Here is a 60,948-nt window from a genome sequence, read left to right as displayed (position 1 = left end):
AGTGAAGCTGAGGCACTCACGCAGGATGGCTCGTCCCCCTACTGTCCTCGTCAGGTGCCTGAACCCGTGGGCTCAGCCCATCCCCGACCGGGAGCCCAAAGCTGCCTAGCACGGGGCTCGGTTAGTGATGCGCCCCCAAGTCTGACTTTCGCATGAACGCCGTGCTTGCTACCCGGCTGGAATGCCAGTTCCTGTGTTCGCAGAGATCGTCACAGAACCCCTACCAGGGTGCCAGGGGCAGGCACGCGTGCAACTTCCTTTCTTTCTAAAGATTTTATTTATTTGAGAGGCAGAGTTAAAGACAGACAGAGGGACAGAGAGAAAAGTCTTCCATCTGCTGGCTCACTCCCCAAACGGCCGCAATGGCCGGAGCTGGGCTGATCCAAAGCCAGGAGCTTCCTCTGGGTCTCCCACGTGGGTGCAGGGGCCCAGGCACTTGGGCATCGTCCACTGCTTTCCCAGCTGCGCTAGCAGGGAGCTGGATCGGCAGGGGAGCAGCCAGGACACGTGCCCATAAGGGCTGCAGCTGCCGCAGCAGGTGGAGGCTTAGCGGAGGGCACCACAGCCCCGCCCCCACGCATGCAACTTTGTAGCGACAGCTTCCAGAAAGATCCACGGGCACCCAAGCCCAGGCAGCCTCAGCAGGGCGGAAGGGGGCAGCGCACAGCCACGGGAGCTGCAGCCGTGTGTGCTAGCTGATGCCTCGGGGTTCCTGCTGGGAATGGCCGCTTCCTCTCCGGGGGTCCATCCTGTGGGAGCCACGTGAGCCACGTGAATTCTGTCCGTGAACCGTTTGCTGACGCAGACACGCAGCACCTTGCACTTCCAGGAACGCTGAGCTTGTCATGTGCCCCCCCCGGCGTCCCACTCCGCCCCGGGTCTGTGGGGCAGGCTGGGCAGCAGCACAGCCTGTGTGTGCATGTGCGTCTACACAGGGGCTGTGGGCTCACACCGCAGTCACCGTGGGAGCCGGACTCCAGGGAAGACAGGAAGTGACTTCCTCACAGGGGGGCGAGCAGGGAAGACAGGGAACTGACCAGCCCAGCCACGGGATGGATGCAGGGGCCCCGGGCGTCCGTTTCCACGGAAGTTACTTAATGGAGAAGGCAGGGCCGGGTCTGTCTAGACCCTTTAGGGCGGGGTGAGGTGACCGCTGGGACAAGGTGCACACTCCATCTCGTCCCGTCTCCATCCTGCTGCTCCACTTCCCATCCAGCTCCCGCTTGAGCCCTGCACTTGTGTGGGAGACCCGGCTTCAGACCGGCCCAGCTGCAGCCACTGTGGCCATCTGGGGAGTGAACCAGCAGATGGACGACCTCTGATGGGTTAACCTGGGCAGTGCAGACTGGCAGGAACACCTGGAGACCCCAGCCCCCTGCCCCCTGCCCCCTGCCCCTGGGGCTCAGCAGCGGATTGGAGTGGGAAGGCTGGAAACCAGCACGTCCGGCCTCCATCTGGGTCGTGGGCACAAAGCTGAGCTCAGGAGGAAGCGGCAGTCCAATCACCAGGTCCTAAACCACTTCTAACTGCAAGCCCAGCCGTGGCCGCTGTGGCCAGTGGCCCCAGCCTGCACCTGGGTCCAGCAGCAGGCTGAGAGGAAGGGCGGGGATGTGGGGGCTTGGCCATCCTGCGACCAGTGGATCAGTTCTCTGGCCACCCCCACTCCCACCCTGGAAGCTGCTGTGAGGCCCTGTGCCAAGCCAGGCCCCACTGCACCGTGGCAGGGCGGGCACCTGCCCCCTTCTGCACCTGCTCGGGCCACCCGCCGGGCGGGGCATTGACAGCAGTCCAGGGACTCGCTTCCCGGACCCCAGCCCCAGGACAACCTCTTGTGGCTCCGCCCCTCCCTGCCTCCACCTCCCTGGCCCACAGGCTCTGCCCCTGACCTTGTCAGGACCCGCAAGGTCCCGGCCAGGATGGTGCAGAGATCAAAGCTGAAGAAGGGGAGGGGGGAAGCCCTTGGCCAAGAACGGGGCGAGGAGGACACAGACACAGGCAAGGGCCCACCTCCCTCTGTGTCAGCGACAGGTGGAGACAGGGCAGGAGGCACAGTCATGCCGCCCCGGCTGCTGCCCGCTGTGTGCGGGTACTGGGATGTCACAGTGCACCCCAGGACCTGCCCTGGTGCTGTGCATCAGTCCCATCCCAGCCACGTCTCCAGAGCAGCCTGGCCCGGTGCAGGGAGAGGGCCATCGTCATCGTGTAGGCTGTGGCCACACGCGGGCCTCTGGCCTCACCTGCCCACATCCCTGCAACACCTTTCACGTCCCTCTCTTTTTCAAAGGGAGGCTTGCCGCGACATCAAGGCTGGGGAAACCCAACCCCGGGCCTCCCGGGGCCATGGTGCGTGGCTATCAGCCGCCAGCCGCCAGCCCAGCGTCAGACACCTTCTCCGCCTCAAGGCAGGGCCGCTGAAGATAACGGACCAAGGGGAACCCGAGTTTACTCTGCTGGACCGTGTCCTTGCCCCCTGCCGGCTGCTTCGGGAATCACGGTTGGCGGGCCTGGGGCGGGGGAGAGGGCCTGGCACCACGGTCAGGACACAGACCTGCTTTCCATCCATGGAGTGGTCCCCTGTGCCCTCCTGTGTCCACCAGCTCAACCCCACGAGCCACGAGCCCGTTACCCAGAAAACACGGGCTTTGGTGAGGTGCAGTAACTTCCCCTTCTGTTGCAGCTGTCTCCTGTGGCCGTGCAGCCCGAGCACAAATCTAGACCTCACCTGCCACTGGCTGCTAGTCCCTGCTCAGGAAGCCATCACAGGGCCCGGCGCTGTGGCCTAGCAGGTAAAGCCACCGCCTGCAGTGCTGGCTCCCATAGGGGTGCCGGTTCGAGTCCCGGCTGCTCCACCTCCATCCAGCTCTCTGCTGTGGCCTGGGGAAGTGCTTGGGCCCTGCACCCGCGTGGGAGACCCAGAGGAAGCTCCTGGCTCCTGGCTTCGGATCAGCGCAGCTCTGGCCATTGCAGCCATCTGGGGAGTGAACCAGCGGATGGAAGACCTCTCTCTCTCTCTCTTTCTCTCTCTCGGCCTCTGCTTCTCTCTCTGTGTAACTCTGACTTTCAAATAAATTAATAAATCTAAGAAAAAAAAAGCCATCACAGGGAAGCAAAAAATAAAGAGCTCAGCAGGTTTTCAACTGGAACAAGGAGATTGCTGCAACAACACACACACACACACAGAGACACACACAGACACACAGACACACGCAGATACACACAGACACACAGAGAGACACACATACAGGCACAGAGACAGAGACACACACAGATCACACACAGAAACACACACACACAGACACACACACAGGCACAGAGAGAGAGACACACAGAGACATACACAGAAACACACGCAGATACACACAGAGAGACACAGAGAGACACACAGAGACAGAGACACAGACACACAGAGACACACACACAGAAACACAGACACACATAACCACACAGATAGACACACACACACACGGGCAGAAACACAGAGACACAGACATACACACACAGGCACACGCGCGCGCACACACACACACACACACACAAAGCTCCAGTTCGCCCTTCCACAACAGACACAGGCACATCCTTCAGCAGGCAGGGAGGGGTCTCCGGCTCAGGCCTCTCCAGAGAGACACACACGCTAACACGCGTGCTCACGCGGGGCTGCCTTTACAACACCCGCCTGCAGCTCCCAGCGAGACAAAACCGAACACCGTCAAGCCGCTGAAGGCTGCCGACAGCCGGGAGCGAAGGTGTCGGCACGGCGTTCTTAGTGTTCGCTGTACGGTCTCTACACTCACACGACACCCACGCCTGTGAACCACCCGGACCAAACAGCCGGAGAGGGAGCCAGCGCGGACGCAGCCGCGTCCTCGGGGAGCCGCCCTGACCCTGCCGCCCGGCTTCCCGGCCCCTTGTCGCTGAACTCCCCGCCACACGCGTGTTCTCGCAGCTTCAGGCTGCACGCGTGGCAGGCTCTGGGGTGAACCCGCAAGTGGGAAGGGGGAGTCCACATTTTGAGTGACAAAGCCTGATCCGAAATGCTGATACCTCCACACCGGAGCAAACCGAGCTCCTCTGTTGTTTGATTTTAAAATCAGGCAGGAAAACCCGAAATCCCAGATGTGCCAACACCAACAAGACACATTTCAGATCCTGCATCCTCGGAACCAGGCCTGCTCCAGATCCCAAGAGAGGGAACCCTCAGTGACTCACGGCTTCCCCCTGGTGGTCCCCTGACCCCACACAGGCTCTGCCTGCTCCTACAAACAGCAGGGCCGACAGCAGGTGCAGCAGGAGGCCAGCCGGGACCACAACGTGGGAACCAACTTGGCATCACGGCTCTCAGAACTTCAGGTGCTGTTTGGCAGTGATCAAAGCCGGAATGTGGTCTTTTAAGCGAAGTGAAAAAGTCATGTTAAGGCCACTTGGTAACTCACTCCCGGAACATTTTTAATGAGCACTTCACAGCCAAATTCCCAAAGGAAGAGAGACCCCCAGCATTTTGGTTTTCACAGAGGCTTTCTGCATTCCAGGGCTCTCGTACCCCTCAAATGCATTTCAGGATTAACAAACGAGGCCGCTGTCGCATCCGGGGCAGAGGTCAGGTTCCCAGAGGAGCCATCGGGGTGGGCAGAGACCCCCATTAAAGTGTGCACGCATCTGAGCCAAAGGCAGTCGCTCCCCACTCACACGCCTGCGGCTGGCGGGGTGCACTCGGGGAACACGGGGAGCCGCGGCTGGCTGGGGGCACCCTGAGGAATGGCGCGGTTCCCACGGCAGAGGGAAAGCGGGCGCCCGATCTGCAATGGCTCCTTCGGAACCCGAAACACAAGGTCACCCAGATGTGGCCAGGATCACGGGAGAACTTCCGCCCGTCCGGCCCGCCGCGCTGTTAAATTCCGTTCCTGACACTGGCATCTCAGACACAGGGCAGTGTCCTGGATTCTCCCCAGGGCGCTTGTTTTGGTTCTCGGGCTATGAGTAATATTTGGCAAACGCCTCGTGCCTGCGTGCGTGCGTGCGTGCATGTGGCGATGCGCTCTACCCGCTGTCACTCACTGCTCCTCGCTTAACCGACACACTTTTGCGGCACTGGTCCACGGCGACCACTACGGCTCTGGACGCGATACGGAAGAACGTAAAAACCACGCCAGGACTGACACGTGTCCCACTTGCAAGCAGGTCCAGGACAACTTAGAAAAGTGTTCAGTGTGATATGCATAGGATATACTTAGTGTTTGCATACATGTCCCACGTCTATGGCTAATACCAAAGGCAAAGTCTTCCTACATTGTCAACGCATTTCCATTCCTACCCTTGACTTCTCCATTTAGCAAAGACCCTGTGTGTCCCACCTCCCTGCACTCAGGGCCAGCAGCAAATCAGAGAGGTGACCCGCCCATCCCATCACGGTGACAGCTCAGGGGGGCTCCTCCCTGGGGCCCCAGAGCACCTGCTGGCCCCCCCAAACCTTCCCTGGGTCTGTTCTTTGAAGCTTAGATTCGAGCACAATGTGAGCTGTCACTTGGCATCTGCCAGCTTGGTCAGTCATCCCCGGGTCAAGCGTCCTGGCTGGAGACAGACTGTCCCTTCCCTTTCAAAGACGAGGTGGTGGGGAAACCCGAGCGGGAGTCCGTCCTGCGGCCGTCCGGAGGGCGCAGCCGCCTAACGCAGCTCGTCCCCTTGCAGCCCGGCGGGCTGGCCGTTCACGGCCGCCTTGTGTCTGTGCCTGGCGAGTAGCTTCCTGTTGATCCAGGCGAGGGTGGCCCCTTTGCTCCGGGGGCCCTCCGGCTGTGGCAGGAACACGAGGTCGTTGTGCGACTGGCTCATGCCCGGGTCCTTCTGCGGGTGCCGCCGGCGGAAGAACAGCTTTGCGCCTTTTCTTAAAGCTCCCCCTGAAAGAGCCAAGCACAGGGGACGGCTGCTCAGGGGGGCGAGGACGGGAGGCAGGGACACAGCCCGAGCTTACTGCTGAAGGTTCCACTGCCGCCCGCACGAGCCACGGCTCACGCCTGCCCACCCAGGGGAACCAGGATTGGAGGGCGGAGCGTGGAGGCTGGACCGTGGCTCGGTGCCCATTCCGGGGGAAGGGACTTTGCCACCGACCTTCTGATCAAGCCAAATGGCGTCACCTTGGCCACCAGCGCCCCCTGGTCCCCGAGTTCCCTTCCTTACAAAGGGTGCAAACGCAGCACCAGGTGCCCAGAAAGGGTGGGCACACTCAGGAAGCCCACGGGCAAGCCACTCGCCCAGGAATGCCAACGATTTGTCCTGTTGGGAGGAGGACTTTTAAAAATAGCTCCAGCCCCTGCTGTGTGTACATTTCCCTACCATGAAATCGTTGCTCGCCCCATTTTCAACCTACAAACCTGGAGCTTCCTCCAGGCCGACCCGGCTGCAGAGAGACGGACAAGGGAGCCACCGAGGCAGCAAACCCGACCCTGGCCCGCAGAGATCAAGCCCAGCTCACGCCAAGAGCAGCCCACGTGCCTTTGCGCAGATTGGCCGGACACCCTGTGAACCGGGACCCACCAGGTCAGGGAGCACCCCGGCGTGGCCCGCGGCCCCCGTCACCTTCCGCAAGGAGGTGGCAACAGCTTTGATGCCCGTGAAGTGAACCTGTCAAAGCTGCGGTTTTTGAAAAGCTGTTGTCTCTCAAGATCACCCAGAGGGAGCCTCATCAGCTCTCACGAAGGCTAAGGCCGGGGCCCCGGTCCAGGGTTCCGGGGGTGGGGGGCCCTGGAAACGGGGTGAGGAGGCAGGTGCACTGGACTGTCTTCCCGGAAAGAGGCCACAGTTGGGGGTGCTGAGTAACGACCACCACTGGATGCGACTTTGGGCTCTGGCCGCTGGGGCCGTCCCTGGGGTCGCCCAGGACACAGCGCAGGGGCTCCAGGGACAGAAGGCCTGGCTGTGAGGTGTCCCAGCCGGACCAGGAGCACAGGCTGGGGGGTGAGGGAGAGGGGAGCACCGGCAGGCATTTCTTTTTCTAAGTTTTCATTTTATTTGAAAGACAGAGAGAGAGAGAAAGAGAGAGCTCCCAACCACTCATCCACTCCCCCAAATGCCCACAGCAGCCAAGGCTGAGCAGGCGGAAGCAGGAGCCCCCAGCTCAATCCAGGGTGCCCACGTGGGTGCCAGGGACCCGAGCACTCGAGCCACCACTGCTGCTTCCCACAGCGCGCGTCAGCATCGCAGGCGCCCGCCCAGGAGGCCTCTCTGACCTGCAGGAGCCTGCCCGGGGCCCTGCTTCAGGTTTACCCTGGAGTCCCAGCAGGGCACGTGGGCGGGGCTCTCACAGGTGGGATGGGGGTCTGGGACACTCTCACACCTCTCCCCCAACTTCTCCCCAGGAGGAAGCAAACAGACCGCCCCCACCTGGGACAGCCGCGGGCCAGGGGACGCACACTGGTGCAGAGGCCTCCCCTGGAGGGCCGGCTCCAGGGCCCACGTCACGTCTCCCTGCGGTGACATCACACCCGAGGTTTGAGCAGGGACAGTGCCACCGGCTGCCTGTGTCCCCCGGGAAGCTCTCAGTCCCCCATCTCAGAACACGGCCTTATTTGGAGAGTCTTGGCCATGGTTCTCGGGGTGGAGTGAGTCATTGGTATGGGCTGCCACCCAACACCACCACGGCGGACACGGTCACGGTGACACGGCGGTGCGGCCGGGGACGCCGCGTGAACACCAAGGCTGACATCACACGATGCTTCTCAGTAAGCCGGGGAACCCCAACCACGGCTGTACCTCCGGGAGCTGGCGGAGACCTGGAGCAGGTGTGCCCTCCCAGCCTCGCGGGGCCTCGCGGGGCCGGCCCTGCCCACGCCACCGGAGACTGCCAGCCTCCAGAGGATTATCCCTGCTGCTGGGACCCCAGGACACGGGAGGGGCGAGGCCCAGCAGTGCCGCACGCCTTCCTGTCCGGTCCTCACAGCCCTGGCAGCCACGCAGGGAATCCGAGGAAGCAGGAGCTGGCAGGGAGGTGGCGTGCCCAGCCCTGGGACAGCTGAACCCTGCCGCGTCTGTGCTCAGGTGCCCCCTGGACAGTCTGACGTGATGGGGTCTGGGAGACCCCGGGCAGGAACACTTCTCAGAACACCTGGGGTCGGGCAGGTGTCGGGCTAATGGTTCAGGAACTCCCTGGGTTCACGTCCCAGCTCCAGCTGTTGTGGGCGAGTCAGTGGAAGGGAGCTTTCTCTCTGCCTCTGTTTCTCTCTCAAATAAATTAAGAAAAAAAAAAAAGATCCCAGAGTCTCGCTAACCTGCAGCAGGGTTACAACCACGAGGCCAGGTTAGGCCACCGTACCCTCAGTAGAGCCACCCCTGTCCGCGGGGCCTGCGTCTGTGCACCCAACCACAGATGAGAATGTTTGTGTAACAGTGTGTCAGCACCCTCAACAGGAGACGGCACAGCTAACTACACGGCGCTGCCAGTGGCTCAGGCCCCGCAGGAATCCACGGGACACGGAGGTCAGGTGCAAGCTCCCGAGGACCTCCCAGTGAGGACCGGCACCTCGGACTGTGGAATCTGCCAGGGTCCCGGAAGGCAAGGGCCGCAGAGTGCACGTGGGAGCACAGCCCCCCTCCCCCCTGTGCACACACCCCCCTCCCCTCACCCCTCTGCGCAGACACACTTGCCTCCCCCCACCCTGCTCAGACACGGCTGCCCCTCCCCCCGCCCCTCTGGGCACCCCCACTCCCCCCACTCCTCTGTGCACAGACACGGCCCCCTGCCCACCCCACCCCGTGCACAGACACGCCCACCTGCCCCCCCTCCCCGTGCACAGATACGGCCTCCCCGCCCCCCGTGCACAGACACGCCCGCCTGCCCCCTATGCACAGACACGGCCTCCCCGCCCTCTGTGCACAGACACGGTCCCCTGCTCCCCAGCCCGCTGACAGTAACTGCTGATAACCCACATCCTTGCATCTGAAGATGGACCCCCGAGGGTTTCCACCTGCACGGGGCACCGGTAGGCTGGACACGCTGTGGCCTGCGCTGCCTAGGATCTCTGCTGGCCGCGGTTCACCCACATCGTGAGGACTCGCAGTCTGAGTGGCGCCTTCCTGCTCCGGCCTGCTCCGGCCTGCTCCGGCCTGCTCCGAGCGCTGCACACACACCGGGCGCCCACTGGGGTCAGCCTCCATTCTTCTGTGCTTGCTCAGCACCTCCAGAGCCGGTCGGCTCCTCTGCTGGTGTCACCGCGCAACGTCACCGCCGGAAACCTGAGGGCGTCCTCTGGACCCTGTGCAAATCTCCTGAAGTCACCGGTGCCATTCACGGACTTCCCTGCCTTGACGTGAGCTGCCGCGGGCTCCGTGGGGTCGGCAGCAGCTTCCTCCACAGAGGACAGAGCTGGGGGAGGCGCCAGACCTGCTGCCCTCCGGGGACAGCGCCGGGCGTGTCCTGGGCCTCCCGGCTGCCCGCGGACTCCAGCCTCGCCAGGGCCGCGCGGAGGGAGGCTGTCCTTGGGCACACGTAGCCGGCGGTTGTCCTCGGAGGAGGCTGGCGGGCAGGCACCGGCAGTTTCTGCGTCACACTGGACTCCAGCCCGCGGATCTGTCCCCTTCACTGAGAGCCCAGGTCCCGCCCACAGGGCGGGAGTGGCTGAAGCCCCCTGGGTTTTAGGAAACCTAACTCTGCCAGGCCACCCGCTCTCCCCAACAGGCAGGGGACAAGGGTCAGACCTCAGCTCCAAGCTGCTGCTTTTTTCTTAAAGATCTACTTATTTGAAAGGCAGAGGGACAGAGAGAGACAGAGACAGAGACACACTGATCTTCCACCTACTGGTTCAGGAGCTGGGCCAGGCTGAAGCCAGGAGCCAGGAGCTCCATCCGAGTCTCTCCTGTGTTGCAGGGGCCCAGAGCCTTGGGCCATCTGCTGCTGATTTCCAAGGCGCATTAGCAGGGAGCTGGATCGCAAGTGGAGCAGCCGGGACTTAAGCCGGCACTCACAGGGGATGCCAGGGTCACAGGTGGCGGTTTTACCCACTGTATCAACGCTGGCCCAGACTCAATCTGGAAAAGTCCCTGAGAAACAATTTGGGCAGAGGTTATGTGGAATTTCAAGCAAATAACCAAGACACTAACATGAGAAACAGGAAGAAGAAAAGTCTTCTTTGGTTCTAGCAAGGTTTGGAAAAAATGTGTCATAGGGCTGGAGTTGTGGCATAGCCAATAAAGCCACCACCTGCAACACCAGCGTCCCATGTGGGTGCGGGTTCAAGTCCCGGCTGCTCCTCTTCCAATCCAACTCCCTGCAAATGCACCTGGGAAAGCAGCAGAAGATGCCCGAGTCCCTGGGCCCTGCACCCACACGGGAGACCTGGAGGAAGCTCCAGGCTCCTGGCTTCAGCCTGGCCCAGCCCTGGCTGTTGCAGCCATTTGGGGAGTGAACCAGCAGATGGAAGACCTCTCCTCTCTCTCTCTGCCTGTCCTTCTCTCTCTCTGTAACTCTTTCAAATAACTAAATAAATCTTTTAAAAAAAATCACAAGAAGGCTGAAGAAGCACATGAAAGAATGAAGAAGTAGTTCTTGTAACAGCAGCTTTAGCAAGTATTTCCGAATGCACCCCCGCCGGTGTCGGCAGCGGTCAGGTGGACGGCCGAGGACAGACAGGTGGACGGCCGAGGACAGAAAGGTGGACGGGCGAGGACAGACAGGTGGACGGCCGTGGACAGACAGGTGGACGGGAGGTGACACCAGTGGCAGGAGAACACGGAAAAGCACGGTGTCTGCCCAGGAGCAGCTTCAGATCTCAGCTGGACCCACAGCCCGCAGGGCAGCAGGAGACCCCTGCCGGGGGCGGGCGGGGCTGCGGGACGCAGCAGGGGACAGGCGGCCCTCACCTGAGGGTCCAACCTGGACACAGGTGCCGTACAAGGGGGCTTCGCTCACAGGTGGAGTGGAAGTTACTTTGATGCAGAAGCGTCCTGGAAGCCACGCCCACTCTCCCACTAGGCTCTTTCCCGTGGACTTTCGGACGCCCCTGTGCACGCGCGCGGATTCAGAGTGTTTCCCACCCAAACCACCGATCTTGCAATTCTGTTTCTCCATGAGCTTTCTGAACCACCACCCGCCTTGTGATAACTTCAGCTTGAACAAGCAACAGGGAAAAGTAGCAACCTGGGAGGGCGGAACTGGAGGGGGTGAGAGGCAGGGAGGGGGTGAGTGGGGAGGGGCGGGCCCACTGCGGCCTGTGATGGGCACACGCAGAAGAGCTGCGTCACTTACTGTGCGGGCGGTTAGCTCTGGCTGGCACAGCGGTCTTCCGAGGTTAGAGGGAGCGAGCGCAGGTGCAGAGGTGAGAGGCAGAGAGACAAACGTGCGAGAGCCACATCAGGACGGAAGACAGCGAGAGCCCAGCCCCGCGCGCCGCGCTCACGGGGCCGCCGCTCGGCACAGCCTCTCTCCACGTGCCGGCTGTCACGCGTGGCTAGGCACACGCAAGGTACACGCACGGCTGCCCCACCCCCGCATGCACCGCCAGCGGTGTTCAGTACACTCGCATCACTTCCAAAATCTGAGACAAACCCCTGTCGGGCTGTGCTGGCTGCACCGTCGCAACCCGTGCCTTCCCGAGGAGCGAACACCCAGGGCAGGTGTACGCGGGCCGGCACACGCCTGGCTGGGAGGGAGGCACGGCCACACGCTGAGCGCGGTGCCAGAGCCGGGGGACCTCTCTTTCCCCAGTTCTGGAAACCATTTGGGCAGAAAACGAACGCTGTGGGGCCCAGAACCCAGAGCTGCCGGGGACTCTGGCGACGTCTCACGGAGACGCTGAGGACGGGCCGCGGCCGACGCCTGGGTCGGCAGCAGCGTCCTGTGACACGCGGGCTGGAGTGGGGGCTCGAGGCAGCCCCAGTGTACCTGCCTGACGCCCAGCCCCCCTGGAGGGTGTCCATGCAGCTGGCACACGATGGCCAGGACCCAGCGATGCTGGAAACCCAGGGAGAGAACTCTCTGGAAGGAAACCCAGAGGGCGGGCAGGGAGAAGGGGGAGGAGCCACATGGGGGGGCTGGCACCGTGGGGAGGGGGGACTGGAAGAGGGAGGAAACACACTGTGTCCATCAGGGAGGGGAGGGCCACGCACTCACGCCTCTGGCTTCCTGCCTGTCATGTGCCTGCGTGTGCGTGTGGGTGTGCGTGCGTGTGCGTGTGCAGCCCTGGCCCGAGGCGCCCTACCAGGAGCAAGGGAGCCGCCACAGAGGTTGGTGTAGGCACAGCCACCCAAGCACCCCACAGGGCAGCCGCGTGCAAAGTCCCCCAGGGCCAAGCCGCCTGGAAATCGTACGGGACATCTCCTCCTGCCTCCGTCTTCCTCTTGTAACTTTCAGCTCCTCGCCCGCCTGGCCCTGCACACGCGGTAAAGGAGTGGGTCCAGGAGGGGCAGCAAGGGAGCCCGGGCTGAGACAGGGAGCAGAGATGGACTGGGCCAGGCTGCGCTGGGGGCGTGGTCTCACTGCGGGGGACAGGGGCCCCCTGAGCCCTGTGAGGATCTCAGCAGCCACCCCCCTGCCTGGGCCCCCACTGTGACAACCAAAACATCGCCCACCTTGCCGGCTGTCCCGGCATCAAGGCAAGGGTGGCTGCGCCGGGTGTCACCAACAGCCGGCTCTGGGCACTGCTCCGCCCACTGGGGGCAGGAGCCCCAGGAATCGGGCACGCGTGGTGGGTAACGGTGGGATCCCCGCCTTGGAGGAGGTTGGGGCTCGGGGCGTCTTGGGGTCTCAATCCAGGCCAGCTCTGAGCCCCCCGCTACGTTCTTCCCGTCGCCGTCACACCAGGTGCTGTGCGGGTAAAGCCGCACCCTCAGAAATGTCCGGTTCAGCCAGGGCTCCAGCGAGCCTAACGAAATGACGGCCTCGTTCCCACACACCTATGGGCTGAGCAGCCCCGATGCAAAACCGCGACGTCCGCAGTGCTCCGAAACCCAGACTTCCTGAGTGCCGCCATGACCCCACGAGTGGGAAATCCCACGCCTGACCTCGCACTAACAACCACGGCTGACGGCAGCGCCGGCCCTGCGCACACGGTGTCTGCGACACACACACACACACACGTTTCCAGCTTAGACTCTGGGCCCCTCCCCAAGACACCGTCCCAGGCTTGTGCAAATATTCTAGAATCCGAGTCTCAGGCACTTGCGGTGGCAGGCGTTCTAGGACAGGCTCCTCCACCTGACCCTGTTGTCCCGGGGGGCGTGTGCCCTGGCAGACCCCGGGGGTCGGGGCGGCTCTGCCCTGAGCCCCATAGGGCAGCTCCAAGGCCTTGGTGACTTCTGCGCCCGCAAGGGGAGCCCAGGTGGAAGCCGGCACCCCCAGCAGAGCTGCCCAGCCGCTCCCCCACACAAGGACCCCGATGTGCCCCTCCCCGCCCCCACGAGCCCGGCAGGAGCTCACACGCTCAGGGTGAGGTGGGGACAGCATCAGAGAGATAAGGAACAGGAAACAGAAGACGGAGCGGACAGTGAGTGGGGCGGAGCCGGCGAGCGGGCGGGAGCGAGTACCTTTATGCTTCTTGGCCACGACGGGCTCGGAGACGCTCAGGGAGCTCTCAGACAGCTCGTCGGCGTCGGGCTCGCGCAGGCCGGGGCCGCTCCACGCTGCCCCCTGCGGGCACTCCTTCTCCAAGTCCCACGACCCCAGTTCACTCTCCTGGGGCTCCGCGGCAGTGGGCGCCGGGGCCGCCTCCGAGGCAGACGGGGCAGACGGGGCGGGTGGGGCGGACGGGGCGGACGGGGCAGCCGGTGCGTCCTCCCGGCGGGCACCGTCGTCCATGGCGGCTGCGTAGTCCAGCATCAGGGCAGCATCGTGGTCCTGAGACAGTGAGGTCTGCCGGGCAAAACGCACCATCAGAGGCGGAGGCGGGCAAGCAGGAGAGCCGGCAGGGCCCGAGGAGCTGGGCGGCGCTCCCGACACCGGCACCGGCACGGGCACGGGCACGGGCCACTTTGCAGCTTGGCCGCCGGTCCTCTAAGAAGGGGCGTCTGCAACAGGGGGCCGGGCGGGTCTCTGCCCAGCGGGGCTCAGTGAGGGGAGGCCCTGGGCGGGCTCGCAGGTGGGGCAGCAGGTGTCCCTCCCCCACCCGCACGCCTGGGGACGCTGGGGAACGGGGACGTGAGCTCGGGAGCTGACTATCTAGAGGTCCCTGCAGATCACGAGTGGAAATGAGCGGGAATGCACACGCCGAGTCCCGGGAAGATGTCTGTTTGTATGTGAACACACGTGGAGGGGTGCGGGGGCGGGAGGTCCCCGGGGCGGGGGGCGCTCGTGCTGCCTGGGCCCCCTGCGCAGTCACAGGTCAAATCTCCGGCTCGTGGACATGCCCACTGAATGGGGTGGCCAGAGCACGTGGCAGTGGGCTGGGGACACTGAATGCGGGGACCCACACTCCTAAAGGCTCCACTGTGAAACCTTGGAGAAAGCACCCCGGGGGGTGCCACCCACTCAGGGTCCAGGAAACCCAATCCAAACACCGCCCCCTGCTGGAGGCCACCAGACTTGCACCCAGGAACCCAACAGACACTTGAGGCCATCTGTGTGTGAGCTGGGGCCTGGGAGGCTGGGACAAGGCCACCCACACCCTGGGCACCACGGCCACACTGGTGACTCGCCTCCAGCACCTGCCAGTCCCCTCTGGCCCCCTCCCAGGGGCTGTCAGCACACCCCCCCACCTGACCTCGGGGCCCCCCAGGATCTAAGCCACCCAAACTCCTTCCTCATCCTTCCTCATCCCCTCCCGTCCCACATCCAACCCTCGCCACTGCGAGGCAGGCAGCACGTGGTCCAGCAGTCAGGAATCCACATCGCACGCTGTAGCACCTGCTTTGGTGCCTGCCAGTGCACACCGGGAGGCAGCCATGCTGGCTCGGGGGCCCGGGCTCCTGCCACCCGTGTCTGGGACCCTGACTGAGCCGGGGGTGCTGCAGGTGTCTGGGAGAGAAGTGGAGGACAGGCACGCTGTCTCCCTCGCAGACGAACGCAGAGTCTGCCAGCACCCCCGGCACAGGTGCGTATGGGAACGTCGGGTCAGCAGGGCTGGGTCAGGGACGGCGTCTCGCTCAGCCAGGCGAGACGAGGCCAGCAGCCACGGCCTGGCGGGCTGAGGACCGCGCTCAGGGCTGGGGCCGGCTCCCGCGCGCAGCCCCGGCCGGGCCGTGCCGCCCTACCTTGGAGACCCCGGATATGATGATGGTGCTTTTCTTGCGGGGCGACTTGAGCTTGAGCTTGGAGGCCTCGCTGAGCTGCCGGATGGCCACTTCCGCCACGGGGTCCAGGCCGTTCAGCACCAGCAGCTCTGCGGGAGAAGGCAGAGCTCAGCTCACTTCCCTGACATCAGGCGCGGCCCCGGGAACATTCTAGAAACCCTGCTCTATACAGGGCCGGAGAGAAAGCAGTTTGGACTTGGTGGGCCAGCTGGTGTCTGAAACAACTTCCCAACGCTGCCTCCGTGGTGTGAGAGCTACAGGGGCCTCGTGTCACCGCGGCTGGGTTCCAGTAAAACTTTATTGATGGGGCCGGCGCTGTGGCATAGCGGGGTAAAGCCACCACCTGCAGTGCCGGCATCCCATATGGGTGCCGGTTCAGTCCCAGCTGCTCCACTTCTGATCCAGCTCTCTACTATGGCCTGGGAAAGCAGTAGAAGATGCCCAAGTCCTTGGGCCCCTGCACCCACATGGGAGACCTGAAAGAAGCTCCTGGCTCCTGTTTTTGGTGTGGCCATTGTGGCCATTTGGGGAGTGAACCAGAGGATGGAAAATTTCTCTCTGTCTCTCCTCCTCTCTCTGTGACTCTGCCTCTCAGATAAATAAGAAATAAACCTTTAAAAAGTAAAATAAAATCCCCACGTGTAGGTGGGTGTTGTGCTTCAGGCTGAGCGAGTTTAATCCTGGCTCTTCCACTTCCCATCCAGCTTCCTGCAGCTCAAGCCCCTGGGGCCTGGCCACCGCGGGGAGACCCAGATGGAGCCCCGGCTGATGCAGCCAACTGGGGAGTGAACCAGCAGGTGGAGGACCTCTCTCTCTGTCTCTCGGCCTCTCTTTCTCTCTCTGTGTAACTCTGACTTGCAAATAAATAAATAAATCTATTTTTTTAAAATAAATAAAGGAAAAGAAAAGAGGGAGGAGGGGAGGGAATCGGCTTCCCAGACTGCAGGCGATGCGCGCCGGGTGGTCTGAGCAGACCGAGGGTCGGCACCAGGCAGCCCCGGCGCTACCTGTGTCTGAGGAGGAGAAGGCTTTGCTGACGGGCGCGCCGTGGCAGGGCACGGCTTGGATAGAGATGTCCTTCTCGATGACCTTCACCCTGACGGGCGTCTTCACAGGAGACTCTGGGGGAGACAGCGTGATCAGCAGGGCGGCGGGCCGGCTGTGGACCCACAGTTACCGGAGACGCGGAACGCCCCCCGCCCGTGTCTGCACCTCCAGCGAGGCGCTGGCTGAGGCAGGGGCCACGGCGGCGGAACAGGGGGCACTGCCGGCAGCCGGGGCCCCAATATTTCATAAACCTTGCAATGAGGCCGGACTCTCCCCTGCACTGTGCCAGTGGCCCATCCTGGGAAGGGAAGGTGTAGGCACTGGCGGAGATGCGATATAAATAAAAACAAGAAATCACCACTTGAAGTGAGGCTGTCTTGCAGGGGACAGAAAGGCCATGGCCGCTCATCGGCCCTCGAGGGGAGGAGGTCCACGGGAGCCGCGAGCGACTTCCCTAGGGCGCATTCCGTCCCCCCGCGGCACCAAGAGTACCCAGATGTGGCCGCAGCTCCCATCATCCCAGAGGTCGTGCCCAGCCACAGAACAAGCCCGCGTCTTGTCCGCTGCCCTCTTCCTGTGCCCCGAGCGTGTTTAGTGACAGCACAGGGGCTGGCTCTGCGGCGCAGCGGGCGAAGCCACCGCCAGGGACAGTGCCATCCCCTATGCCCGCCTGCTCCACTCCCCGCCCAGCTCCCCGTTAGTGCACCTGGGAAAGCAGCAGAAGACGGCCCAAGTGCTGGGGCCCCTGCGCCCATGCGGGAGACCTGGACGCAGCTCCTGGCTCCAGCCTCGCCTGGGCCTGGCCATTGTGGCCAGCAGATGGACTCCCTCTCCCTCTCCCTCTCCCCCACCCAGCCCAGCACAGGGAGGCAGCTGCCAACAGGGCCTGCGTGCCAGGCAGAGCTCCCGCAGGGCGCCCGTTCCCGGGGGTCTCACCCGGGCTCAGCGGGGACGCCCTCCCAGTGTCAAACCGAGGCTTGGTCTTCACAGCAGTGACGGTGGTGACCACAGTGCCACACGGCATCACCGTGCGGTCCTTCTCTATCTTGGCAGCCGGCGCGGGGGGAGGGGCTTGCCACGCCTTCGGGTCCCCGGGTTCTATGTAAAAAAACTGCAGAGAAAGCAGGGGTGGGGGTGTTATCCACGGGGGTGGGGCTTCCAGGGCCAACGCCCCAGACATGAGCTCCACCCAGGCTGTGGTCCTCTGTACTAAACCATCAATGACGGACAGCGCTGACAGTGCCAACGCTGTGTGCACGGCTGCCGCACAGCACGGGAGTCGGGCCCGGCTCAGCACAGCCCCAGCTGTTCTGTAGCCACTTCGCACGAGCAGGTGGGCAGAGGCCGAGGGCTCGGAGGGGAACCTGCAGGGCCAACGGCCGCCGTGGGACCCAGGCCCAGAGACGCCCTGCGGTCGGCAGCATCGCTCCGCGCATGAGCCGCTCACTTCTCACGGGGGCCACGGACGCGAGTGGAGACGCTCCTTCTAGCAAGGGGTTGAGCCCGGGCTGGGCTGCCGTACCTCGGCGGTGATGGAGCCCAACACGGAGCCGCGGGGGGAGGATCCGCCGGCCAGCGCGAAGCTCTGGGGTCCGGAAGGCTGCTTCTTAAACAAATCTAAAGGGACCGTGGCCACCGCCAGCAACCCTGCAGAGACAGGGGTGAGGCCGGGCTTCAGCGACTGCAGAGGGGTCTCGGGTGGGGCCCAACGGGCGGTGCTCTCAGCTTGAAAATGCCCCAGCCCCCGGGGCCCGCGCTGTGGTGCAGCCGGCTCAGCCGCAGCCTGCGACACCAGCAGCCCATGTGGTTCTAGTCCCGGCTGCTCCACTTCTGATCCAGCTCTCTGCTACGGCCTGGGAGAGCAGTGGAGGATGGCCCGAGTGCTTGGGCCCTGCACCCGCATGGAAGACCTGGAGGAAGCTCCTGGCTCCTGGCTTCTAACTGGCTTAGCTCCGGCCTTTGTGGTCATTTGGGGAGAGAACCAGCAGACGGAAGGCCTCTCTCTATAATTCTGACTTCCAAAGAAATAAATCTTTTCTAAAAAAGAAAGGAAACGCTCCCGCCGTGGGATGTGTCAGAAGCACGAGCGGTGGGAGCGCTCAGGGCAAGGGAGGCTGAGGCGTCAGGACAGCCAGGGGTCCACTGTGGCACGTGTGTGCATGCGTGTGGGTGTGTACACGTGCGTGTGTCAATGTGTGTGGGTGTGTACACAGTGTGTGTGTACAAGGTGTGTGTACCCGTGCATGTGAGTGTGTATGCGGCATGTGCATGCATGTATGTGCGTGTGTGTACGCGTGCATGTGGGTGTGTACCAGGTGTGTGCATGGGTGTGGTGTACATGCGCGTGTGTGCACAGGTGTGTGTGTGTGTGTGTGAGCACATGAAGCGAGGGCGGGACAGAGGAAGGGAGTAGCCAACCACGTGCATGACCACAAATTAGTACAGAAACGTGGGCAAATGCTCAGATTACCGAAGACCGAACAGGGCTCTAAGGGGACTTTGTGCACTTTTGCCAGTCTGACGTTGTGCGCGTTCCACCAGGCTGCACCACAGGGCCCTGGCTGCCACCGGCAGAGCGGGGTGAGCGCTAGGCTCCCCTCCCGGCCGGCTGTGGCCTGCTCTGGGTGTCCCGTGGCCCCCTCTGGACGCTCAGGGTTTGCCTCCGAGCAGCCCGGTGACCTCGGGAGTCCTGGTGACGTAACGGGTAGGACGCGTAGGGCTAGCAACAACCAAACAGCTGGATTTCCTAGCTGGATGAGGCGGGTGGGGGTCCCCCTTCTCCAGTTTGCTGTTTGAGGGGCTCTGCAAACGCCTAGCACACGTGGGAGCTGCCGGTTTACTGCAGGCACACACACTCTCTCAGCTTCCCCGGAACCACTCCGGCTGCTGCTTTCTTGTGTCTAAACCGCGGGTCCAGGCACTGGGACCGATGTTTAAGGAAAAGCCAGGGACGGGAAGTTCCGCGGGGGTCTCCAGGGGCTGGGGAGGAGCGAAGGGGAGCCAGGTTCCAGGAGGATGCAAGATTCGGAGAGGGGTGTGGCGATGGCTGCAGAAACCCAACGTAAGGACAGACAGCGGGCGGCGGGCGGTGGACAGCGGGCAGCCGACGGTGGGCAGCGGGCAGCAGGTGGTGGATAGCAGGTGGTGGGTTTGCCTTGACTGAACCATCTTCTCAAAGGAGGTCCCTGAGCCTGGGAGCACCCCAGATTCTCCTTTAAGCCCAGAGTTGCTGCCTAAAAGGTTTTAAGGTTTGGCCTTTTGGAGGGGCAGGGGACAGTGTTGCCCATCTGCTGGTTTGCTCCCCAAATGCCCACAGCAGCGGGGGTGGCCAGGGCCAGGCCAGGACTGGACGCAGGTCTCCTGTGTGAGATGCAGGAGCCCGACTCCCTGAGCTGCTGCTGCTGCCGCTCAGGTCTGCCCTGGCGGGAGGCTGGACCAGGCACCACGCCCACTCGCCGAACTGGCCTTAAAAAGCTGACGAATCAGCTGAACATTTTCCCAAAACGCATGCAGGAGTTTTCAAAAGGACCAGAGGATGCGCATTCGGGAAACGCGGCCCAGACTGCGGGACGCGCGCACCAAACGTGCACCCCTCCGTTCCATTTCCCAGAGGCTTCCCGAGTCCCCTGGAGGGCACTGTTAGCAACTTCAGTGCCCTTTGGGAAGCCTGGGGTGGTTTCGGGGAAGGGGCCTGGCCAGGAGGCGGGGCCTGGCCACCCACCTGCCACTCACCTGAGGACTGCCCGTCTTCTGAGATCTGCAGGTGCAGCTCCTTGGACTTGGCATTCAGTTCACTGCGGGAAAGGAGAAGCCGGGGCCTTGAAAAGGTACTGATTTGTTCTGATTTTTTAAATATATTGTTTTTTTTTTTTTTTTTTTTTTTTTTTTTTTTTTTAAGGAAAGGAACACAAAATTGTCGGTATTTAAAGAACGACAGACACGTAACGCACACAGCAGACTCGGCGTCGTCACAGTCAGGGACAGCGCTGTTGGCAGCCGGGACGGGGCACGCGTGCGCCCCTGGCAGCCACGGAACACGGGCAGGGCGGGCGGTGCGCTTCCTTCTGCTTAATTTTTGCTCATTGGAACGCAGGGCCACACGGAAGCCACAGCCACAAAAAGCTCACGCAAGATGTGCACACGGAAACACTGGGCGTGGGTTTCAGAACATCGTGCACCAAACTGAACCCATCTTTTCCTCCCATTTTTTCATGAATTCTGCAACGCCTCATGTAATTACACAGACAAAATAAGGAACATAACGTACCTCCCTCCTACTTGTCTCTCTCTTTTGAAAGATTTATTTGTTTATTTGAAAGGCAGAGTTAGAGAGAGAGAAGGAGAGACTGAGAGATTTTGCTTCCATCTGCTGGTTCACTCCCCAAATGGCCACAACAGCCTGGGCTGGGCCAGGAGCTTCCTCCGGGTCTCCCACGCGGGTGCAGGGGCCCAAGGACTTGGGCATCTTCTACTGCTTCCCCAGGCCCATTAGCAGAGAGCTGGACAGGAAGTGGAGCAGCCAGGACTGGAACTGGTGCCCATGGGGGATGCTGGCTTCATAGGCAGAGGCTTAACCTGCTACATCACAACGCCAGCCCCCTACTTTTCTCTTATGAAAACAGAGAAAGCGACACCATTTTTTTTTTTTTTTTTTTTTTTGGCAGGCAGAGTTAGACAGCGAGAGAGAGAGACAGAGATAAAGGTCTTCCTTTTTCTGTTGGTTCACCCCCAAAGAGGCTGCTACAGCCGGCATGTTGCGGTCAGCACGCTGCGCTGATCCGAAGCCAGGAGCCAGGTGCTTCTCTTGGTCTCCCATGCGGGTGCAGGGCCCAAGCACCTGGGCCATCCTCCGCTGCACTCCCTGGCCACAGCAGAGAGCTGGCCTGGAAGAGGGGCAACCGGGACAGAATCCGGCGCCCCGACCGGGACTAGAACCCGGTGTGCCAGTGCCGCAAGGCGGAGGATTAGCCTAGTGAGCCGCGGCGCCGGCCAATACCATTTTTAACAGGCATAATTCTGCTACTTGGCCTCATGACAATTTATTTGGCCAAGTCTTTGATCGCCAGCTCTGGCCGTATTATCAATAAGCTCAACACCACTGCCAGGCTTTGCTACCATGAAGGTGAAAAATCTTTTTGAACTGAAGTTTATTCCTTAGTTCTCGGGCTGAACGGCTTCTCACAGGTGCACAGCCGCCTGCAGAGCTTGCGTCTAGATTTCTAGCGTGCAGATCTGGCTGGGTTTGCTAAGGGAGTGTTCATCCATTCCTTAAAATGTATGTATTTATTTTACTTGAAAGTCAAAGAAACACACACACCAAGAGCGAGAGCGAGAGCGAGAGAGCGAGAATCACACATTTGCCGGTTCACTCCCTAGACGCCCACAGCAGCCTGGAGCAGGGCCAGGCCAAAACCAGGAGCCTGGCACTCAGCCTGGTCTCCCACACGGGGGCCAGGGAGCCAGGTCTCGGTCGTTAGCTGCTGCTTCTCCGAGCACACGTCAGGAGGGGCTGGTGCTGTGGCGTAGGGGGTAAAGCCGCCGCCTGAGAGCCCGCCTCCCACGTGGGCAACAGTTCGAGTCCCGGCTGCTCCACTTCCCATCCAGCTCTCTGCTGTGGCCTGGGAAAGCAGTGGAGAATGACCCAAGTGCTTGGGCCCTGCACCTGCATGGGAGACCCAGAAGAAGCTGCCGGCTCCTGGCTTTGGCCTGGCCCCACTCCAGCTGTTGCAGGCAGCCAGCAGCTGCCTGTCTGTCTCTCTGCCTTTCAAGTAACGATAAAAACAGGAAGACGGGTGGCACTCCCAGTGCTGAAGGCACCTCACTTCTAACGTGTGGACAGGGGCTAGCACGCGACTTTCATGTTCTCTCCGGGGGCAGTGGGGACGGCGCAGACTCACAAGGTGAACTCTTCTTCCCACGTGAGGTCAGTGGTGCATCTCGCGAGGCCGCTGGAGAACCTCTGCAGGGGGTCGTTCAGCTGCGCGGTGCACACAGGCTGAGCGGAGCCTACAGCGGGGCAGAGGGACACGCATCAGCCTCACACGTGGCCGCATTCACACACGGCCTGCGCGCCACCCACAGCTGCATGACATGGCCCGCCTGACCTCTGAGGCTCTTTCCTTCGCTTGCCGTCTACAAACTCTCAAAGCGCTGGCCTGCACTGCGGTTTACAGAATTTCTTCCTGGGGCCGGAGCTGTGGCGTAGCAGGTAAAGCCACCGCCTGCAGTGCCGGCATCCCACATGGGCGCCGGTTCGAGTCCCGGCTGCTCCACTTCCCATCCAGCTCTCTGCTGTGGCCTGGGAAAGCAGTGGAAGATGCCCAAGTGCTTGGGTCCCTGCACCCACGTGGGAGACCCGGAAGAAGCTCCTGGCTCCTGGCTTCAGACTGGTGTGGCTCCGGCTGTTGTGGCCATTTGGGGAGTGAACCAGCGGATGGAAGACCTCTCTCTCTCTCTCTCTCTCTCTCTCTCTCTCTCTCTCTGTAGCTCTGCCTCTCAAATAAATTAATTAAAACAATTTCTTCCTGTCCTCAATGTCAACAGCCTTGAACTGACCCCAACGGCCCTGCCTGCAGGCAGGGCTCCCGGCGGGGTGGGAGAGGGGTGGACCTTCCTCAGAGCTGGGCCCAGTTTTATTTGTTTGAGGCGGAGCGAGGGGAGAGGGAGAACTGGTTCATACCCAAATGCCTGCAAGGCCTGAGGCCGCCCTGGGTGGAGGCCGGGAGCAGAGAGCTCCCTCGGGGTCTCCCACGCGCAGCAGGGACCTGACTACCTCCCCCCACCCCGCTGCCTCCCAGGGTGCACTGCAGGGGAAGCTGAGCCGGTGTGGACACGGGTGCTCTGATACGGGCGGAGGCACCTGCTCCGGCAGGACCAGCAGCGAGCTGAGAACCGTGACTTCCAAGCCTAAACTTGAATTTGGGATGACTGCAACTCCAGGGGCACCTCCCAGAGAACCCTTTTCCCGGCTCCCACAGGACAGGCGGTTTGCGTTTGTGCCGTGTATCTCCTGGGGCTGGGCCACGTCAGTGCCGGCACATCCGCGCCGCCCTTGTGGCCGGCAACGGCAAAGCACCTGCGGCAGCGCACGGCTCAGTGGCTCTTTAAATGGCACCAAGATCATTATCGTCTCTCCGCTGTCGGCTTCAGCAGACACAGGCGCTCCACACCCGACCCCGTCAACAAAGACCTTTTTAAGAAACAGTTATTTCTGCTTCAAGACAGTGCCTCCCCCTGGAGCCCGAGGTGCCGAAGGTACCGCATGCCGCCCGGCGGCCGCCGCGTCCAAACCCCACCCCACACCCGGCCAAGTGCCCTGCACGTACCCTATTACCTGGCTTTCACAGCCATTCAGGGAGAGCCTGGGACCCAGAGGGAGGGGACAACCCAGGAGGGTGAGGAGTGGGCCTGCCCTCACAGCAGGTGTGTACCGGGCTGGGACCCCCACCCCAGCCAGCCGAGCCCCAGGAGCCCACCCGGCCACAGAGCAGCGTGGCTGACACGGCGACAGGAAGTGCACCTGCACAGCCGGCCACGGCGAGCTCTGCCGAGCACGCTGGAAGTCAGTGCAGCCTGCCTGTGCCTTGCGAAGTGGAAGGAACCCCTTCCAACGTTCCCTGAGGGATCTTTGTGAGCCACGGGCCTCTGCCACCCATCGATCTCCCCTGTGGGACCCCCACCCCTGCAGCCAGGGATGCTAATCACGAACTGAGGGCTGCACAGTGCAGAGGGCGGAGGGAGGATGAACGAAGAACCAGTAAGTGGAAGGCACTTTCCAGACTACAGAAAGAGGGCACACGACAGTCCCATCCCCTCTCCCCCTCTTCCAACCAAGGCAGGGGTCTCAGTGCAGACCCCACAGGGGTGCCCGGGCGTCGTCCCAGCCCCCGAGCCCCCAGGCCACGGGGTAGGGGTGACCCCGTCGCGGGCGGCCAGCACCCACCTGAAGCGCCAGCGTCGTTCAGCAGCGAGGCTCGGACGTTCCTCACCAGCAGCTTCAGCTCATGCGCCCTCGGCGGCTTGGGGGGGCAGGGGTCCTGGGCAGCGGCCGGAGCGCGCTGGAGGGTCTGCGGAGAGACACACAGGAGCGGCGGCCCCGGTGGCTGCTGGGCAGCGACCCCTCGCCTTGATCTGTGGCCACATCCCGCGCAGGGCTCCCCGTGTGGCTGCGCTGGGATGCAGGGCACAGTCCCAGGGGTCCACACCATCCAACCCTGCAGGCCCTAGGACAGGGAGGATGTCCTCTCCGAGCTGCAGGTGCCTCTGCCCCCACCCCTGCCCCTTGTGGGCCACTGGCCCGTGGCCACCTCCCTCCTGCAGGCCGGAGCTGACACGCACAGAAGGAGAACACAGGCAGAAGCCGACAGTGGCAGGAGCAGCCGGCCCAGCGACGCTCCCACCCCGTGCCAGAGGGGTGCCAGGACATCTCCCCCGGGCATGGGAAGGACCCACCCCGGACCCCCTGTTTTCAAACCAGGGCTGTCCAGGCAGAGACCTGGGTGCTGACTTGACCCAGAATCCTTTAGGGGGCTGCCTGGGCCCAGAGTTCTCCAGGGGCCCATTTGGAAAGCGGGGGGGGGGGGTCTGAATGCTGGGAGCTGGAGGCACCAGGAAGTGAAGCCCCGGGCGGTCCCGGTGGCCCAGCACAGGGCCTGGGGCCGCCCCGGGTCTGGGCTGGAGCTGGGACGCGTTTTCAGTGTAACTGGACTCTGGGGGCCCCGGTACCACGTCCGGCACTGCTCTGGGTGGGGCTGGGAGTGCGTCTGGACGACGTCCACGTGTAAGTCAGCGGCTGAAGGGCTGACGGAGCTGTCGCAGAGCCCTCTGGGGCACAGGGCGTCTCCCACCCAAGCCTCACGCTCGAACCCAGCTCTGGCTCAGGTGGCTCTGCAGCCTGCCGGCCTCGGACTGACCAGTATAATGGGCAGCCAGGCTATTTGCATAAACTCCACAATTAACAGTACGATTAACCCTGGCGCCAGCACTGTGGCATGATGCCTGCATCCCATATGGATGCCGGTTCAAATCCCTACTGCTCCTCTTCCGATCCAGCTCTCTGCTGTGGCCTGGGACAGCAGCAGCAGATGGTCCAAGTCCTTGGGCCCCTGCACCCGCGTGGGAGACCCGGAAAAAGCTGCTGGCTCCTGGCTTCGGATCAGCGCAGCTTCGACCACTGCGGCCATTGGGGAGTGAACCAGCAGATGGAAGACCCCTCTCTGCCTCTGTCTCTGTCACTCTGCCTCTCAAATAAGTAAAATTTTAAAAAAATGAGGAAGAAAGAAAATGCTTTCACGTCCCTGTAACTTGTTCCCAGACTGCTGGTTACCCAAAGCGGCTTCATTCCTCCTGTTGGTGAAGTTTCTACTGTTCCACCTGCTACTGATGTCTAATTTCGCAATAAATATTTTTACACAAACCCCAGAGCTAGCAAAGATGTAAAACGATCAGTTAAGCCAAGGGATGCTGAGGGCAGGCAGCCCAGGGCAGACGCTCCGCCCAAGAGTTTAGGCAGGGAGTCAGGTGACAGCCTTGTCAGACAGGCGGAGGTGGGCCAGCCGAGTGACGGCAGACAGGCGGAGGTGGGCCAGCCGAGTGACGGCAGACAGGCGGAGGTGGGCCAGCCGAGTGACACTAGACAGGCGGAGGTGGGCCAGCCGAGTGACGCCAGACGGGCGGAGGTGGGCCAGCCGAGTGACACTAGACAGGCGGAGGTGGGCCAGCCGAGTGACGGCAGACAGGCGGAGGTGGGCCAGCTGAGTGACGGCAGACAGGCGGAGGTGGGCCAGCCGAGTGACACTAGACAGGCGGAGGTGGGCCAGCCGAGTGACGCCAGACGGGCGGAGGTGGGCCAGCCGAGTGACACTAGACAGGCGGAGGTGGGCCAGCCGAGTGACGGCAGACAGGCGGAGGTGGGCCAGCCGAGTGACGGCAGACAGGCGGAGGTGGGCCAGCCGAGTGACGGCAGACAGGCGGAGGTGGGCCAGCCGAGTGACGGCAGACAGGCGGAGGTGGGCCAGCCGAGTGACGGCAGACGGGCGGAGGTGGGCCAGCCGAGTGACGCCAGCTGCCCCCGCCCTGCCTCGGCCACAGGGTGGATGCGACAGCAGGCAGGGCCAGGTCCCAGGCTCGTCCACCAGTGTTGCTCTGCGAGCTGCCGGGGCAACGTTATCCCTGGCGGGAGGGGGTCCCAGGCACTGGCTCTCAATGCACGGTGAAAAGTCAACTTTGGGCTCAGGCCAGGCAGAGCCCCAGGGCCTGCTCAGGGTGAGGCGGGGCTTGGCGAGCCGCCCAGTAGCCGCTCACGCCCGTCCCGCGGTGCTGTGGGACGCTGCTTGGACCCCGGGGCTTCAGCCCAAGACCAGGGGCGTTGCTGACCAGCCAGCGTTCACGCAGCCTCTGCTGGAGGTCAAGGGCCACTGGACACACACGAGGGCGCCCCGGGAGCTGCAGGCTGGGTCCCCTAACGGCTCGGATGCAGCCGCACCTGGCGGAGGGTTTACCTGGGCTTCCTTGGCGTCCGTAGGCTTGGCGCTCAGAGCCAGGGACGGAGAGGCAGAGCTGACCAGATGCTTCAGGATGTCCCTGAGCGGCTCCAGGACCGTGTTTGTCTCGAGCACCGGGCCCTGGTGAAACAGGACAAGTTGTCGGCTCCCCCGGGACCGAGAGCTCACGCCGTGGAGGGCAGGGCTACGGCTCTCTCACGCCTCCCAGACGAGGTAGTCCTGGGGTCAGGGCCACGCTGCTTTGTACCCTTGGGACTCCAGGAGATCTTCTGGGGAAGGGGGTGTCGATTTGCTGACTTCAGCAGTAATTCATAGCCAGCACAAAACATGTAACAGTGGGGGTGGCGCTGTGGCGTAGCTGGTAAAGCCGCCACCTGCAGTGCCAGCATCCCACATGGGCGCCAGTTCTAGTCCCGGCTGCTCCACTTCCAATCCAGCTCTCTGCTGTGGCCTGGGAAAGCGGTGGAAGATGGCCCAAGTGCTTGGGCCCCTGCACCCGCGTGGGAGACCTGGAAGAAGCCACGTGGCCCAAGCCAGTCTGGGAGGGAAAGCTGGGGGTGTGTGGAGCCTGCCAGTGCCGGGAGCGAGCTCCCGCGGAGCCTGTCCTCACGCGTGTGTCTCACGCACACCACAGGAAGAACCACGAGAGCCCGGGACCGACCTCCCCCGCGGCTCTGGGCTGCACGTCCACGGACGTCTCGGGCACATTGATGAGGGACCACGTGACCCGGATGTCCTCTCTCTTTTCTTCCAGGTGGAACTCCAGCTGTGGAAAAGAATAAGAGGGTTAGTGGAGATCAGCCCTCTCCCCAGCCTTGCTGATCACGCGTGTGCGTGTGGAAGTGCACACGTGTGCGTGGTATGCGTGCACTTACACAGGCAACCTCAGCCTCCCCCGGGCCTGTCACAGCAGCCGGCGTCCTGCCAGCTGCACCTGCCCGCCCCCACCGCAGCGCTGGCAGCCGAGAGCCGATGCCGCCACACCCTGCGGTCTCTCTTCAAACGCGGAGCGAACGGCACTTTGCATTTTTGCTTCTCAGATGACCGCCAAGGCATAGAGCAGAGAGGGCCCGGGGCGCCTCATCCCCAGCCCTGGACACAGACCCCGCCCCCCAGCCCAGGCCCACACCCCTCAAAGATGGCGCATGGAATCCAGCGGCACCCTACCATCTCCTGCCTGGGCCACTTCCACAGCCCCAGAACCAGACCCCTGTGTCTCACGGCGCCACGTCCAGTCCCGCCCATCTCGGGGCGGCAGAGCTGTGGTCCCCACGACCTGCATGCCCTCCTCCCAGGAGCCTGTGCATACGGGACCTTACCAGCCTGGGGGTCCTGCGGCGGTGGTCAGGGCGAGGACTGGGTGGGGCCCTGGGTTCTGCAGGTGGCCACAGGGCAATCGCCAGAGCCAGCCAGGGAGGTGAGACTGGGGAGTCCAGGCTGGGGCAGAGGGTGGGGGAGCGGGGCTGCCACGACCACTCATGCCAGCTCAGGCCCCACAGCCCCGAGGAGCTGACTCCCACCCACCGTCTCAGCTGTGGGATCGGCTGTCCCAGCTCCACGGTACCCGTCTGGGCCATGGGATCAGCTATCTCAGCTCCACGGCAGCTGTCTCAGCTGTGGGATCGGCTGTCCCAGCTCCACGGTACCCGTCTGGGCCGTGGGATCAGCTGTCTCGGGTCCACAGTTGCTGGTGACCCCGGCGAGGTAGCCTGACGCTGCATAGCAGGGCCTCGGTGCCTGCCTGCCCTGGTCCCACGTCACCACGGCAGCACGGGTGTAAGGAGGGAGGCCAGGGCAGGTCACTCACTACGCTACATTGTTATCGTCCTGTTATTCACTGTTAGTCTTTGGCAGTGTCTGATTGATACATTCACCTGTACCCTAGGGGCGTGTGTCTAGGCTGACCTCGGAGGTCGGGTGTGATGCTGCCCGTGGCCCGGCGTCCCCCGTGGGTCAGGGAAGTGTTCCCCGTGGAGGCAGGGACGGCTGTGTCCCTGTGACCTCCTGATCGAGGACTGCCCACAGTAAGCGTGAGAGATTGCAGTGTGTGCTTCTGTGTGACACGTGTGACGTCTGCGGGGAGGGTGCTGTCCGTCTCTGTAGCAGCAGACGGGCCTGGTCCATCCTCAGGCGGCTCCTCCTGGATACTCCCTGGGCTCCCGAGCGGCTGGCGCTCCCGGGCCTGCCTTGGGCTGCTGTGAATCCAGCCTGTGTCCCTCGCTCTGTCCCTGTACCTGGTTAGCAATTTGGGGACTGACCCAGAGCCCTGCTGCGTCCTCGGCAGGGAGGAGTCCCGTAGGCTGTTGTGATCAGGCACATGTTTTTAAAGATTGATTGATTTGAAAGGCAGAGTTACAGAGAGAGAGAGAAAGGTCTTCCATCCGTTCGTTCACTCCCCAAATGTCCACAGCTGCTGGAGCTGGGCCGATCTGGAGTCAGGAGCCAGGAGCTTCCTCCTGGTCTCCCTCGTGGGTGCAGGGCCCGAGCACGTGGGCCGTGCTCTGCTGCTTTCCCAGGTGCATCAGCTGGGAGCTGGATCGGAAGGGGAGCAGCCGGGACTTGCAGTGGCGCCCATATAGGGTGCAGGTGCGTAGGTGCTGCAGGCGGCGGCTTCACCCGCTGCGCCACAGCGCCGGCCCGCCTTTGGTCTCGACACAGAAGAGGCCGCTGCTGCTGGCGGAGCCTCGCGGTGGCCTCTGGTCCCAGGCAGGGGCCGCCCTGCTTCTCCAGCGCTCTTTGCCTGGAAGCTGCCCAGAGGTGGCCGCAGTGGGAACCCCCGTGCGTCCCTGCCGCCGCCTGCCTGGTGCAGTGGGGCACAAGCTAGTTCCCTGGGACAGCGGGGCGAAAGCGCTTTATTCCTAGAATTTCCTGGAAGGCAGCCCTGTTCTCAGCCTGCTTCTAGCAGGCAGTGAGCGTCTGGGGAACTGAGTCTGAAGTCTCGCCCTCCCCGTCGCGTGGGGCGGGGGTGGGGCAGGAGCAGGCGGAGTTGAGATTTCTGCTTTAGAAAGAGGCCCCTGAGGGGCTGGTGCTGTGGCACAGTGGGTAAAGCCACCGCCTTCTGCAGTGCCGGCGTCCCACGTGGGCACCTGTTTGAGTCCCGGCTGCTCCTCTTCCCATCCAGCTCTCTGCTGTGGCCTGGGAAAGCAGTGGAAGATGGCCCGAGTCTCTGGGCCCCTGCACTGGTGTGGGAGACCTGGAGGAAGCTCCTGGCTCCTGGCTTCAGATCAGCTCAGCTCAGGCCATTGTGGTCACCTGGGGAGTGAACCAGCAGATGGAAGACTCACTCTCTCACTCTCCCTCCCCCCCACCCGGCCCCTGCCTCTCTGTAACTCTGCCTTTCAAATATATAAATAAATCTTAAAAAAAAACAAAAACAAAAACACAGAGCCTGAGCCAGCAGGGAAGGGGGTGTATTCATTTGCTGCTGTGACAGATGATGGTCAGCGCAGGTTCCGGCAGCCCAGTCTGGAGGCCGGTGTGCGATGCCTCCACGGGGAACACTTCCCTGACCCACGGGGGACGCCGGGCCACGGGCAGCATCACACCCGACCTCCGAGGTCAGCCTAGACACACGCCCCTAGGGTACAGGTGAATGTATCAATCAGACACTGCCAAAGACTAACAGTGAATAACAGGACGATAACAATGTAGCGTAGTGAGTGACCTGCCCTGGCCTCCCTCCTTACACCCGTGCTGCCGTGGTGACGTGGGACCAGGGCAGGCAGGCGCCGAGGCCCTGCTATGCAGCGTCAGGCTACCTCGCCGGGGTCACCAGCAACTGTGGACCCGAGACAGCTGATCCCACGGCCCAGACGGGTACCGTGGAGCTGGGATAGCCGATCCCACGGCCGAGACAGCTGCCGTGGAGCTGAGATAGCTGATCCCATGGCCCAGACGGGTACCGTGGAGCTGGGACAGCTGATCCCACGGCCGAGATGGCTACCGTGGAGCTGGGACAGCCGATCCCACAGCTGAGACGGCTGCTGAGTGACTAACGGGCAGGAACGGACACAGTGTGGACACTGGACGGAGGGAGAGCAGTTTCGTCACATACTCAGAAGGGCAAGCAGTCTCAAACTCAGCCACTGTTTAGGAATTTTCCGTGCACCATTTTAGACGGCAGTTCACCTGGGATAACAAACCCCAGAAAGGGAGCCACAGGTGCGGGAACCGACTGTGCTGCTGGTCGACGTATGAGAACAAGAGGTTCTGCCAAGGTCGACGTTTTAAAAAACCAGACAGAGGCGTGCGCGGTGCGGGATCGGCACGGCGTGCGGAGCAGGCGGCCGAGGGCTGGGCCTGGCGCTGGGCTGCAGCCGCCTCCCGTCAGACGCCTCTCGGCTCACTCTGCCGACGGAGCCCCCGACTGGCTGAGGGGCCGCGAAGGCACCGAGTTCTTACGTGAATGTCCGTAGTCTGTGTGTGTGGCTGTGTATGTATGACTAGGTATGTCTGTGTGTATATGTGTCTGTGTATATGTGTGTATACGTGTCTGTGTATATGTGTGTCTCTGTGTACGTGCACATATGTGTATGTGTTTGTGTGCGTATGCATGTATATTTGTATGTGTTCTCCATGTACATGTGTATGTCTCAGTGTGTGTATGTGTGCATGTGTGTATGTGTCTCCATATATGCATATGTATGTTTATGTGTGTATGACTGTGTGAGTCTGTGTGTCTATGTGTGTGTATCTGCATGTGTGTCTGGTGTGTGTATCTACATGTGTGTCTGAGAATATGTGTGTGTATGTGTGTATGTCTGTGTGTCTGTGCAAGTCTGTATCTGGGTCTATGTGCGTGTGTCTGTGTGCACATGTGTCCATGTGTGTCTGTGTCTGTGTAAGTCTACATCCGTGTCTGTGCCTGTGCATGTACAGGGAGGGCGTTGTCCCACTCTGATTTCCGGCACAGGGCACACAAGCACGCGTGAGCGAGCCCCCCACCGCAGGTGCCCGAGAGCCGTTCCCCCCACCTGCAGATGAGCCGGGGAGAGCCGCACGTCGTAGAGCCGGCATCCTGCGCTCTGGGCGGGGGCGGGCCCTGCGCTCACCAAGAACTGCACGCTGTCGGCCACCGCGTGACAGGTCACCACCTGCAGGAGACAGGGCGAGGTTACTGAGCAGTCACAGAAGAACGCAGCCGTGCCAAAGACGGACGGCACGGCTCATCAAGGCTCTGCAAGTCGGGGACAGCGTGACGTCATGACGCAGGCATGGCTCTGACATCAGTCGGAAGGCATTTAGGAGGGGTGATCTTTACAGCTAACGCGGCCCAGAGGACATCTGCCTCCTGCCAGGGCTCCCTCACTGGAGTGGACCTCCTACAGCAAGCGGCTAGCCGACCCCGGCAGCGGGCCGAGCCAGCACAGTGGCACAAGGGTGAGGCCAGGTGCCAGGTGTGCACCGGCGGGCAGAGGGAGAGGCGCTGGTGCCGTCGGGAGGCTGAGGGTATGAGGCGGCCCGCCCCTCTCCCTAGGGAGCGGCTGACCCCACTGCGCGAGTGCCTGGAAGAGGAGGAGAACATTCTTCAATCCCCCAGTGGATTTATCGGAATCTAAAACACTAAGTGGAAAAGATTATCAAAATAATTACGTTGCCCGAGTCTGCGATTCCAGCAAGTTCAAGGCTGGGACATTCTCCCTTCGCCTTTCTCGTCTCCCGGTGCCCCTCACCGTCACCGTCACCAGCCCCGCCAGCTCCGCCCTCGGCAGCTCTCCCCAGGGCAGCACCGGCTCCCCGGCCCCCATGCCAGGTCCCCATGCCGAGCCCCCGGCAGAGGGCACTTTCCCACGTCCACGGTGGAACCCTCGACGACCCAGATCTAGAACTAGAAAAGCTGCCTCTGTCTACATCAGCCGCAAGGTGCACGGTCGCCGCCGTCACCCGGCCCCGAGCGACGGCTCCGCAGGGGTCGGCTACAGATCTGCATCACCTCCTGAGGTCACAGGCCACCGCCTGGGTAAGCCACGTCAGCCGTCATGGAGGACACTGTTCCCACGCCACGCCACGGGGAAGCCACCGCCCGTGGCAGCAGCCGCACGAAGCCAACCAGGCGCTCGCTGGAGCCCCGCGCCTGTTTTTCTGCAACCTTCCAAATTAACCGACCGGAGTCTCACTGAGAAAACGCACTTACCTGGTGCCTTGAATGGGGAGAGGGAGTTGGGTTTCCCTTTCCACTCAGCCCCACAGAAAGCCCTGCCCCTCGCCCCCACCCCGTTTGTCCGCAGAGACCGGAGCACGTGACTGACAGCCAGTAAACAAGCAAATACAAGGAAGGCCTTGAAAGAGTCATGGCCAGGACCACGCCCTGGGGCACCGGCCCAGCCCTAAGAAGCACCTGCCCCAGGGACCGCCCTTTCTTTGCCCCCCACAGGTGCATAGCTGGAAAAGCTCATCAGAGACCCCACCGGCACCTGCCTCGGCACGGACGCAGCCAGACAGGGCCTTTCCTGAGCTCGTCTGCGTGCAGGGTCGGGCACAGGGCCAGCCTGGGCCTCCAGCGCCCTGCGGACACCAAGGGCCCCATTTGGCAAATGGAACCAAATGGAAAGGAGGCTTTAAAGACAAGTAATCTGCTTTTAGCGTATTAAGGCGTTATCCACAATGGGGCTTAAACTCTCCCAACCCACGCTGCAGGTCCGCTCGTGCGCGTGAACAGCCAAGGGTCAGCATCTCCAACACGACACTCGGCAGACCCAGCGGCTCCATGTGGGCGCCCCCCAGGGTCTCCACGGCCAGGACCTGCTGGCCTGGGGCCCCGAAGCCTCCCGTGGTGTCAGCCCTGGATCTTCCAAACTTAAACACGAGCGAGGTCGCGAACCTGTGGCTACGACACGGGACTCTCTGAGGTCCCAGGAGTGCCCCAAAGCAGGGCTCCGTGGAGCCAACATCTGCCTCCTTGGGAGAAGCTCCCTTGAAAGCAACCAGCCCTCGGTCTGCTTAATGCTTGAGATTCTTTTTCTTTTGGAAGGAACTTTCGAATTCCATAAACCATCTCAAAGTCAAGGAATGGAAGGCTGAACTTGGAATTCCAGATGAACACCGCTCTTCTCCAGGCAAGTGTTTTACGGCAGGTGTGCCACACGTGGTGAGGTCTCGCAGCTGGGCTGGCCGGGGTCAGAGGGGACCCCTGGGCCCCCCCTTGGATCGAGATGGGGGGGTGTCTGATGGAGGCCCCATGAGAACCGGCAAGTGGGAGCTGAAGGTGACCAGTGCTGCCTTTATGACAACCTGCGACCCAGCAGACAGCTCCGACCTTGAAGCCCCGTTCCTCTGGGCTCGTGGGCCAACCCAAAGTCCCTGGGATCGTCTGGAGCCCGGCACCCCAGGCCGAGAAGCCCCAAGGTTGTGGGCCAACCACAGAGCCCCTGGGATAGTCTGGAGCCCCAAGGACATGGGCCAACCCAAAGCCCCTGGGAGCGTCTGGAGCCCGGCACCCCAGGCCAAGGAGCCCCAAGGTCGTGGCCCAACCACAAAGCCCCTGGGATCGTCAGGAGCCCCAAGGTCGTGGGCCAACCACAAAGCCCCTGGGATTGTCTGGAGCCCCAAGGTCATGGGCCAACCCAAAGTCCCTGGGATCGTCTGGAGCCCGGCACCCCAGGCCGAGAAGCCCCAAGGTCATGGGCCAACCCAAAGCCCCTGGGAGCGTCTGGAGCCCCAAGGTCGTGGGCCAACCACAGAGCCCCTGGGAGCGTCAGGAGCCCCAAGGTCGTGGGCCAACCACAAAGCCCCTGGGATCGTCAGGAGCCCCAAGGTCATGGGCCAACCACAGAGCCCCTGGGATCGTCAGCTCCCGCCTGCGTTCCCTCCAGCTGCGCACACAGCAGCCTCGGCTCCTCTAGACTCCTCCAGAGAACCGGAATCACCTAATTCCTGTGTCTCCGCAGGAACTGGACCACAGCTGAGACAGTGCAAGGCAGAGTGGCTGGGGCTGGCCACTTCTCACACCGGGAGACGACGGCCCAGGAAGAGCCCCTGCACGGGTCGCTCACGCTCCCTGCTCCCCCGCCCCCCGCGGCTGCTCTTGGTGCAAATGCATCGAAACTGTTCTTTCTACCCTGCAACAAATTTCTCAGTTTCAAAGCAAAACCATCAGCGCTAACTGTCCTCAGAGCAACTCCAAGGTCAACCCCACCTGCAGGACGCATCTTGGAAAGGCACTGGCCCAGCGGCCTGGGATGGAAACTGCTGGAAACAGAAGGTGCTCAAGGAGCCAGCACTGTGTGTAGCAGGTAAAGCCGCCACCTGCAACACCAGCACCTGCAGCGTTGGCATCCCGTATGGCTGCCAGTTCGAGTCCCGGCTGCTGCACTTCTGATCCAGCTCCCTGCCACTATGCCTGGAAAAGCAGCAGAGAATGGCGTAAGTGCTGGGGCCGGCGCTGTGGGGCAGCGGGTTAACGCCCTGGCCTACAGTGCCAACATTCCATGTGCGTGGCGGTTCTAGTCCCGGCTGCTCCACTTCCGATCCAGCTCTCTGCTGTGGCCTGGGAAAGCAGTAGGAGATGGCCCAAGTCCTTGGGCCCCTGCACCCGTGTGGGAGACCCGGAAGAAGCTCCTGGCTCCTGGCTCTGGGCGTTGCAGCCATCTGGGAGTGAACCAGTGGATGGAAGACCTCTCTCTCTGTCTCTCCCTCTCTGTAACTCCGTCTTTCAAATTAAAAAAAAAAAAAAGAGTAAGAGAGACAGAAGGATAAAGAGAGGGAGAGGGAGAGACAGAGAGAGAGAGAGAGAGAGAGAGAGAGAGAGAGAGAGAGAGAGAGAGTGACAACTGGCTGCAACAGTCGGGGCTGGGCCAAGCTGAAGCCGGGAGCCAGGACTTCCAACTGCGCCTCCCACGTGGGTGCGGGGCCCGAGCACTTGGGCCGCCTGCTGCTGCTTCCCGGGAGCATTAGCAGGGAGCTGGGTGCACAGCGCCGCAGGACGCACACCTGCCTGACACGGGATTTGGCTGCGGAAGGTGGCACTCACCCCTGCACCCCTGTCCTGCCACGCTCGCCCACTGGCCCTTCTCTGGAACAGCACACCGCCAGGAGCCGCGTGTGCACAGAGCTGGCTCCACGTGGCCTCCCACCCCACCCGAGCACGTGCTGTTCTCTCACCCGCCCCAGACTGAAGCTGTCACCCGGGTCTGTCCCAGGCTGGTGGGCAGTTTCCGGTGTGGAGCCAGACCCGTGCATCAAACCACTACAAACGCCCATGCCCGGCACCCCAACAACCAAAACCGGGAGCACCCCAGGGCCCTCTCACCCCGTCTCCTCCAGGCCAGAGTCCACACAAACGGGTGGCCTCGTGGGAGGCACTTTGCCCACGCAGCCCCCACACTGGGTCTCCAAGGGCGGGGCCCCACTGGGAACCCCCAGCACCTGCCCTTGGAAAGGCACCAGTTCCAAACAACGTGCCGACCTGTTCTCGTAGCATAAACACCAGGTGAATGAGGTACCTGGAATTTCAAGTCATGCAAAGCAAAGAGGAAAAAAGAAAAAGCCAGCGGCACTTCTCCTGTGCGGGGGGAACCCGAACCTGAGCAGCTGACCCGCGCGCGGCGGGGGGAGGGGGGGCGCAGGGGAGCCGGAGCAGGCGGTGCACTCAGGCAGCTCAGACGACAGACGGTGCACCTGCCGCTCCCTCCCTGCCCGCACCGGCTGCCCCTGCACACGGGATTCTGGGGAGAGCTCCGCCCAACCGTCCAAGCGCTGAACTCTGCACACGCAGAGGCTGGTCAAGGCCGCTTGGCTCTCTTCCCTCTCTTCGCTGTCTCTGTCACAGAGGGGACGCGGGCGGAGGCAGGCACACAAAAGTGCGCAAACTGCGGCTGGCAGCGTTGTTTACCGTGGGCAGCAGGCGAGGCTCAGCTGCAGCCCCCGCTCCGATCCTCTGTATCTCTGACAGTGAACCCCCCCTGTGCGCCTCAGCTTCTCCCACCCACAGTGGGTGAGACACAGCAGGGGGGTGTTGTGAGCGATGGACAAGGGCTACACACCTGACACCATCAGGAGCTCTGGTGTGGCAGGTGCCCGGCGGGGCGCCACCCCTGTCCCAGCCCCCCTTATCCCCACAGCCCCCCCAGCCATGGACCCGCCACTCAGGGACAGCAGGAAGTGCCCCAAGCCAGCCTGGATGCAAGCGGTGGTGTCCTCCTTGGCTCCCCAGCAGGGCGGGCAGCAGCCTTTATGTAAAACTTCTACGTGTGGCTGCCCGCTAGGAGCGTCATCTGCTCGTGTGGAAACAGCACCAGGAACAGAGACGGTTACAGCTGCTCCAGGGACCCCGACTCCCAGGGCAAGGGGCAGACTCGCCCCCAGCACCACCTGTGCCCTCACAAAGGCTGTGTCCAGACACTTCCGCCAGGGCGCTCCTTCTCTGCGGGCAGCCTGCACGGCACGGTCCCAGGCCCCGAGGAACTGAGCGCCAAACTTCAGGCCACACAAAAAGACCACAGCCACTCCCTGCTCAGGAAGGGCCAGCTCCCAGAAGCCCACAGCCCGGAAATGCAGGTCTCCTACTGGGCTGAACGCTCCCAGGCACATCTCTCCCAGGACACAGAAAAGAGAGCAAAGGGAGACGAGGCACTGCTCATTGCGACCAGCGACCAGCGGAGCAAGCAGAGGGCCAGTGCCTGCAGCAGGGGGGGCAGGGCACACCTTGCCAGGAGGCGTGCCCAACCAGGGGTCTGAAGAGATGCCCTGTGCCCCAGCCCCATGAGGATCCCCTAGGGAAATGCCACACCCTCCCAGGGCTTGCTGCTGGTGACAAATATTTGTCTTTTGTCCTTGGTTCCTGGCACCAGGAATCCCCCAGAGATAAGAGTGCCTTTGTATGCTAATGAGATGACAAGGTGGCCTTGGGCTGGACTTTCAGCCCCACTCCCACCTAGGAGAGCCCAGTTCAATTCAGCCGGCCAGGAGTGGATCCCTCACACCTGTGTCACGGCCTACAGGTGACCCCTGACCAACTTGCTGAGCCCATGGGGTGGCTAGTAGGGAAGGGGGGGGGGCTGTCCAGGGAGGCTGGCGCTCTCCCCTCCCCCACATCCTTCAGAATAAACTGCGCAGGGGCTGGCGCTATGGCACAGTGGGTTAAACCTCTGCCTGCAGCGCCAGGATTCCATGTGGCACCGGTTCTAGTCCCAGCTGCTCCACTTCCGATCCAGCTCTCTGCTGTGGCCTGGGAAAGCAGTAGAAGATGGCCCAAGTGCTTGGGCCCCTGCACCCGCGTGGGAGACCCAGAAGAAGCTCCTGGCTCCTGGCTTTGGATCAGCACAGTTCTGGCCGTTGCAACCATTTCAGGAGTGAACCAGCAGATGGAAGATCTCTCTCTCTCTCTCCCTGTTAGGTAGGAAGTCAGAAACTGAATCTGTGTGTGTGTGTGTGTGTGTGTGTGTGTGAAAGGCCTGAAGACCAGCACTCACTGTGGAAGCCCCGAAGCCCAGCGTCCCCCACTCCAAAGTCCTGCCTGGGCCCTGGTGACCTCCCAGGGGGTCCCAGCCCTGCCCCAGGGAAAGCTCCCAGAATTCTCTCTCCTCAGGACCAAAGGGGCTCCTGACCTTAGGATGTGGGGCACTAAAGTCTTCCCAGACGCCCTAGGGGAGCCCCCCTACTCTGCCAGGAGCCAGCGAATCTGGGGAGGAATTTGCTAATTTTCACCCAACAAACCCTTCCGCCAGGACTCCCCACCCTTTGTCCTGGAGGAGAGGGGGAGGGGTAAACAGACGCCCTTAAAAACCCAGGGAGTCCCACTGGCCAGCGTTCGGCCCTCTGCTCTCTGCTGACCGCCCGCCTGGCCAGGCGTGTTCTCTCCACTCAGCCACGTGACCTCGCTCCCCCCAGTCCCAGCGGCTGGGCGCTCTCTGTCCCTTCCGTCCTGACCGGTGCCCGTCCCCAGTAAAGCCTCATCACTCCACTCTCTGTCTCACGCCTGGATTCTTTCTTGTGTGAAGACAAGAACCCCACGGCCTCCACGGCCTTCCCTCCGGGGACATCCCTACGTGGGCTCACGTGCCAGCCACAGGCCCCTCGTCCAGGATGACAGAGACCACCGTGCACCGCGAGGGAGCTCTGGAAGGGGAGGGGTGACGCCTGGGAGACAGAGAGCCCGCGTTCCCCCATCCTTCCCTGGCCGTGCCCCCGTCAGCTACAGTTGCTTCCGTCACGAGAATTCTGCTCAAAGCCGCTACCTGGGACACCTGCGTCCCACACGAGATCCAGAGCCCCAGCTCCGCTTCCGAGCCAACTTCCCGCTATGCGCTCCCGGGCAGGCAGCCCGTGACGGCTCAGAACCCGATTCCCACCACCCAGGTGGGAGACCTGGCGCCTGGCTGGGGCTGTCGCAGGCATTTGGAGAATGACCCAGCGACGGAAGATCTGTCTCTCTCTGTCCAAGTAACTTTCAAATAAAAGTGAGAATGAACACATCAAATCTCTATGATGAAGAGAACAATTACGCACAGCAGAAAGCACGCACTAGGACGTGGACGGAGAACGGCTCGTCAGCGTGGAGCCCGCACGCGGCTCTCGGGGCCAGCTCCTGGGGCGAGGCCCTGGGGTCTCGCAGCCGCAGTGAACGCATGCATGTTAGGCAGCGGCCTGCCCAGCCACGCTGCAGGAGACACTTGGACTACGCCGCAAGATGCCTTCCCAAAACCAGCTGTGCCACGGGTGCCCAAGAATGGCAAAGGACGCGAGGACCGGGGGCGGCCGCTCCTAGTCACCGTTCCGACAGGACCCCTTGGGGGGTGACCTCGGCCCGGGCTGGTCATCGTGACACCCTCAAGACCACCGAGTCCACCCCCCCATCCCTGCAGCCAAGTGGCCGTGGGGGCAGCCGCTCAGGGGTGGGGGCCGTGCACCTGCCGGGCCCCTGCTCCATCTCAGAAGACAGCCCTGGCCATGGCCAGGACGAAGCAGAGCCAAGTGCTCCCTCCCTCCCTCACAAAACAAGACCCCGTGTGCGCCCGCCCCTGGCTTCCATGAACTCCGAGGAGCGGGTGAGCAGGACAGGAGCCGTCGCTTCCTGGCAGGACGGTGGTGGGGAGGTGCAGGGAGCGCCAGGAAAGAAAGCGGTAAATTTTGTTTCTAAAAAGCTTACATACTTCTATTTTTTAAAAAAATTTTAATGAGCGTGTACTACTTCCGTGGTTGTATTAAAACAAACACAATCGAAGCACCCACTTCCTACGGCTGGCTGCCCCGTGGCAATCTACCAAGACCCTAAACACGTTCCTAGTCTTTCGCAAGCACCTGGCCTTCCAGGAAGTGGGAGGGAAGTGGAGGTGCCGCCCGGGACAGCAGGGGCAGGCGGAAGAGAGCGTCCCCACCACGGAGCTCCTCTCTGCTCGGCACGGGTCCACGTGCGCGTGCCAGATGGACTCGCTCCCCTTGGCACAGACGGGCAGCGAAGCCACACAGAGCGTGGGCGGGAGAGGAGAGCCGGGGCAGGGCCCGGTCCGGGCAGCCCCGTTCCAGCCCCGTCCACCACAGCCATGGCCCGGATGCCAACACCCACAGCCACTCCGTCGCTAATGAGATCTTTGGGGCGGGCTAAGCACACGTGGAGGCAGGGGACCAGGTGGATTCTAAGTGGGCGGCACCGGGGAGAAATCGCTAAACACCGACCACGCACGGACACAGCCCCTCGCCAGGCACCAGACCAGGGCAGCTTATGTGGCAAAATAGGCTTGTGCGTCTCAGGTTGCCGTGAGTCTGTGTCGAGTGCATGCTGACAGCAGCATCTCTGTGCCCACACCAGCGCGGAGCCACGAGGCCCGAAGCCCGGCCGTGTGCCAGCCTGTGAACCCGCGGATACCTGACAGCGGCCGGCAAGTGGAGGCAGCTTTGTAACGAAGTGTGTTCCCTGAAAGAATGCAACTGTTTCGCAAAGCTCTTAGCTTCTAGAGAGGCTAAGGATACCTCTGGGGGCACAGGCCGGTGCATGCGCGGGCACACGGCTGTGCAGCCAGCACCCCCCACCCCCTCTGCAGGAGCGCGCCCCATCCCCGGCTGAAACTCTGCCCCCGTCCTCCTCCCCGTAGCCCCTGGCAGCCCTGTGCACTGGCCTCCTCTGGGGACCGCACGCAGGCAGAGCCCCACGGCACCTGCTCTCTGGCGCCTGGTGACCTTACCTCACTCACAAGGCGCATCCTGGCGGCAGCAGGGTCAGGGCCCCGTGCCTTGGGAAGGCTGAATGGTACTCCATCGTGGGCGTGGCCCGCGCTTTGCCCAGCCCCCGGCGCCGGACGCTGAGGCTGCTTCTATCCGTCAGCCACCGGGAGACCACAGCTGCGAGGCCGAGAGTGCACTGACGCTGCGCCCTTCTTAGCTTTCCCCGCGCACACGGTCCCCCAGCTCGTCGGGAAGAGTATCCTCTCACTCCCACCTCTGGGGCTGCTTCCCGGGCAGCGTGAAGACGCCTGCGTGCAGGCGAGTGCTCTGTCCACGCCTCTGCTGCCCTCTCCCCGCCAGGCCGGCCCTGCACCCTGCTCTTGGCAGAGAGCACCAGAGAGGCTGCCGGCCACGGAGCGCTCAGCCACCGTCTGCACCAACACAGCGGCCGCTCACGGCCCTGGGCAGCTCAGGCCTGCAGCCCCCAGCCACGGCACAGGCACTGGGCCGTCTGCCGCCAGGCTCACACGGTGCTGGACTCAGCATGCTGGGCATCCTCCGGCAGCCCCCACCTGCCAACGGCAGACAGCGGTGTGACCCCAGGATTGGACAATCAGAACTCTCCGCCCCCCCCGGCGCTGGGCCCGAGACAGCTGACGTGGCTCTTTGGGGGCCAGTGCTGGAAACGGCAGCCAAGCCGAGGCAAGCACACCTGGGGCCCAGCAGCAAGTCCACGTGCACAGCAAACACACACGCTCCCAGCCGCGTCGCTGCAACCTGAGGAGGCCACCCCGCGTGAGCAGGTGCAGCAGGAGCTGGGCTGCGCCCCGGGCCCGAGCTGCAGTGAGAACAAACGCATTGCGTGAGGGCTCACGATCCCATGTCCGGCAAACACAGAGCTGCTCGCGTAACCGCACAGGCAGAGCGACCAGCACATCCGTGCAGAGGAGCCGAGGGCGGGGCCCGGCAGAGCTCTCCTCCACCTGGAGCCACACTCCTGTCCCTTCCCCCACAGTAAAGTGCAGGTGGACCTGTGAGCATTAGGCAGAATCTTTAAAACACACACGGGGCCGGCGCTGTGGCGTAGCGGGTAAAGCAGCCGCCAGCAGTGCCGACATCCTATATGGGTGCCAGTTTGAGTCCTGGCTGTTCCTCTTCCTATCCAGCTCTCTGCTGTGGACTGGGAAAGCAGTGGAGGAAGGCCCAAGTCCTTGGGCCCCTGCACCCACTGGGAGACCCAGAAAAAGCTCCTGGCTCCTGGCTTCAGATCGCCCCAGCTCCAGCCACTGTGGCCATCTGGGGAGAGAACCAGCAGATGGAAGACCTCTCTCTCTGCCTCTGCCTCTCTGTAACTCTGCCTTCCAAAAGAAAGAGAAGGGAGAGAGGGAGGGAGGGAGGAAGAAGAAAGACACAGTGTTTGTGCGCATGTGTGGGAACTGGACGTGGGCGCGCGTGGACAGGGCGCGCGTGGACAGGAAGCTCTGGTCACGCCCTGCACACAAGCTCAGTGCGTCTCTGGCTGCACAGAGCCGGGGCTCGGAGGGCAGCCGTGGCCGTGGCCGCCGGCACCGCTCTGCCCTTGGAGCAGCTCTTCGCACGTGTCGACTGTCACCAGCCAATAAGCCACGTTGAAATGATTTATTCTCATTTGATTGGAATGCAGAGACAGAGGGGGGAGGGCAGACAGAGGCCGTCCGGCCGTCAGTTCACTCCCAGATGCTGCCACGGCCAGGGTTAGGACAGTCTGCTGTCAGGAGCCCAGAACTCAGCTCAGCCTCCCCGGACTTGGCCATCACCTGCCCGCCTCCGGGCTGCAGGGCAGGAAGCAGAGGAGCCAGGACTCGCCCAGGCCCTGCACGTGGGATGGGCGTCCCAAGAGGAGACGTCGGCTGCTGCGCCAGACGCCCACCCAAAATGAGCCATTTTTAAAAAAGATTTTATTTATTTATTTGAGAAGCAGAGTTACAGACAGTGAGAGGGAGAGACAGAGAGAGGTCTTCCTTCTGCTGGTTCACTCCCCAGATATCTGGCTGTAATGGCCGGAGCTGAGCCGACCCGAAGCCAGGAACCAGGAGCCAGGAGCTTCTTCCAGGTCTCCCACGCAGGGGCAGGGGCCCAAGGACTTGGGCCATCCTCCACTGCTTTCCCAGGCTGTAGCAGAGAGCTGGATTGAAAAAGGAGCAGCCAGGACTCAAACCGGTGCCCATACTGGATGCTGGCGCTGCAGGCGGAGGATTAACCTACTGTGCCGCAGCGCCAGCCCCCAGTTGAAACATTTTTAATCCTGGGTTAAAAATTCAGAGCGGGAGGGTATCAGTAACAGTACAATAAGTGGAGGGTCGGCCTTGTATCAAAGGGGACGTCGTCTCTTAGGGCTTGTGACAGAAACTTCCTTTACGATTTATGGTTTCCAGCCAATCCAAGAAGCAGGTATGGCCCACGAGCTGTTACCCACAGGAAGCTAAGCCGCTCAGCGGCTGGGCAGCACGGATGTGTTCGTCACGTCACAGAACACGCGTGTCCACGTCAGCTCTGTGAGACACAATTCACGCAGCAGGTAGCTCGCCCCTCTCGGCGGCCCGATTCCCGGGCTGTGGACGCAGCCAGAGGGGTCAGCCACAGCAAGCGTCTCCAGGACAACGCTTTCCCCCTCCCAACAGGAGACCCCGCTCTGCGGCCCGCGCCCTGGCAACGCTGCCATCCCACACCGGAGCGCCGGCTCCACCTCCCTCCCAGCTCCCTGCTCACGCACCCAGGAACGCAGCAGAACGTGGCCTCAGTGCCTGGGCCCCTGCACCCGCGGGGGAGACCCGGATGGAGCGCCAGGCTCCCGGCTTCAGCCTGGCCCAGCCCAGCCATTGCAGCCATTTGGGGAGTGAACCAGCAGATGGAAGATATCTCTGCCCCCACTTTCAAACAAATAAATAAATGCTTATGGAATAAATAAACGCTGTACACATGCGGCAGTCCCTCTCCACGTCCTCCCCAGCACTAACACCAATCTGCTTTCTGTCTCACTAACTCACCTTGTCTGGATTTTCTGTATCAGCGGAGCCACCTGCTAGGGGGCGTGGTGCCCCAGGCGCCGCCCCGCCAGCCTGCATCAGGACCGCACTCCAGGTGGAGCCTCCGTCGGTTCACCCCTCATCGGCCCACGGCTGGGCCCCCTCCCCAGGGGGGTCCTGTGGGGTCAGTAATTTTAGCGCAAGCCCCTCCCTTGCCCATCTTCCCTCCTGCGAGAGCCGAGCCCCACTCACCTTCTCCTGGGCCGACCTGAGCTCGCTGGAGACGTCTTGCACGGCCAGTGCCAGGGGCGGCGGCGGCTCCTGCAGCTCCTGCTCGAAGCACAGCAGCAAGGGGCCCTGGAAGAGAGGAGGGGGCAAGTGAGCGGCAGGTGCACAGAGGGAGGGGGGAAGGTGCACGGAGAGAGGAGGGGGCAAGTGGCAGGTGCACGGAGAGAGGAGGGGGCAGGTGCTCGGAGAGAGGAGGGGGCAGGTGAGCGGCAGGTGCACAGAGGGAGGGGGGAAGGTGCACGGAGAGAGGAGGGGGCAAGTGGCAGGTGCACGGAGAGAGGAGGGGGCAGGTGCATGGAGAGAGGAGGGGGCAGGTGCACGGAGAGAGGAGGGGGCAGGTGCATGGAGAGAGGAGGGGGCAGGTGCATGGAGAGAGGAGGGGGTGAGCGGCAGGTACACGGAGAGAGGAGGGGGCGAGCGGCAGGTGCTCGGAGAGAGGAGGGGGCAGGTGCTCGGAGAGAGGAGGGGGCAGGTGCATGGAGAGAGGAGGGGGCAGGTGCATGGAGAGAGGAGGGGGTGAGCGGCAGGTGCACGGAGAGAGGAGGGGGCAGGTGCACGGAGAGAGGAGGGGGCAGGTGCTCGGAGAGAGGAGGGGGCAGGTGCTCGGAGAGAGGAGGGGGCAGGTGCTCGGAGAGAGGAGGGGGTGAGCGGCAGGTGCATGGAGAGAGGAGGGGCAGGTGCAGCATGGAGAGAGGAGGGGGTGAGCGGCAGGTACACGGAGAGAGGAGGGGGCGAGTGGCAGGTGCACAGAGAGAGGAGGGGGTGAGCGGCAGGTGCACGGGAGAGGAGGGGGTGAGCGGCAGGTGTACGGAAGAGATGAGGGGGCAGGTGAGCAGCAGGTGCACGGAGAGGGGGGCAGGTGCTCAGAGAGAGGAGGGGCGAGCAGCAGGTGCACGGGAGGGGCTGCTCCAAAAGCCCACGAGCTCAAAAACGCAGTGAGGCATTCGCTGCTGTTGTTAACTCTGTGACAAACATCAGGGGTCCACCCGTCCGTGACCCCACCCAGAGGGCATTTGCTTAGGGGAGGGGATAGGCAAAGACAAAAACACAGGAAAATCCAAAGATGACGCAGAACTGCTGGCAACACCGTTCCGGGCCCCAGGCTGACGGCTCCCTGAGCGCTGGGACCAGCCAGCAGCAGACCAGGCCTGCTTCCCCCTCCCCCCGTCCAATCCAAGCCCCCTGCTCATGCTGGAATCACCTCCCCTGGCTGCCCCGGCTCCCACCGTCCTGTCCCGGTACCTGAGCTGTGGGTGGGCGGAGACCCCCAGAGCCCAGCCTGCCCCTGGAACCTGAGGGGACAGACAAGGCCCCAGGCCTGAAATGAGCCTCGCCAGGGCAGTGCCCGGAGAGGGGTTCCTGTAGCCACTGCCCCACAGCCCTCTGGGGCAGCCCGGCTCCTGCCCTTGGCCTAATGTCCTACAGGTCGGCTCTGCCCTCAGCCTTCCTGCAACCGAAACTGTCCAAGTAAGAGGTGTGATTGCATTAATGTGACATCGGGGACAGGTCAGGCAGCCAGGGCTCGTTCTGAAAAAGAGCTCTCACGGGCCGGCACTGTGGTGTAGCGGGTTAACGCCTTGGCCTGAGGCGCCAGCATCCCATGTGGGCGCAGGTTCTAGTCCCAGCTGCTCCACTTCCCATCCGGCTCCCTGCTATGGCCTGGGAAAGCAGTGGAGGATGGCCCAAGTCCTTGGGCCCCTGCACCCGCATGGGAGACCCAGAAGAAGCTCCCGGCTCCTGACTTCAGATTGGCACAGCTCCAGTCATTGCTGCCATTTTGGGAGTGAACCAGCGGATGGAAGACCTCTCTCTTTCTCCGTCTCTACCTTTCTCTGTAGCTTTCAAATAAATAAAATAAATCCTTTCTTAAGAAAAGAAAAAGAGCTCTCCCTAGAGGTCCAATACCTGTGTCCCTAAACTGACCTCTCCCGACACGCGTGGCGCACACTGGGTATTCTCGTGTGCCCTGAGCGCATGGGCAGCCGGCATGCACAGAGCCCCAGCTCCCACCAGGTCTTTTCCACTGCAGACACCCCTCGGTGGTGAGCGCCAGCTCCGGCCACGGCCAAGGGTGGGAGAATGGCCTCTGGGAAATGGGGCCAAAGGGGTTCCCCCGCCACTCACAGGGAGACTTGGACGGAGCTCCTGGCTCCTGGCTTCAGCCTGGCCCAGCCCGGGCTGTTGCGGGCATTTGTGGGCCGACCAGTGGATGGAGGATGTCCCATTTCTCTCTGCTTTTCAAATAAATAATAAACATATTTTTTAAAAACCTATTCTGGCAAGCACAGGGCAAATAAGCAAACAGGGGAGTGACACTGTAGTGATTTCTTAAGAATTCCCAGTGATCAAGATAAAGGCAGTTTAATTCGCGGGCTTGTAGCCGCACCCTGGACTAGCAACGTCCACGTCACCCCAGGAATGTGGCCAGGGGGATGAAATCTCCCTCCCAGGATGACTTCAGTCTCCGGCAGCTCCTGGCTCGCGGGGGATCCGTCCGCCTGGGCCGCACGAAGAGGCGGGAGCTGAGGCTGCCGTGTGAGCCAGGCCGCCCGGCCGACAGCGAGCGCCAGGCGGGGAGGCCCCGGCTGCAGGGCCCGGGCACGCGTGCCTGTCCACAGCAGCCTCCAGCAAGACCACGTGCAGGCCCAGGCCTCTGCACTGTCACCGGCTCCCTGTGGGACCTGCTGAGTGACAGCCTTGAGATCTTGCTGGGAACTGTGATGTCCCTGGGTCGCCTTGCAAAGGAAATCCATTGCTAATTAAAAGTGCTAAGTGAGGGGGCCGGCGCTGTGGCAGAGCGGGTTAAGCTGCCACCTGCAGTGCTGGGATCCCATGTGGGCGATGGTTCAAGTCCCGGCTGCTCCACTTCTGATCCAGCTCTCTGCTGTGGCCTGGGAAAGCAGTAGAGGATGGCCCAAGTCCTTGGGCTCCTGCACCCACGTGGCAGACCTGCAAGAAGCTCCTGGCTTTGGCCTGGCCAAGCCCTGGCCCTGGCAGCCATCTGAGGAGTGAACCAGTAAGTGGAAGACCTCTCTGCCTCTCTGTGTCTCACTCTCTCTCTGGCATTTGAATAAACAAACAAATCCTTAGAAAAAAGAGGGCGTTAAGTGAGAACAAGGACGGAGAGACTGGCCCTCCCTCTCCCTGATGCAGAACCCGTGAGTTCCAGGAACAGCGCCACAGACTGGCGACCTCAGCGTCTCTGCCACTCAGCCGTGCCCAGACAGCCCCAGTGCAGACCCTGCTGGACGTCCACCCAGGAAAGGAGGCGCGAGAACTCCCAGGAGCCTGAGAGGGGGCGGCCAGCCCACCCGACAGAGGGCACAGCAGAGCTGCCCACGTCTGCCTCCGTGGCTCCGGGCTAGGGGCCGAAAATGGACCGGGGATGGGGCAGGACAGGAAGTCCAGAACTGACTCGGGTGCAAGTGGGAACTCGGGACGGCCACCCGAGGGGTCTGCAGGTGACGGGATCCAGGAGGCCCCGCGGGTACCGAACCCGGCAGATGCTCCGTCCCCGGGCACAGAAGCTCTGGCGTCCACACGATGCTTCGGCCATCTCTAGGTTACTACCAGAGCCTGGCCCACGGTAGCCGCGCGGTCAGGGCTTGTTACACTGCACTGCCTGGGGAAGAATGACAGGGCAGAACTGTGGGCTCCGGAGGGCATAGCTCCCCTCCCCCGGCCCAGACAGGGCCAATCTGCAGCTGCAGGTCCCCTGGCAAAGGAGGCAGCCCAGGCTAAAGATGAACGGAAACAAAGTAGCAGAGGGCGCGGCTGAGAGGAACCCACTAACCAACAGGCCTCCTGCCCGCCCGCAGGTGACAACGCAGACCCAGAAGAGGCTGGGAAGGCAGCTGGGACCCAGGACGCTTTGGGATTCCAGGGGATGTGTTCCTGGGGGCAGGAGTTAGCGACGCAGAGACCGCTGAAGTGCGCACTAGAATTGAAGAACTAGATGATCGTGCGGAGTGCGTGACGGCTGCCCTGCTCTCGGAGGAGGAGGTCAGAATGAAGGCACAGAAGGCCCTTTCCCTCTCTGCGCACCGCCCCGGTGGCTGGAAGGAACGGGCACCTTGGGCCGGCGCTGGGGCAGAGTGGACTAAGCCGCAGCCTGCAGGGCCACATCCCATATGGGCGCTGGTTCAAGTCCTGGATGCTCCACTTCCCATCCAGCTCTCTGCTGTGGCCTGGGAAAGCAGTGCAAGATGCCCAAGTCCTTGGGGCCCTGCACCCATGTGGGAGACCCAGAAGAAGCTCCTGGCTCCTGGCTTCAGATCAGCCCAGCTCTGACCATTATGGCCATCTGGGGAGTGAACCAGCGCATGGAAGCCCTCTCTCTCTCTCTCTCTCTCTCTCTCTCTAACTCTCTAACTCTGCCTCTCATATAAATAAGTACAATCTTAAATAAGAAAAAACAAGCACCTCATGCCAGCAGCAGCAAGGGGGCCGTGGAGGAAGCGGCCGGCCCATTTCCTGAGGAAGACTGGTGAGGAAAGGGGGCAGCTGCCGCGTTCAGCACAGGAAACACGGAAAACCCCAAGAAGTGAGGATCCGGGAAGCAGAGCGCACCTGCCGGCCCAAGGGCTGTGTGTGAAGTGGGTCGTGCTGCTCGGCAGAACGAGGAGGTTACATTCAGGAAATTCAGGCTAATGACTGAGGACGTCACGACAAATGCCGCCTGGCTCACCTCACTGCCGGGGTCTCCTACATGACAAAAGGTGTGACACACAGGAGCTGCAGACAGACAGAGACAGACAGAGACAGAGAGAGAGATAGAGAGAGAGGTGCACACACAGTGCTGTGGACAGAGAGAGACAGAGACAGAGAGGCACACACAGTGCTGTAGCCAGAGAGAGGTGCACACACAGTGCTGTAGACAAAGAGAGAGAGGTGCACACATAGTGCTGTGGACAGAGAGAGAGAGGTGCACACACAGGTCCAGCATGCACACCTGTGTCCAGCTCTGTGGGTCCTTATCCACACCTGTGTCCAGCTCTGTGGGTCCTTATCCACACCTGTGTCCAGCTCTGTGGGTCCTTATCCACACCTGTGTCCAGCTCTGTGGGTCCTTATCCACACCTGTGTCCCAGCTCTGTGGGTCCTTATCCACACCTGTGTCCAGCTCTGTGGGTCCTTATCCACACCTGTGTCCAGCTCTGTGGGTCCTTATCCACACCTGTGTCCAGCTCTGTGGGTCCTTATCCACACCTGTGTCCCAGCTCTGTGGGTCCTTATCCACACCTGTGTCCAGCTCTGTGGGTCCTGCATGCACACCTGTGTCCCAGTTCTGTGGGTCCTGAATGCACACCTGTGTCCCAGCTCTGTGGGTCGTTCTCCACACCTGTGTCCAGCTCTGTGGGTCCTTATCCACACCTGTGTCCCAGCTCTGTAGGTCCTTATCCACACCTGTGTCCAGCTCTGTGGGTCCTGCATCCACACCTGTGTCCAGCTCTGTGGGTCCCGCATCCACACCTGTGTCCAGCTCTGTGGGTCCTGCATGCACACTGTGTCCAGCTCTGTGGGTCCTTCTCCACACCTGTGTCCCAGCTCTGTAGGTCCTTATCCACACCTGTGTCCAGCTCTGTGGGTGCTGCATGCACACCTGTGTCCCAGCTCTGTGGGTCCTGCATGCACACCTGTGTCCAGCTCTGTGGGTCCTTATCCACACCTGTGTCCAGCTCTGTGGGTCCTTATCCACACCTGTGTCCAGCTCTGTGGGTCCTGCATCCACACCTGTGTCCAGCTCTGTGGGTCCTGCCTGCACACCTGTGTCCAGCTCTGTGGGTCCTTATCCACACCTGTGTCCAGCTCTGTGGGTCCTGCATCCACACCTGTGTCCAGCTCTGTGGGTCCTTCTCCACACCTGTGTCCAGCTCTGTGGGTCCTGCATCCACACCTGTGTCCCAGCTCTGTGGGTCCTTATCCACACCTGTGTCCAGCTCTGTGGGTCCTGCATCCACACCTGTGTCCAGCTCTGTGGGTCCTGCATCCACACCTGTGTCCAGCTCTGTGGGTCCTTATCCACACCTGTGTCCAGCTCTGTGGGTCCTGCCTCCACACCTGTGTCCAGCTCTGTGGGTCCTTATCCACACCTGTGTCCAGCTCTGTGGGTCCTGCCTGCACACCTGTGTCCAGCTCTGTGGGTCCTTATCCACACCTGTGTCCAGCTCTGTGGGTCCTTCTCCACACCTGTGTCCAGCTCTGTGGGTCCTGCATCCACACCTGTGTCCCAGCTCTGTGGGTCCTTATCCACACCTGTGTCCAGCTCTGTGGGTCCTGCATCCACACCTGTGTCCAGCTCTGTGGGTCCTGCATCCACACCTGTGTCCAGCTCTGTGGGTCCTGCATGCACACCTGTGTCCAGCTCTGTGGGTCCTTATCCACACCTGTGTCCCAGCTCTGTGGGTCCTGAATGCACACCTGTGTCCCAGCTCTGTGGGTCCTGCATGCACACCTGTGTCCAGCTCTGTGGGTCCTGCATCCACACCTGTGTCCAGCTCTGTGGGTCCTTATCCACACCTGTGTCCCAGCTCTGTGGGTCCTGAATGCACACCTGTGTCCCAGCTCTGTGGGTCCTGCATGCACACCTGTGTCCAGCTCTGTGGGTCCTTATCCACACCTGTGTCCAGCTCTGTGGGTCCTGCATGCACACCTGTGTCCCAGCTCTGTGGGTCCTTCTCCACACCTGTGTCCCAGCTCTGTAGGTCCTTTTCCACACCTGTGTCCAGCTCTGCGCACCTCCTGGACCTGGAATCCCCGAGCCCCACGCAGCGCGGAGCACACAGTGCCCTAACCATGGTAAACACTTCCAGCCAAAGCCAACCGGGCTGCTTCCTGGGGCGGGGGCTGAATCCAGGCCCAGAGGAGGGGAAACAGAACCGTGGAGCGCGGAGGTGGGTGGTGGGGGCAGCGTGGGCTGGCGGAGGCTCGCAGGGGCTGCTCGTGGAGGGGCTGTGGACAGCACACGGAGGACAGGAAGCGCGGAGGAACCGGACGGAGCACAGCAGACGCTCGCTCGGCGTCCCTCGTGGGCGAGAGGCCGCTGTTGCAGACTCCGTGGGCACCGAGGGGCAGTGGGATTAGTGGGGGGCCCAGAGAAGCTCCCCGGAGATTTGTTAACCACGGTGGGGGGGGGACACAAGCGGAGACAGCAGGGGCCTGTGGCTCCGGCATCCCATATTCAAGCACTGACTGGAGTCCCGGCTGCTCCGCTCCCAATCCTGCTCCCCGCTAATGCGCCTGGAGAGGCAGCGGAAGATGCCCGAGTGCTTGGGCCCTGCACCCACGTGGGGGACCTGGAAGAAGCTCCTGGCTCCTGGCTTTGGCCTGGGCGTTGCAGCCATCTGGGGAGCGAACCAGTGGATGAAGACCTCTCCCTCTGTGTAACCGACTCAGAATAAATGAATAAGTCTAATAAACAGTTACAGCAGAAAGCTCCCTCTACAAAGCGGCTCCCTTCGTCAGCTCACACACAGAGGGGCGGCTCGCCCAGCACCCCCGGGCCCAGCCAGTGCACCAGCAGGCCGGCTGCAGACCCGCCTCTCCCTCGCTGGCACGCGATGGTGAGTTGCTCTGGCTGGATGCGTGCCGACGTCCCCGCTGCTCGGCCTTGCCCCTGAATTCCTGCCTTGTTGGGCAGCAAGAGTGCAAAGAGCGGCCCGAGCTGGCGCCGGTCCTGGGCCCGATCTGCAGAGTCACCAGGGAGGCTCCCGAACGGGGATCCTTCACAGGCAAGAAACAAAGCACACCCACGCTGGTCTCGCCGGGGCTGGCCGGCTCCCCGGCCGCACGGCCTGTGCACGGCCGCTGTCTGTCCTCTCCACAGGGCCGGCCATTCAGCCCCCCAGCAACCAGGGCTGCTCCAAGCTGGCGAGCTGCTGGGCACAGGGTCCAGTGTGCTAGGACAGACCTGGACGCCGCCCCGGCTCACAGGCTGCCAGGGTGGGGGTGGGGTAGCGTCCACGCCGAATGGCAGGATCAGGGACCTCCGGGCTGAGACCCGATGGGGGGAGCGTTTAGCCCGGCAGTCAAGACGCCCCGTGCCACACCACAGCACCCGGGCTCCACGCCCAGCTCCTGCTCCCCCAAATGCAGAGCTGCGAGGCAGTGGCGTTGGCTCAAGAGGTCGGGCTCCTGACTTCCACGTGGAAGACCCGTATCCGGTCCCTGGCCCTCAGCGGCAGCCCTGACCCAGCCCGGGCCATTGCAGGCATCTGGGAGTCTGGGATTCTGCCCACAAGACTGGGGAGGACCCTGGAGGCCGAGATCACCCTGTCTACTCGGGAATTCGCAGACACGCGCGCTCCAGTCCGAGCTCGGCACAACACGCTCCAAGCTCACACGGCCGCTCTTTCCAGCGAGGCCCAGGGGTCCAACAGTCTCGGTCATCTGTACTCGGAACATCGGCCAGAAGATTCCCGGGCAGAACTAGAAGCCGACGGGCTTGGGGACGCCCCCATCCAGGGTCCCAGGCAGCTGGTGGCAGAGGGCCCTGCCTGACACGATGCAGCTCCGGGCCCAGGACCATGTGGCCGCCAGCCTAGGGGCGTCCAGAGCCAGTGACGCCGCGGCAACAGCCATCCCCACACCTGCGGGTGGGTGGTGGGTGCGGACCATCCCTGGCGTGACCGGTTATTATCACCAAGTGCTTTGCAAATGTTTGCTGGCTGGCTGGTGCCCGGGCGTGAGCAGCTGGAGCCGCCACCCAGCCAGTGCTGGGAGCCTCTGTTCTCCGAGACCCGAGTGCCATCAGACCAACAGGAATCAGGCAACACCAGAGGCGCAAGCGCCAAAGCTCAAGCCACCACTTGGGGGCGCTGTCGGGTGAAGGGGCTCTGAAGGAAGGCAGGGGGTGTGACAGGTGTGTGTCTGGTGGCTTCTCACTGGCCATTCTCAACCCAGGAGAAGGGCCCTGGCACAGACAGCCTGCCCTGCCGCTGTCATTGTCGTCACAGAGCCCAGGGGACGCCGCACAGGAGCCCACTGCTGGCTGATCCCGTGAACAACCCGACCCCAGCAGGGCTTGAGACACGCAGGCCTCAATGTCAAATTCACGTCTGGAGGCCGGTGTTGTGGCGCCGTGGGTAAGGCCACTGCCTGCAACACTGCCATCCCACATGGGCGTCGATTCGTGTCCCGACTGCTCCACTTCCCATCCAGCTCCCTGCTAAAGCGCCTGGGAAAGCAGTGGAAGATGCCCACGTGCTTGGGCCCCTGCACCCACCTGGGGGGCCCAGACGGAGTTTTGGGCTCCTGGCGTCAGCCTGGCCCAGCCCTGGCTGTTGCAGCCGTTTGGGGAGTGAACCAGCAAATGAAAGACCTCTCTCTCTCTCTCTCTCTCTGTAACTCTTTCAAATACATAAGTAAATCTTTTTTTTTTTTTTTTAATTGCTTCTGCAGAGGTGTGTGGCTGCAGCCAGGGATGGACCAGGCAGAGGTCGGCCTGGGCTCAGCTGGCCGCGGCAAGTCCTCCAGCCCCTGGGCTTTGGGCTCCCCCCTGGAGAAGGAAGGGGCGGCCAGAGAGTTCAGGTCTCTCTCCACCTTAAAACCAGAGAGTTCAGGGTCTCTCTCCACCTTAAACAGACAAAACGGGGCTAGCAAGGGGGTGGGGGGGTAGAAAGCACTGCTTTTCATGGAAGATGCCGGAGACAGACAACGGTGTCACCAGTGTCGCCCCACTCCCCCTGCCTGGGACAGAGTGATGTCTGGACAGGGTGGGGGCAGGGGCCACCAAGCCGGGCTCTGCAGGCTGAGAGCCGGCTGGGAGCCATCGGCCCTAATCCGGGATTAGTGGGCCTGGAGGTGGGGGAGGGCAGAGAGGACATCCTGCAGGGTGGCTGCCGGGCCACCCACAACACACACACACACACACACCTGCTCGCCCACACGGGCGCTGCCCTCGCGGCCCCCGGGATGGCCCAGACGCTGGGAGGGATGCAGGGAGTCGCAGGCAGCTGGGCCACCCAGATCCCATCTGCCCACACAGCCCTGCCCTGCGATTCTAAGCGAGCACCATTGCCAGGCTGCGTGGGGAAGGAGGCGCCAGACCAGCAAGTGACCCCTCAGGTCCGGCCCACCGTGGACACCCAGAAACGCCACGCGGAGCTGGCGCCGGGCCCACCGCTGCCTCCTCCAGGCAGGACTCGGAGCAAACTCGAGTCCGAGACTGTGTAGACGGACTACGCAGACAGGACACAGAGACGCAGCCTGGCCCAAGCCGCCCGCCGCCCGCTGGGCACAAGGCCCTCCCCGCGCCCAGCAGCTCCAGCGGCTCCAGCGGCCAGCGTCCCCTCCAGTGCTTTCCTCAGGGCACTAACAAACTGGACCAACCCGAGACAAAGCCAGAGCAGGGACCGCCCCCTTCCCCTCTCTGCCTGCCAGGCACGTGGGAATCGGGGAGCACTATATCCGGGGTACCCCCTTGCTGGGGCCAATCAAGAAACATCAGGCAATGAAGCAGGAAGGGTGAAGTGAGGCCCACCCCAAACACTGGGGAGGTGAAGGCACCCCCCAACACTTGCTCACCTCCCGCAGGGGAGCCGGTGACCAGCCCATGGCACCGCACAGCGGGTTCAGCTCTCAAAGCCAGGCCTGGGACATCAGGTCAGCCAGGGGTCAGCGACGGCAGCCTGGGCCGGGGGGACGACAGGCTACAGGACAGGGCTGGCTGCCCTGACTCGGCTCCAGCCGGCCCCCGTTCAAGGCTCCCGGGCAGTCGTCGGTCAACTGACCTTGCGGGCTTTTCTCTTCCAAAAGGTCAGCTCATGTTTGCAGAGCCGGGAGCCAAGTCTCCTGCACTGTGAGATTTATACTCACTTACACGGCAGGCTGTTTGGTCTCTGCACTCCACAGCCCCGTGTGCCAAGGTCACGGCACCAAGCCCAGGCCTGGCCGCGGGGCAGGGTCTGGAGGGCTGGGGAGCCCAGGCTGCAGCCCTTGCTGCTTCCAGGGTGGACAGCCGGGAGGTGCGGAGCAGGCGCAGGAACGCATACACCTGACCGCAAGGTGCAGCCGGGAGGCCGGGAGCCACTTCCCCAAACACCAGGTCGTAATTCTCCCCTACAGAACGTCTGAAAATAGTACACACCAGGAGCCTGGCATCAAACCACCACTCTCCAAGGTGAAAATAAGCCACAAGTAAGTAAGGAGGAGAAACATCACAGGAGGGTGCAGCCACAGAGCCAAGTACTAGGCCCCCAAGCCTGAGGTCAAGGGGCAGCCAGGGTCATGACCCTGCTCTGCCAGGCACCGGCTGTGTGACCTTGGGTGGGCCACCTCACCTCTCCGGGCCTCAGTTTCTTTGCCGGTGAAATGGACATAACACCCTTGTCTCAGGAATGGCAGGATCCAACGCGCAGACAGGCAGCGCCAGAAGCCCCCATGGCAAAGGCTGGCAAGTGGCCAGCCCCCACCTCACCAAATGGTCACTCTCTCCAGAACCCCAGGAAGGCAGCTTCAGCTGGGATGGGCGCAAACAACTGGGCCACCGGCAGCGCGCTGGGAGCGTCCAACGGGGCCGCAGTCGGGCAGGTACCAGCGGGAGGAGGACTGGGCCCCTCTGGCCAGCACCTCGCGCAGCGACTCTGTCCCCAGGGGCCTGGCGCGCTGTGGTTTGCCAAGGAGAACCCAACCCCCCGTCCTGCCTCCCCGCGCGCCTCCCAGCGTTCCTAACTTTCAAGGATGCTCCGCTCCGGATGGGGCACTGTGGACCAGGAAACCGCAGCCGACCCCGCGCCGGCGCGCGCTCCCGGAAACTCACCGCTTCCCTCCGGGCCGCGTCGTTCAGGGCGGTCACCCAGGCCGCTTGCCACTGGCGTCTCCAGCTGCTCAGTGTCAGGATCCAGGAGAGCAACGCGTCGGGCTGCGGGCGCTGCCGCTCGCCGGGTTCCGCCACCCGCCGTCCGGACGCAGGGCGCGCCCTGGCCAGCGCCCACTGCGCCAGGTACAGCCCCACCGTGACCAGGGCCGCAACGAAAAGCGACACCAGCACCAGCCACTGGACCTCACCGAGCCACGAGCCCGGCAGGGCCATGGTGATGGCGCATCCCCGGCCCGCCTGGCGCCGACTCCCCCAGGCAGCTCCCGAGCCCGGGCGCACGGCCCGCCGGGTGGCGAGCTCAGGACATCCGCTGGCGCCCGCCGGCGCTCCCGGGGGCGTGGAGGGGGCGCGGCGGCGGCGCAGGACTCGGAGGCCGGAGGCCGGGAGGGCAGCAGGGAGGAAGCGCCGGCGGGCGCACGGCGGCCACCGCCCGGGATTGCGCCCCGAGCCCCGCACACCTGGCTCGCGGGGACGCGCGTGCGGACCTGACGGCCGGCGCCCCCGACTCCGGCGTCTGCAAGTTCCCGGGGCCGCGGCCGGGACGCGTTTCCTCCTCCGCGCGCCGCCCCGGGCGTCCCGCCCGCGGCCCAGCAGTGGCCGGAGGAGGCTCGGGCCGCGGGGCGGGGCGCGAGGGGCGGGGCGCGGAGCGAGGCTGGGGGCGGGGCCCGCGGGCAGCCCCGCGCCCCCGCCCCCTTAAAGGCCCCGCGGCCCTTCCCGCCCCGCCCCGCCGCCGCCCCTGGCCAGGCCACGTGCGCGCACTGCACGCCTTCCCTTAGGCCGCCGCGTGGTGACCCGGCTTCTTCCGCGCGCATAGGCCTGGCGTGGGGACGCTCCGGGGGCGCGGCTCTGTGCGCTGAACCAGCGCGATTCCCGCGGCTGATGCAGGGCTGCCCGGCTCGGCTTGTGTGCGCGTGCGGGTCAGTGCGCACGTGTGTGAGCGCGCCCGTGTCGGTGCACACGTGTGTGCGCGCGCCCATGTCAGCACACGCGTGTGTGTGTGTACCTGTGTGCTCACAGGTGTGTGCGTGCTCCTGTGATTGCACACTGCGTGTGTGTGTGTGTGCATTCGATCATGAACCCTGCGGTTTGAGGGAGAGTCCTGGCTGGACCGGGTGTGAGGTCAGCGCTCGGAAAGTCCCTGGAAATCCGGGGTGAGGCAGGAGGGCTTGGGCCGGGCAGATGCCGGGCAGTCAGAAAAATGCCCCTGTTCAGGACCCTTGTCTGTGTGCACGTGCATGTGTGTGGTGTCCTTGCGGCGTGGTTGTGTGTGTGTGAGTGTGTGTTCTGTGTTGTGTGGTGTGGTGGTGTGTATGTGAGCATGGAGGGGGTGCAGCTGTGTCTATTTTGGGCATTTGACCCTGCGGTCGGGTCAGGGAGGCCCGAGAACTTGGCTTTCTCAGCCCTGCAGGTGGGCAGTCGGTCACGTTGTCATCGGAGACTCTGGGCCCTGGAGGAGGAGGAGGGACCCGGGGCAGCTGTGGGTCAGAGCGGGGACCAGCAAGGAGGCCACATCAGATCGGGGCTGGCCAGGAGAGCCGAAGAGCCAGCCCTCGCCCGGCCAGGGGCCCGTCCACTAGTCCAGGGGCCCACGCCTGGGCACTGGCCTCCGCTCGGCTCTCGCCATCTTTGGGCTCCCATCTGTGCCTTCAGCAGAAGCAAAGGAAACGCGTCCCACTTGGGGGAAAGTTTGCTGCTGTTCTGATCTGCAGCCAGACCTGCACGGCTGAATAACGCAAGTCCTGCTGGTCCCCCCGCTGGGACAACTCGGCTAACGAGGCGGCCAGGGCTGTGCCCACCTGTTCCCACGTGAGTGGCGGGCACACGTGGCCGGGGCCCTGCGGGCAGTGACGCAGCCGCCTGCCCTGTGGGACTGGTGGGACCGGTTGCATTCCTCCAGCCGTGTCTCAGAGGCGTGTGCACCCCACTGCCGTGTTTACAGGCTGGCAACAAACAGTAAATAACAGGCAGCTCTGGCTTGCAATGTGCCACCCCTCCGTGCATGTTACAAAGAGCAGGTCAATATTTGCTGTGTGCAGAAGCAAACTGGGAAAGTAGGCAAACTCGCGGCCTTACAGGTCAGCGTGCGGTCGGCCAGCCCCTGTGGCTGGAACAGGATCTCTGGAGAAGAGCTGGCTGCCTTCCCGCTTCCGCTCCTAGCCCCGCGCAGCACCGCAGGTAGCCACCACCCCCAAGCAGGGACAGTCCCCAGTCCCAGGACCCGGCCTCTGCACACCAGCTTCCTTCAATCCACTCATAAAGAAGACCTCGTGGCTGGGTGTGCTCCACCCTGCTCACCTGGGTGGGGGGCTGGGCCAGGGGAGGAAGCCCACGGGTGCTGAGCCTCATCCCAAGCTGGCTGTCTCCCTGCGGGGGCAGGTGGTGCTCCAGTTCCCAAGCTAAGGCCTCTTCCCATCAGCCCGCGGCGGGCACCTGAGGGCAGTGCGCGGGCTTCATCCACCTGTGCTGGTGTCGGAAGCTTTCTAACTCCCTCTTCCCAAGGTTCTACCCAGCAACCGGAGAGCCCCTAGGCAAGGTCCCTTGTTCCAGTTCTCGTTTAGAATGTCTCCAAAGTGTTCCGGGCTTGGCCAGAGTGGCGTGCTGCTCTCTGCTGACTCACCCCAGCTCCGGGCAGCGAGGTCGGCGGGGGGACTGGGGTGATGTTACGTTGCAAGCAATCAGCGAACATTTCTAGCGTTTCAGGTCTATAAGCAAAAAACGTTCCTGGACAAACAAACCTATCTTTCAAAATTCCATTTTCCAGGAACTTGCTTTTTAAAGATTTATTTTATTTACTTGAAAGACAGAATTAGGGAGGTAGAGAGAAAGGTCTTCCACCCGTTGGTTCACCCTCCTCATGGCCGCAACATCCTCCACTGCTTCCACTGCTTTCCCAGGCCATAGCAGAGAGCTGGATCTGCAGTGGAGCAGCCGGGACTCGAACCGGCAACCTGTGGGATGCTGGCGCTGCAGGCCGGGGCTGTAACCTGCTGCGCCACAGCGCCGGCTCCCAGGCACCCTTTGAAGTACCTGTGCTTATTCACGATAGAAAGTAGTCAGTACCTCTGAGCCAGGTACTCTTGTAGGTATTTTTTTAAATACTTATAAAAAAAAATAAGAGCTTTGGTTAAATTTCCATTTTAACTGTGCTAAATTTCTAGAAGGGGCCGGCGACGAGGGGGCCCGGGAAGTGTTCCGTGTGTCTCTAAGTAGAAAACTTCGCTTCTCCCGAGCTGTCCCCATGTCCCTGTCCTTCCTTGGATTACTCAGACTGATGCGAGGCCGGCAGGCTGTGACAGTCACTAGTGCAGCTCAGCTTGGTGGCACTTAGAGGGAGACATTCCGAGAATTCCCTCTTAGCCAAAGGCTTTTAAGGCCTGGCTCAGCAGTGGGGGGAGGGGCGGCTCTGGCCCACACTCCTCCCTGCGTTCACGCTGCCGCCTTAGTCATTCCACAGTCCAGGGCCAGGCTGCGCTGCTCCATTTCCTGTCGTGCCTGAGGGCTTGATGCCGAAACTGATGAACCCGGCCGGAGGTCATCCATGGTCAGAGCCAGCCCTGGCACGGACAGCCCCCCCCCTCCGGGGAGGGCCTGGAATCTGCTGACCCCCAGCTCACGGCGCTGTCCTGGGCAGGCTGAGGGCTCTGAGCGCGGCCGCAATGCAGGGGAGCATGGTGAGCAGAGCACACCCACGCCGGCCGCCCCTCACAGGCAGGACAGACTCCTGGATTGGCGGCACCATGAGCCGGCCCTGCTGCCAGAGGTGTCACCTGTGGTATCCCCCAGGTGCACGCGGTGTGGGAAGGCAGGTGTGCCCGGAAGTCACAGGTGTGTGCAGTTTCTCTGTGCTCCAAGGGACTCCTCCATTCTCAGGGCCATAATCCGGGTTCAGAGAGGCTGAACAATGGGTCCAAGACCACACAGGAGGAAGGTGGCTGGGCCAGGGCTGGACCCCGGAGGGCATCTGCCCCGAAGTCCATATTCCTTTCATTTCCTTTTGTAAAGGTCAAGGCAAACAAAGTATAACCCCCTCCCAAAAAGGTTAAGAGCTGGAAATGTAGGGGCCTTGTTTCTCACAGCCATGGACAGAGATGTGCATGGCTTTCAAAAGATTTATTTATTGATTTGAAAGGCAGAGAGAGAGAGACAGAGAGAGAGAGAGAGAGGGAGAGAGGGGCTCGATTTGACGGCACAAATACTAACACTGGAACGAGAGAGAGGGGTCTTCCATCTGCTGGTTCTCTCCCCAAATGGCTGCAACAGCTGGAGCTGAGCCCATCCGAAGCCAGGAGCCAGGAGCCTTCTCTGGGTCTCCATGTGGATGCAGGGGCCCATGGACGTGGCCCATCCTCCACTGCTTTCCCAGGCCACCACAGGGAGCTGGATCGGAAGTAGAGCAGCCAGGACCCAAAGCACCGTCCACAGGGGATGCCAGCGCCACGGGCAGCCGCTCTTACCCGCCATGCCACAGCGCCAGCCCACCGATGTGCAGCTTTGGTGTTCGGAGACCTCAGAGACGCGGCTCCTTGCCACCAGAGGGCAGGAAGTTCACCCAGGCACTCGGGCCAGGCAGGGGGCATCTGCAAAGCCCCAAACTCTCTGGGGGAGACTCACAGCAAAACCGGCCCCAGCACCTGCTGTGGAGACAGCGGGGCCATAGACGGCCTGCCTGGCTTGCAGTGGTCAGTGCCCCCACTGAGAAGGGCTCCCACACCACTCACCACCCACACTGGTAGTCAACAGTCAACAGGGTGCAGCCTCCAATCCCACCCACCTGACAGCCTGTCTGCAAGCCTGAGCCACGCCCTGGGGCAGGGCCTGCCGGCCTCCACGGACCAGCCTGGGCGGCCAGGAGCCTGCCCTGGGCAACCCGGTATCTCACCCTGGGACTGGACACTGCCCACAGCAGGTGGGCCGAGGAATGTGACCCAGATGGCCGCCCCAGGTCAGCTGGTGGCTTGGGCCAGGTGAGGGATCGCCTGGGAGCAAG

At 62.6% G+C, this 60,948-nt stretch overlaps 1 protein-coding gene across 2 annotated transcripts; it reads right to left on the bottom strand.

Annotated features, from left to right (window-relative positions):
• Positions 1–4,418: 4,418 nt before the first annotated feature.
• On the bottom strand, positions 4,419–56,592 carry C2CD2 (C2 calcium dependent domain containing 2). Of its 2 annotated transcripts, XM_070073135.2 has the most exons (14): positions 55,902–56,592; positions 44,108–44,212; positions 31,727–31,846; positions 27,415–27,519; positions 26,751–26,873; positions 24,194–24,317; positions 22,149–22,257; positions 19,984–20,045; positions 17,774–17,898; positions 17,188–17,362; positions 16,212–16,325; positions 15,166–15,293; positions 13,504–13,828; positions 4,419–5,888 (listed from the first exon to the last, which is right to left on the bottom strand). In XM_070073135.2, the coding sequence occupies exons 1-14, from the start codon at positions 56,172–56,174 to the stop codon at positions 5,659–5,661; spliced, it is 2,118 nt and encodes a 705-aa protein (XP_069929236.1). In that variant the 5' UTR covers positions 56,175–56,592; the 3' UTR covers positions 4,419–5,658. The 2 variants fall into 2 exon arrangements, with proteins under 2 accessions (XP_069929236.1, XP_069929238.1); XM_070073137.2 differs by lacking the exons at positions 44,108–44,212; positions 55,902–56,592 and adding an exon at positions 43,877–43,969.
• Positions 56,593–60,948: the final 4,356 nt, after the last annotated feature.

Source organism: Oryctolagus cuniculus, chromosome 4, assembly GCF_051225735.1.
Source record: "Oryctolagus cuniculus isolate XC-2025 breed Fujian yellow rabbit chromosome 4, ASM5122573v1, whole genome shotgun sequence".
NCBI classification, from domain to species: Eukaryota; Metazoa; Chordata; class Mammalia; order Lagomorpha; family Leporidae; genus Oryctolagus; species Oryctolagus cuniculus.
Note: the sequence above shows the minus strand (reverse complement) of the source record. Positions and strands in the feature narration are given on the sequence as shown.

Bases quoted from the DNA above. Each gene is read 5' to 3' on its own strand.
- C2CD2 (XM_070073135.2), bottom strand. From the start codon at position 56,174: ATGGCCCTGCCGGGCTCGTGGCTCGGTGAGGTCCAGTGGCTGGTGCTG. The intron at 31,847-44,107 runs GTGAGTGGGGCT...TGTCTCCTGCAG, and splicing joins TCAGGTCGGCCCAGGAGAAG to GTGGTGACCTGTCACGCGGT. The intron at 13,829-15,165 runs GTAGGGCGGCAC...TTTGCCCGGCAG, and splicing joins TCATATCCGGGGTCTCCAAG to ACCTCACTGTCTCAGGACCA.